The sequence below is a fragment of the Melanaphis sacchari genome, unplaced genomic scaffold (assembly GCF_002803265.2).
Source record: "Melanaphis sacchari strain LSU unplaced genomic scaffold, SCAv2.0 Contig72_pilon_pilon, whole genome shotgun sequence".
Lineage (NCBI taxonomy): Eukaryota > Metazoa > Arthropoda > Insecta > Hemiptera > Aphididae > Melanaphis > Melanaphis sacchari.
In genome coordinates this window covers 904,519-975,386 of record NW_020271519.1, presented here as the reverse complement: position 1 = coordinate 975,386, position 70,868 = coordinate 904,519, and the positions used below count along the sequence as shown (strand labels likewise).

The window sequence follows — 70,868 nt, the reverse complement described above, 5'->3', positions numbered from 1 at the left end:
TGGTCACGATGGATCGGATGTCATACTTTGTAGTGATTACCTGCAGATAATAGACAGTGGATAGTTAGAAATCTCGAAAAATTATTATTGTCATTTGAGTCCGTTATCTCGATTTATACGAAGGTACCGGTAAAGTAATAAAATACATATAAAATAAATACTGATTTTGGTACAAATTACTAACACTATTTTCGACTATCTACGATGTCACAAATTGCATATCTTTGTTTTAGTGCAAATTAAAAATTCTTAAAATATTGAGCTGCGTTCAATATAATAGTCAATTAAATTATAAATACTTAAAAACCCTAATATTTTAATAGTGTACAGCTAATTAAATATTCGTTTAAAATTCAATTTTTATTCCCTATATAACAAAATTTGAATGAATATATTCTGCTTAAAATATAAAATTAAAAAAAAAATAAATACTATTATTTAGGTCCGGTTTTTTATTTACATTCATTTGTTAGATAACTCCAGTTATACGACAGTTAAGAAAAAATTGATAACTATCAGTTTTTCAATATCGGTATAAACCCTTCCGATAGATATTGTTACGGTTCAGTTATCCGCTACTTTTCGTATCAAATACATTTTATTCGACGGATAATTTACAGCTGATAACAAAAAAATGATTTATTTTCAAAATTTATCATATTATTTTAAATAAAGTGATATTATACAAATGTAAATTATAGTGTTGGATAACAATTATTTTTTGTATATAAACGTTGTTTCTTAAAAAAATAATAATATACGCAAAAAATTTTAATTTTGGTATTATAATAGTGTATACTTGTATTTTACTTACTGTTTAAAGAATCATCCTTAGACCTTAAGAATATATATTTATATATACATTTATACTTTATACTATATGTTATGCTTTGTACTGATGAACTCTAATCTTGGTTTTGTATTCTTATAAATAAATTGATTGGGTAGACGGACACTTTAAATCTCCAGTTATATGCTTAATATTATAAATAAATTTATAACATTTAAACATAATAATAATATAATTTAAATGGAAGTTAATTTTAACTATGAATACTAACTTGCTAAATCAATTTTGGTATTAATTTGGCTTGAATCATATTCGTAACATTTAAACAGGTTTTTAAAATAAATCTTATTTTCACTATTTTTAATCAGAGTTAATTTTGTTATTTTAATGATATAAACCGATATTTTTATTTTATAATTTTCATGTAGGTATATAATATAATGAATATTTGATGAATAATTCAAAGTTCACTAATATTATGATTAATTTACATTGTCATAAATCGATTTTATATAAAATGGGTTTTATTATTTTGTTGCAATTCAAAAACAAATGACTATAGATATTAAAAATGTTTATTCAATATTACATTTAGCATTATAGTATAATATTTTAACTTATTTTGACCTAATAGTAGAAAAAAAAATAAGCTTACCGTATTACTAATAGAAAAATAAAATAAACTACTAATAGAGTAATAATGTTAATACAAATTTATAATAAGATATTTGTAGATATAGACTGACATTCACCGCTCATGGTCGTTTTTATAAAATAGACTTAATGTTTTTTAATTGATTCAAATGTCATCTGTTACAGTGACCTAATTAAGAACAAAGTACATTCGACCTCTACTATACTGTAAAGTGTAAAGGAATTTCCTCAGTTCCTTACATTTTATTTTTTAATGACAAATTCTGACCAAAATAAACTGTCATCCACAAAAAAAAAAATCATTGATGATTACTTTGTACCGATTTGAGGTGGACATCCAAAACATTATAGCCATATAATCCGTATTTTAGATCAGTAATTATTAATTATGATTGTTGTTAGCCGAGAACAAGTAAAATAGTTTTTTAAATTAGATTAAAAGTGTTTACCAACTTTGTGAACTATATAAAATTAACTAATATATTTTATTTTACCTAGTTTTGATATCGATCACAATAAAGTTTTGCTATCAGGTAAATTGTAGAAAAAAATAATGCGGTGTACGACTTTTTAACGATAACATTTTTTTTTAATAAAAACGCTAATATTACTAAAGTAAATTTAAATTCATTAAAATATACATGTATATTATACTATATAAATATTTCGGAAAAATGCTTTTGAATATACCTCGTTTATAGGGAATTTATGTAACAATTTTCTTCTTGGATTTTTTTTTTTTGTTATATTAATACAGTTATTTCTTGTGCAACGCGTTCAAAGTGTACTTTTGGATGGAAAGTTGAATATCCTTTGATTTTACCAACTATGTGCATGTAATGTGATCTATATACACGCAAAACGAATATATTTAATTTCAATCTTAGCTGTAATAAAAGAGAAAATTAAATATGAGTAGATATATTTAGATGTGTCGAATGATGTTATTTTAATTTTGAATTTAAATCAATGTACGCACCTTCAATGTAAAAATAGTTGAAAGTTTTATTTCAATTTGATTCTTTATTAAAAATATTCAAACAATAAAACCTTTTAATTATTTTTAACTAGAAATAAGTACTAAAATTATATAATGTATCTTTATTAACTTATTTTGTACGTTTGAAAACAATCACATATTTACATGTATCAAACATTTTATTTTTAACATAAAAGCGTATACTAAAGCAGCAGTTTAAATTCAAAATATATCTAGAAGTCAAAGCCAAATAATTTAAATGCAATATAAAATTATACTAGACAATAAAGCTTTTCATTTTATATAAACCATTTCTAACTGAAATATTTATCGTAAGGTTATTTAAAAAAATAAAAAATGAATAATTTAACTTTTCATTACCTAATGATAACGTTGGAGCAGAAAAATATTTTATGGATCATGTACTATACTGAATGAGAAAAGTAAATATTCATACCATGCTTGTTCATTCATACGAAACGTTTGCCATCCCGAATACAAAATTATGTAATTGAATCTCGAGACCGAGACTTATTTAGTTTGCACTCGAAAATAATAACTTAGAAGTGAAAATGCTGCCGTTATTTATTAATGTTATAGAAGAACGAAAGTAAGGATATATCAGCACGTGCACGTTATTCCTTCAGGAATTGCCATTTACCGAGTAAATTATTATTGTTGTTCCTACGAAAGTCTGATTTTATATATCATAATTAATAATCATGATCATTAAATATATACATGATTTTAAACATTATTTAATTTGATTTGACACAGCAAACGATACAAGACCGAGACAAAGCCATTGTTGTTATCATTAATAATTACTGGAGGAGAAGCGGAGAAAAAATATTATTCTCAAAGACAACAAGCGACTGTTAACAGTTTTTATCGTAAAGAATATTTATTGAGTGGTGCATTAAATGAAGTATACTGCAAAAACAAAAGGCATTCATGACCAATACGAAGTTAAATACCCTTTATGGATTTCCGTCAATATACAATAATACATCATACCTAAATAATAATATTAAAACGAGTTCCGACCCGTTCGTTTCAATATAATATACGCTCATATCAGCATTCAGTGGAAACTTTAATAAGGTAGGACGTTTACAATATTTTATTTATTTTCGTGCACAATGGAAAAAACGTGACGGTGGTTGTCGCTGTACGTACAAAGTAAATAATGTTCATTATTATTGTAGTGCGGACAAGAATTGTATAATAATGAGATGTGTGCCCGGTCTCCAAATATACTTCGTACGCGTTACGCACCGTTTGTTAAGATCCATATTTGCGAAAAAAATTTTCAAAATTGCAATATGGTAAGGTTGGGAAATGAACCCGCTGTTATAATATTACGCCATCTGCTTTCCTTCCTATGCTAAATAAAAATAATTCGCAGACACACTAAAAATAACAATAAAGATATAATATACGAGTACTAATCAAATTACCATAAAAATTACGATTTCTGCAGTATTTGAGCGGTGTTGGATTATCTGTTTTAATAATAATTTTGATAACATTTTTTTTAATATAGATACATAGATAGCTAGATGGGTAGGAAAAAGGAAAATTATATAGAATTCTCGATTTTCGAATCAATGAAAACGGTGATTCATACAATCGGACGTAATGGTAAAAAAAGAACCGGCTATATTGCCCAGTACCTGCAGAGTATTTCTGACACACTAAGAAATAAGCTGTTCGGCGAAATTGAATTGGCTCCCCAATACAGGTAGTCAATATTTTACCCTTAATAACTATCTTTGAATTGGCTCCCAATAATTTACTATTGAATTGGCTCCCTACTTCCCTAGTATTTTTTCTCAAAAATATATTGGTTACTAACATAAGTTTGACGTTATATGTCCTAGATTAGTTGATGTCAGTATGATTCTTAATCTTAACACATGGTTTACGGTATGCAAAATTAAATTGAAAAATTAAAAAACAAACAATGTTATACATTTGCGCGTCTTTAAAAAATATATGTATATTATATAAATGTAGAATTAAATTGAAAAATTAAAAAAACAGACAAAATTAAATTTAAAAATTATATTATTATATTTATTTATGTTAGACTATTTTTCGTGGTCTATACTTATTGACTAATATTTTTATGTAATGAAACCTTGTATTTACACCAGTGTCATATTTTTTAATTTCATCTTTTAAAAATTGTATTGTATCTCTAATTTCTTTCCAGTGTGGTTTTGTTATATTAGAACTTCTTATAATGATTTTTGTATCAGATTGAATACTATATAATATATTAAGAAAGTTGATTATATTTAGGTGTGGAGATTAAAATTTGGAATGAAAAGATTCACATGAGTTAGTTGTACAATAAATACTACTGCTTTTTTCTGCCCAAATTTCTGGTGGAAATGTTGAATCATTGTCAATATAATTTTCTACTAAATAATAATTAAATTTTGTAAGTTTTTCATTCATAGGCTGTATTTCAGCTAATTCGTCAAAAAAAACAATCCCCAACTGATTGTGGATCTAGGAATGGTCATCCTAATATATATTTTAAATATTGGCCTATTTATGTATTTTGTACGTACTTCGATGAAAGACCAAACTTTTTTATTGTTCTATACCAAGATTGTCCAAGGTGAAACCTATAACCACGAATTTTAGTCAATGGCCAAACATCATTAAATTTATTGCATTATGTATAGCTATTTCAAAGTTAACATAAATGCTTTCTAAATTAAACTCATTGTTATAAGTTAAACAATAATTATCAATTATTCGAAAAATATCTACATAGGATTCTTGTTTTTTGTTTTTCAGTAAAGTGAAAACTAAAGGTACATAATGATTGTTTTTTATTACATGAACTGTGAACAATTGGTAAAAAAAACTGTGTACAGTATGAAAATGTTCCATCAACGTAAAATTTGGTTGATTTACTTAGAAATTTTAAATTGTTTTCTATGCTAATTAATAAAATCCCCTTTTCCGCATTATTAACTTGTAAAAATGTATTACCTTCATATGTTTTTACGTCCATGTCATTCAAAATATCATGTACTTCTTGTCAACTACGAGGTGAATTTGGCCGTAAAGATGCTCGAACTTGAAATATATTGTGTTTTATATATGCGACATCATTGGTTGTAGTTGCGTTTGTATTATTCTCTCGTAAATATCAATTTAACAGCTTGGAAGGGCGTTTACACATATTGTCCGTGGCCTTGCGTTTCAAACTATTACTAATTATTTGAGGTTCAATTTTATTTTATTTCTCTGCATCATGGTTATATTGTAGATTGCATGATGTCCACATGATATCCTCGTTTTCCAATACTTTTGAATTGGTAGTGCATTCTCTTTTGGTGCATTTATACCGATGTTGGCCATTTTGAAAGAGCTTATGAAAACTAAATTTGAATTTTTCAACTATAAAAATGGTTTTTCCCTTTTCACTCAACATTTTTTTGACGGAATTCATTTTTAAACACTTACGTGAACACATCGTATCTACTAATAAAGTATAATACATTGCTATTGTGATCATCAAATATTAACAACCAAATAAACTAGTGTATAGGAGTCACTAATAATCGATTATTGTAGTAGATTACGACGATTAAGGCGATAAGATAAATTCAATAAATATATATATATATAGGTGTATATAATAATTAATAGTATAGGTATATCCTTCTCTATCTTACTATATTTGAGTGCAAATTGCTAGGCTATACAAAGTTGACGTCGTAAAAGTAAACACGAATAATATGAGATCCCGTGGTTAAATAATAATATTTTACAGTTAGGGAGCCAATTCAAATATGCATTTCTTAAGAGCCAATTCAAGGGTCGAATTCATATTTACCCATTGGGACCCAATTCAATGGTACCCAAACTGTTTACATAGACGTTTTGAATTTCTTACTAATTAATATCTTTAAAAATAATCCTAAACTTAAATATTAATATGTTTTGTGTAAGTGCGTGACGCGTGTCGACTGGTCTCAATGAACATAATAATATAGCCCATTGACTTTATTGGCCAAGTTACACAGTGGTTGAGCGGTTCGAGGATTGGGTACTAATTAAACCGTAGTAGTTTTTCAGTGATAATACTTAATATCACTATAACAATATAATAGATAATAATAAAGATAATATAGTAATCTTAAACGCGGCGTGAACAATGATATTATAATACTCAAACGTTCGGGAACAATATAATACAGGAAATATAATGAAGTATCGTTTGACCGAATCGACGACAATAAAAGTAATAAAAAAAAATCGAAACAAAACGAAATGTCAAGGAAAAAAGCTTTTACGGTAAGTACTGAGTTCATAATTTATCTACAATAGGTTCTAAATGAGATTGTCGAGTGCTGTAGACAAATTAAGTAGTTAGGTAAACGAAATATATGGCATGATGCATTTTACGATGAGGATATGTTAATAATGCAAAATTATCTATAATATTATACAACATCAGTAACAACTGACTAGGTACTACTAATATAAGTATCAGTGATATCGTTGTACGATTAGTTATATTACAATAAACACTCGTCTGTTTAGAAACCAAGAACAATGAAATTGTTTCGTAATAATTACATTATATACTATATAATCAATACTATATTAAGTGTTTATCTTTGTTGAGTTGTTTACAAAACTTAAACCAGATTTTTATTTTAGTATACGAGAATCAAATAAAACAATAGATAAGTAAGTACATCATACTTTTATCATAATATATTTATTTTGTGCTCAAAATAGAAAATTTATTATATAATTTTTTATTATGTAATTGTATATAATAATATAAAAATTGTATTTTATTATTCTTATTTGCATTGATAATTTTTGTTATTTATTACTTTTGATATAAGTAACACTGAAACAAGGAATTCTTTTTTAATCTGTATTATTTAGTTAAAGTTTTGTGTGGATGAATCGCGAATGTACTCAAATTTGAGTAATTATATAATAATATTTTAATAATTATTCAACCAGACGAGTTAATTCGAAACAGTAGAGACAGTTACAAAAACGAGTTTAACGCTTTATTATCCCTATTTAATATGTTAATAATATTTAAAATCATACAAATTATGGATTTTAAATAATGATTTAATGTATGCTCATAGGATCAGTTATTTACAATAAATAACGAAGCTGCAAAAATCGTTTGAACTTAATTCAAATGACTAAAATAAATAGTAAATTGTAAAACTAGATTAGATACCTCTGATAAAATGAGATAGTATGATATATGGAACTGTTATTTATTCAATTTTTATTTCGTTATATGTTACAGACGTTTCGGTGTACATAAGAAAATTGTAAATTGTACAGAATAAATAATCCTCTCTCTAGAGGAATTTTTATGTGAGTTCAACAATTTATTAATAAAAAATTAGTTATGCAAGGTAAATTAATAAAATGGCTATCTATATAAGTATATCATTATTACGATGATTGCTTCCGTCTCCTTTACTCTTTATTAATTTTTAATCAAAAATAACAATAATAATTAATTAATGACTAAATAGTAATAATTCATAAACTTTTCATCAAATTAATTTGAACATATTACGGTATAAAATTATGGGATCTATTAAAAGTTCAAACACGAATTGTATTCAAAGTTTTCAATTCATAATCCTTCGAGCTATATAACCAAAGTAACTTTTTGTGTACTAAATTAATTCGTTAACATTAACTTAGCCATATTAAATACATAATTTTAAATTAAATCTCCGAAATCACATAAATGCTCTTTAACATAAATAACTGGCTTCAAAAATATATAACCAGTTATCTAAAAAAAAAAACTTATTAGATGGTAGTGTCGTGCTGATTATCGTATATGCATCCCAGATGTGAAAATTAGGTTTTCAATACGTTAGTATATACTTAATAATACATTAAAATTAATTAATATAAATTATAGTAACTTATTTAATAACATGTATATAATATAAAATACTAAATATTATTTGAAATATTAATAACTATTATAATGTGATTATGATCTTCAATAATTTATACCTATATCATATTAAAATATGAATGAATGTACGTTTTTAAAGGATTTATAAACTTTGAAACTATGTTTAACTATTTGGCACCGAATTTTGTATACATATTCCTTGAAAATTGGTTAAGTTTCTTTGTTTGGACGAGAGCGATTCACACATCACTCATTCATACACGAATTACGTTTTATCTCATGAAAATCGAATAATGTATTTTGTTTATATTAAAGGGTTGTCATTGTTTAAATTAATATGTAAATATGTTTTTTTTTTTAATTGTATTGACTAATCATCAAACTGTGCGTTGATGTGGATTTTTTTTTTTTAATAAAAAAAAAAATAATATTTAATTCATTGTTTGTTACTCAAACATAGGTACAGTAGAAGGCAATATTCATATGTTTGTAGTTTATAGACTCAATTTGTTCTTAAAGATACCGGAAAAGTTAAGAAAGTTGTTTGAACCATGTTCAATAATATATCAAGCGCTGTATCCAATTTAAGTTGAATTCGTTCATAAAGTGTGGTAAACCGATGCCGATTTGCACTAGAACTGACGTACACCAAAACCAATTTAGTGCGGTGTATTCAATAATTTTGATTTGGTTATTACACGGTTAGTTATTTAATAATTCTATATATTTTTTTATTTTTGTTTTTTTGTTTTTATAATTATTAAAATTATTTACATTCTATACAACACACTTTAGTATAATAAGTAAATTTGGTGAACGGTTTATAATTGACAGGAGGTAACATTTATGGGCAGGCATTCAGCAGTGCCACCCGACCGGGTACTTTTAGATTAGACCTACTTTTAGTAGGTCTTGCAGCCATTCTCTTTTGAGTGTTCTACGAACGTTACCAGGCAGAGCTTAAGTTAGTGTGAAATTTATGGTAATATAATTTTGCTAATTGGTATAGGGTAGATATTTGAAGGTCTTTATACAGATTATTATCTGTGAAATACCAAGATGATGATATTATTATTCGCAGGCAAATAGGTCGAAACGCCTGAAGTGTTTTGGTATAGGAAGCTTTGCAGAACCCCACAGCTGGATACCGTATGTCCAAACTGACCGGATTATTGATTTGTATATGGTTAGTTTATTGGATAGAGAGAGTTTGGATTTTAAGAGTGGTCTTAGTAGGTAAAATCTAGTGTTAACAGTTTTACGCTTCAGTTTTATGTGTGAACTCCAAGTAAGATGTTTATCTAGGGTTAGACCTAGATATTTTACTTCAATTGTCATTGGAATTATTTGGTTATTTAACGTAGTAGGAGGTAAATCGAGATTTTTAAATAAAAAAATTACTTGTACAGATTTTGATTCGTTTATTTTGATTTTCCACCTGTTTGCCCACAAGCTAATCATATTTAAGTAGTTCTGAATTATATTACTGGCTATGACGTAGTTTTCGTGAGAGGCGATTATTAATGTATCTTCAGCGTATGTACCTAGAGATGTATAGGATGTCTTCGGGATGTCGTGAGTGATTTAATAATTCTAACTAAAATAATTAAAATAATATCTGGGTCATTGAAACAAAACCAATATAAGTATAAGTGCTTAATATTTAACATCTTTGTGTACGGGTTATTTTTTTTTTCTAGAAGTACGATTAAAATATTTCGTAAATAATATAATATAGTTTGTACCAAAATAATATAACGTTTCCAGATTTGAGATATTGCGTTGTGCATTTTTTGGCAGGTACCGTTATAATAATATAATATAACCAAATTTATATACTTACATTATTTTAGATAAATTGCGCACATATCCGTGGAAAATCTTAAAGCCGTCCCGGCTCGTTATCGAATTACGTGACGATAAACGAAAAACTCCCCGTCGTTTCAAGGCCATCGTCACGCGTTTACGTAACAATATTATTTTTAATATTATTATGCATTTATTTTACAATATTCAGCGACGAAGGCTGAGATAAGAGAAACACAGTATAAAATATATTATTATTATTATTATTCACCGTGGTCGATAATACGCATTAAGAATCCTGTATAATATACATAATACCTACATCCTATACGCATTACAGCGACGGTGTAGTTAAGAAAAGAACATGGATGAGAGAGTATATAAGATAAATATAGGATATATTATAAACATCCTCCAACCGTACCGAATAGAATTAAAAATTGACAAGTTAAGAGCCAAAATAAAATTTACGTATGTTAAATTTTTTTACATTAGTAGTATTAGTACTTATACTCATGAATCATGATGGTTTTGGTTATCCTGATCATTGGTCTCTGGCGGATTTTGTTAAAATTACCAGAGAAAATGAATATAATAGTACCTAATAAATGAACAAAAATAAAATAGTATAATACGCATACCTAAATATACAAACTTCTAATAAATTTATACATTTAATAATAACATGGTTGTTATTCTAACGGTAGGTAAAGCACGATAAAAAAAATAATTAGCTCTAATCGCAGTTACATACAGGTATATTAAATTTCGGTTTTAAAAAATAATATGCACAAACATTGTGATTATAGTACATCATTTTTAATTTTTTTAAATACGTTTAGAGCGGGGAAGGTTGTTGACAAAATATGACACCTTTTGCCTCTTCCAGGTTACTACACTCTTTGTATAAATATACGTATATACACATACGTATTTATGCTCGCCTGCCTATACCGTCATAAAACTTGGAACGTGCCGGTAAACCACATATGGGAACTTTTATATTATACAATATGTATTGTGGGGAAGAAATATAATGTCCTTTAGTAGAGATAATAATATTCCATGCATATGAATATGTACGTACTACTTAGGTATTAGTTTATTGGCACGTCGTGCAATATTTTAATACGACCTGTGGTTAATACAACAGGGAAAATTCATGAGCACAAAACAGAACAGGCTTTATTATGTAATATTAAAGTGATGATGAAAATTCAAATTTTTGTATAATTATAATAAAGGTAAATACAACGCTGTGTACGATATAATATATTCGCCAAGCGCGCTCACTCTCATTTTTCCTTTTATAATATCGACGAAGTGATTTAAATGTTGATCTTTGGAATTTTAATATAGGTATACTCGGGAATTATATATTCAATTGTTAAGATTTTTTTCTAAAACATTTATGAGAAAACGCGGAGTATCCGGTAGTGAAATAAATTATTTTTTTTTTCAAATGAGAATTTCCATTTGTTCCAGCGAATCATTAAGCTGATGACTTTTTTTTGAAAATATCAACGTGCATCAACATTTGATTATTCGAACGTGTAGTTTTTGAGTTATTTAACTTTGAGTACTCGAGAGTCGAGACAATAGCCATTGAAATGATTCAAAATTATACAAAGTAGGTAGATGTAATATAGAATCTAGTAATTATTACATACAGACGTTTTAAAAAAAAAAAATGTTAAATGTCGATTTATTAATATTAATTACTTTTATTTCCATACCAATTTAGCACCCATAATTTACAAATCTCACAAACTATTTTAATGAATCTATGATTCTCTCGATTTATACAAATGACGATTTTCAAAAAAATTCATCAATTATTAGCAAGTTTCTGTGTTATTGGCATGCACGTTGTCATTGTGTGTGCGCGTGTAGTGTGTACCTATATTGTCTATATTTAGTATATATTATTATATTATGACGTTTTCACGCATTAACGATTTATTGATATAAATACAATGATTACACGCTTGTATACGTATACATACTTATACTACATTAATACAAAAATACGTTGTCAGAATATATTATTATATAATATAATAACAATAATAATAATAAAAACATTGTACTCACGTGTAATCGTGTGTATAATATATTATTATAACAGTGTGTACCTACTCTATTGTGCCATTAAAAATACATAATCAAAGAAAGAGATCAAAATTCCGTTACGAAACATGTATAGGTACTGACTTGAATGTTATGTGTTTTATATTTGACGTAGGGTATCGTACAATGTGTATATGTAGATATGCAATATGCATGCTTCCATTTTTCATTACCACTGATAGCGGTGGTTTTTTTTTTAAGCATCTACCAAACATTGTGTAACAAAAATGGTTAGGATCGCGTAAGAATCGATACAATTATCGTCATTTTTATCACATGAAATTCGGAAGGCCATATCGTTGACATATCAGGTCTGTGAGGCTCACACGCAGTTATTTTATACAAATACTAATCACATAGATTATATTTTAGTTCCGTTATGTAGTATTACACAATACATACGGTAGGTATATGTTTATCCGATTGAAACATGTCCCTAATGTTACGAAGAAAATAAATAATACGTGAACTGCGACATCATTATGTCATTTGTTACGATATAAATGTAATATGCGTTTCTATTAATCCGAAAAACATTGGCAACTGGGGCTACTAGGTGTAATATGCAGATGTATACATGGGTGTAATACTTACAAAGTAAGTTTTGTTCATAAAACGTCTACAATTGCTTAATTTTTTGGTTTAGTTACACAGTTATTGGTTAAATTGACTGATTAGTGTAATTATTTTTATTTTAAAAGACTTAATTATGTTTATATTTTGATTATAAACTGGCTCAACTACTCATGCTTGTCCGATTTACTGTGGAATAATATGACTTTGCCTAGGTATGCATATATTATGAAAAATTGCTATTATAATAATTTGTAAGAAATGTGTAGGTTTTTTTTTTATTTATCAAGAATGAATTTTAATATGTTATAAAAATATGTAAGTTTACTGTATTTTTAATGTTTGTTAGACTACTAACCTTGAAGCTATTTTGAGTTGTTGCATGTGTTAAAGTAAATTTAATTATAAAATTATTTTACGTACTAAGAAGATTTATTGATAAATATCCATTATTTTTAATCAAGAATGATTTTTATGTTAAAACATACTAGTAGTCGCTTTTCCTGCAATATTCGTACAGTACGATTAACATTATAACAAAAAATACAGATAGTATATCTGTCCGACGTTAATAATCTATCGTTAATACGAAATTTGGAAAAGGGTATCAATTTGATTACGATATTATACTAATTAAAATGTGCGTTCTATATTTGTAATCAGTATAAATAGGATGGGCTACTGAAACGTGTACTTTATGTACCTATAATTAATTTATTCTACAAGACACGCTATACTTGTATATGTAATTAAGTCAAAAACTATTAAACCAATCAGAAACATTTTTATCACCATAAATGTTGAGAAAGGTTTTAGACTATTCCGTATCACTATATGATTACAGAGCTCATAGTTATACCAATGTTATGTATTTAATATTATTATTTGTATTAAGTTATAATATATTATTAGGTTTCTTATAAAATACTTACGTGGCTTCCATCTGTGCCCAGTTTTTCAATGGTAGTTGAGTAATAGTTACTAAGTAACCATAGTTTTGAATTTTTATGTGAATACTCGTAGTGATTGTTGTTATTGTAACATAATTTTGTATTAAATTTTCAGTAGTTGTTAATGTTTTTCGTCTCTATTCGGCTATATTTTGTAGGGATACAGATTTTCAACCACACTTTTTTATTAGATTATTTTTTATACTCATGTTATTATTGATGATTTAGGCATCTATTGCGTAAATATTTATTTAAACAATGTCATTGTGTATAAGTGTACAACTATAGAAATTGATACGTTCACTAGATTGAAGCTGTACCTACAACTCAAATAATAATTTAGCTTATAATATAAATTAATAATCAAGTGCAAAATAATGGGTATATATAATATAGAATTATTTTATAACATAATTCGAACTTTGTACGCTTGTGTCGATTGTACTTTTAGTCGATACTGACGAATTCTATGTGAGCTGAAATTGTGTGTGTATTTTTTTTTTTTTTTTTGTTAAAATTGGCCTTTGATCGAAATTGATTAATATTTAATTCTTAATTAACTATTATATTTTTGCAAGCCAATGAGATAAAATGAAACTATTGATAAGAAACTTTTTTTAGTTAATGATTTATACCACTTTGATAAATTAAAGTTTACACTATAAATTTTATTTATCGTACTAATTACTGTATTTTTTTTTCTGGATTTAATTTAAACGTATGCACGTTTATGTATATTAATCAATTGTTTATAGTATGATCACAATAGTAGAAATGACAAATGAGTAGGCACTTAGTTATGTCACATGGTAGAATGATTTTATCTCTAAGCCAGCATCTTATTAGCCGTTTAATGGGATATTTTTGTGATGATGCGGGAGGAAAGAAGTTTAATTGCACTATTTTAATGGTTTTGAATTCTTTAGTACTTTTTTTCTGATACTGATTTAATGTTTGCATGTTGAGGTACTTGTGGAGATAATTATTTGTATTATAGAATGGAGGCAATTTAACGGACAAATGGGTTTAAACCCCTGGAAAGTTCTGAGATTTGATAGTTGGGCTGAATCCAATAATTTGATTCCATATGCTCAGATAAATTTACCGTGACTTTATAAATTTTGAGATAGCAAGTAGGCGATAATTTAGATCGGATAAGAAAACAAAGCACGCGGAGTCTAAAATGTACTGGTTTTCGTTTAAATTAAATTTGTTAAAACACATTAAAAATCAAATAAAGAATAGAAATTAGTATTTGACAACAGCTGTCTTAGAAGCTCATTGACCATATAATTGTGAAACAAAATAGAAACAGTAGACTAAAATTACGTTGAGGTACCTTAAACATCTCATCAGCGATAAAAAGGCAAATTACTTAATACTATGAGTATTCTACATAGAGATTCGGATAAAAGTTAAAGGCTTTAATTAATATCCACGAAACAATAAAAAAAGGGGCATGAGAGAAATATAAGCCTTACCAAGACACAAAGAAAATGAATTAAAATGGATAAAATTATAGCAAATGGCATAACCGTGTACCTAAAAAAATAACTAAGTAAATCCAACGCACTGAACTATTAAAAAAATCAGTGAAAACAAGTTTGAAATTTCCGACAATTCTCAATAGAACACATATGAACATAAACTCTAATGATGCTAGTAAAACAAATAATAATATGTAGTAACGTAAACCATGGTAAACATTGTTGATAAATATAGGAAACAATAAGAGGATATTGATGACCCCCTTGAGAATCCTCAGATGATATTCCCAAATGATATTTCGTTGTTGATACCAATCTAGCTTATAATAAATATTTCTTGTACCTTTGGATGTATCTACAGTTCTCTTTAGAATTTAATCGAAATAATATAATGTCAACGAATACAATAAAATATTTTTTATAATACATTTTTCAATAGATGGTTTAATTTTAATATTGAATTTATTATAACAAAATAACATAAATACCTCTTACTGATGAAATACCAAAAGTAAATTTAACTCCATTGAGGGATAAAATATTTAATAAAGTCGAATTATCGACGGTTATAAACGTATAAGTAACATGTATATATATATTTTCATTACAAATTACATAATCAACATATACTATAGTAGTACGTTATTTTCATCAAAATATAGCTACTAAGGATTTCTATTCCATACCTATATATCTATATTATTCATGACAAATAAAAGTTAATAACGAATAATGTGTCTAAAGTATTTTGCCAAATTTCGAACAATATGTTAGAGTTAGGTAATTGCATTTCAATATATTTATAATTTATATATATATAATTTTAAAGGCAGAGTTAAGTGCATCAATAAAACGTAATTTGTTCACGGAAATTTATCATATAAACTTGAAATCGCTGACCCAGTTTCTTAATTCCATTATCTGATAAAGAAAATACACTGAATGTTAGTCATTGTTTAATGAATCGGCATTTGAAAAATAATCTCTATGATTTTTTTTTTTTTACCACAAATAGGTACGAATTATTATATCTTATTTTATTCCCAAGATATTTTAGATTAATATAAATCATGCAATATATAAATGTTGTACACAAATTCTATACATACAAGTCAAATAGTCAATAACTAATAAGTCAACGTAAACCATTTTTTTTTTTTTTTTTGAATAATTATATTAATTTTTAATATTTTCTATATACGAAAAATAAACCACTGTATTTTATTAAACCTTTTTTACAGTGACACTGACAAATCGTATGAACCATAAACTGATTTCAATAGCTGTAAGTTGTGACACATATTTTGTGAATATGGAGTGTGGTGATGTAAATATATCAACAAGGTCGCCGTTGCATGTGATTATTTTAAATTTCAACTTTTTTTTAAATTTTTATTGATCAAACTCAATCATATTATAGTCGTATGTCTCGTGGTTATTTTATTGTATCTGTAAAAATCATTTGGAAACCAGAAGCCGTTTATGTCGGAGTATCGCCAATATAATATATATTTATATATTTTATTTACAGAATATTAATTTTGTTAAAGTTGTATTAATTAATTTTTTCTTTTTAACTTCATGTTCAAAATAATAAAACACGCTTTCTAGGTAAGTATAATACAGACACATTTTTTGAATTAATATACCTATACAGTATACGTGGCTATAGGTACCCTAGAAATTTTTTTTTGAGTTAACTCGCTTAACTGAAATTAATTGCAAATGTTATTAATTATTATATTATATTTACATACTTTAATTCATTATAATATGCACACTGTATATTTTATGCAATTACGTAAATATAACTTACGGTTGGAAACCTAAAAATAACCATATATATATATATATATAACTATAAAACATTGTTTTTTTGAAAAACTTTTGACTGACTCTAAAAAAATCACATTTTTAGACTCAAATGTGTTAACTTTTTCAACAGAAATATTTTAGAACAATACTGTTTATATAAAAATAGGTTGGGCATTTAAATTTATAATCGAATATTTTTTATGATCAAGATATTAAGTTAAATTTGATAATATTAACCTTTAAACTACCAATTACCCATGTATATATATTATGCATAAAAGGTACAGAAATAAATATATAATGTGACAAATGTAACAAAATGCTAATAAAAATGTATACATAACTTACATTTGTACTCTTCACTACGACCTCAACTTACCAACAATATCAACAATTATTGCTTCTCACCACTACAATAAACTTCATAAAAATTTCTCAAACCACACCAACCCTCTCATATCCAATTTATCTTCATGTACATTACCGGACAACCCGCTTCGTTGTCTCAAACGTAAATGGCCACGTGATCTACTAACCAATATCTAAACTCTTAGGTTTAATTTAAAAGTAGTGTCGATGGACGCCCCCTTCCCTCAAGCTGACATGTCAAAAATCCTTTTGATATCCCATTTACTTATTGTGTTATTATGTATACAGATTGTAAATAACTTTTATAAATAATAAAATAAAAAAGTAAATTTACATTTAATACACCAATAAATGCCATACAGATATCTGTTTTATAATTTTTATTACTGTGATATATTTTCAAAAAATGCTAATAAGTTTCAAATCATTTATTGGAAAAAAAATACGTTAGAAATAAGTTAAAATTTAAGTTACGACATTTTAGTTACGCTATACTTATTCTTAATTCAAAAATAGATATTATATATTAATGCTTTTAGTCTTAAGTCCGCTTTGTACTTACTAACATTGATGTGATGAGTTCGAAAGTTTTGTATTGTTATCATGATTCATAATATAACCATTAACTAAAATAAAAATTTATAATATATATAGATATATATTTATAAAATATATTAAATAGGATGATTAGAGTTTACTCGTTTAACAAAATAATTGAATAACAATTTTAAAACAGTCATCTGATTGGTTGGCTTCAAAAGAAATCAAAAATATTCAACATAAATGTCACGCTCACAATAGAGTTGTTTATTTTCATTTATAAACAACAACAATGATGTTATTAAAAGGCATTGAACAATTTAATTAGAATTTCACCCAATCCTGTCTTTACGGATTGTGACGTTTTTAATTTAACCTGAAGTTAAAGTTTTACACTTTACTCTAATTAAGAAGAAAGAAAATTCAGTACAATAAGTATATAATATAACGATCCACCTTTTAACCTTTAGTTCCTTTAGTTTTTGTCAGTGGACAATAAAAATGTTTTTACGAGTAACAAATACCATACAATCATTCGAAAGCTGCATCCGAAGAACCCAAAAAATGTATTATATAAAATGCTTGAAACATATTCATAGTTAAATATTTATTAAAATATGTTGATTGTTCGTGGCGTTCGCATTATGATATAGTAATTAATTATGCGTACTTATTTATGCATAAGTATTTATTTTTTTTTTTTATCATCAATACGTCATAATTCTTATTCACCGCGATTATATTTTATATTCACATTTTGATTGCATTCACAAATCTGTACCTTGTTGCCTATTCTTTTTTCCTTCTAAAATGATGCATTTATCTAGTCAATCTAAATGAGTGATTGCGTTGTGTTCAAAATAAAAATATCTCCTGTTTAACAGTAAAAGCCGAACCAACACTCTGGTATAACGAAAAACTTAGTGAGTAAAAATAATATTTATAATAATAAAGTATTATTACTAAACAATTCAAGTGCCAGACGCACGTCCATAATATATCTAATCTGTAACCAGATAACGCGTCGGTAAACTGTCCAATATCGCCTAATCAGTTGAAAATCAATAAAAATATTCAAAAATCAATTAATTAATAAATTTAATAATGAATCGAATTGTCAATCATTTGAAAAACGTCACAATTTTGTTTCATCTACCTCTCCAAATTTATACTTAATGAATAATGTAAAATGTTTTTTTTGTTAACTATACGCCATTTTCGTTTCACAGAAATCTACACACGAGTCAACAGTGATATCTCTGCTTTATCCATTTCCAATAATACTGTCTCCAAACTGCTAAATTTTAATGATGTAGAAAACTTTTAATCAATAAAAACTTATAAGTCCTCAAGCTGTCACTGAGTATCATCAACTATTTAGTATTTACTGATGATTCTAAATGCACATTATAATATTACAATTATAAACAAGCGCTCAAATAGTTATTAAAAAACTAATTTACAGAAGTTAGAACCTCAGTTTATATTTTAAGAATGTATTTAATGCTTAAAATTTCTATCGCCATATTGAATAAAATAATTAAAAAACTAAAAATAATATTATATATAAAAAATGAATACAAATTCTTCATCAGTCGTTCATAAAAAATTTAAAAATATCTAAAATCAATTTTTCAAAGAGTCAAAAAGCTTGAAAATTTAATACGAGGTTCCTCAAACGTTGTTACTACAGCTATTTACCTATAGTTATTTAAAAGTATTAAAGATACATAAACAGGCACGATATGAATATTTGTAGTTCAAAATTGGACGAAATTAGATTTTTAAACAAAGAATAACAAATTTTGTTATTTGTTTTTAATTTAGGAATATTATTTTTGAATACTTCAATATCTACTCGTAACTTTTCATATAGGTATTTCATAAAACTTTACACACACAATATGGTTTTAAAACTCAATTTTTTTTTTTTTGATAAAAATTAATTAAGTTTACCATAATACTACAGCTATTGACTATTAATGAAATATTTTACTTTACTATACTTAGTAATACAGTGTGTAAACGCTAACTGAGAACACTCAATAAATTTGCATAGAGTCCTGCGATTTGAATTTTGTATTTTGATCGGTTGTTATAACATAAAAATACAAATTTTTATGGCCTTTGAATATTTTTAATTTAATTAGACAAGCGCATCCGCAATACAACTTTTTTTTTAATGGTAACTACCTATTTTAATCATAAATTATTTTTCACCTAATTTTTTAATAATTTTAGTAGTTAAATTAACTTTTTAAGTCCAAAATTGACCAAGTTATAGCAATTTTATTTAACCAAAAAACTGCAAAATTCACGCGGTTTACAGTTTTTTAACTTTTAACTCTAAAAATAATTATTCTAGTATTGCTTAGGTTTGACATTTTCATCCCTAATTATTAAATTGATAGTTGCACATCTTTATAATTTTAATTTCTGAATAATTTTCACTGTAATCAGTGTATGAGTTATAACTTAAAGTAGAAAAAACGTAAATAAGTATGTTATTTATTTCATAACATTTAATGGATCTATTAGAATGTATTAATAATTAATAATAAATTCAATTCTTATTTAAGTTATAAGTTTATTTAGTAATTAATTAATTTAATGTATAAATTGTTCAAATTGTTGTCCGTCGTGAACAAAACATGATTCAGCGCGTCGAATAAATTTTTTATTTGTTGCAGCTGTAATTTGTTCATCAGTCAGTCAGTTGAATTGTTAAAAAGTTAGTTTAACTATCAAAATTCGTTAAAAAATTAGTCGAAAAATAATTAATGATTAAAATAGGTAGTTACCAATAAAAAAAAAAGTTGTACTGCGCATGCGCATGTCTAATTAAGTTAAAAATATTTAAAGGCCATAAAAATTTGTATTTTTATGTCATAACAATCGATCAAAACACAGGATTCTGCGCAAATTTATTGAGTGTTCTCAGTTAGCGTTTACACACTATAGGCTGACAGATTCTTCTCTCATAACTGTCTTTTATCCACTTACTCTATTAAGGATTCGTTACCTTTTAATTCTGGCCTAGTTCTATAGAATGATTATTGATAATTAATGTATATAAAATATAAATACGAATTAAATATTTATGAACGTAGCTTACAAACACATTTATAAAATAAATACAATAAATACAAGTTATTCAAAAATCATAACAATGTATTTATTGCAAATCATATTAAGTATATTAAAAATGCATATTAAAGATTATTTAATAGATTAAATTATTTTGAACACCATTACTATAGTATTATACGAACCAATAAACTTAATTTTATATTAAATATAATCGATAATGTATTGAATTTATATGATCTGTAAATTATACGAGCAGTTTAGTTTACAAATAATAATAGGAGATAATTAATCAATAATAATTATTCATAAAGTACCCGTGTGTACATGCAGCATATCACATACAACATATTTACATATTTAAAGCTTTTTAACATAAATTATAGATAACGTTATTAAATTAATTACCTATTGTACTTACTAAATAGCATCTCTCTGATGTTGTTCATTATTTTCATAACATTATATCAACAAATAAACTTGATCTGTATTATAACAGAGCCACAGAATCATTGTATTTGAAAACCATTCCTATAATATAATTACAATACATTCAAAATTGAGCTTCTATGTATCTAAACGTATATAGATATATCATATTTAAAAAGTATTATAGCCAAAAAACATTAACATTTATCGATCACAAATTAACACCCTATCATCACATTAATGTAATATTTTATATCAATCATCAATGCATAATTTATAATATATATCATATACTTAATTAAATTTAATTGAATAGTACGGTTTTTTGTTCAATAAAGTATATAGATTGTACATAAACGTATTAAAAATATAATAATATTCGAATATCATATTATAATAATTTAACTATGATTAGCCCACTCAAGATCAGTTGCAATAATAATAATATTTTTCTGTAATTAAAACTGTAAGAGGTATCTTGATGTTTATTTTTAGTTTATATTTTTAACGTTTAGGCAAAAAATTGTATACTTTGGGATAGTGAGAAATTGGTAAAACGTTTAAAACCCTGTAGGTAAATAAATTGGATTATCGGACACAATGTAGTATTTGAAACGTGCAATTTTTCAAATTCAGAAATTACGAAAAGAATAGCTTAACACTTGATAAAAAAACTTAACTGATAAATTCTCAAATAGTCAAAATAAATATTTTAAAATTCACTTAACGTATCAATTATCATTATAATATTATTGTTTTAGTTCTATCAAATTTAATATATTATATGTATCAATTCGACGTATTTAATATGAAGCAAATAAATTAGCTACTGAGATCGGTGTGTTTTGTTTGCATCATATCGATAATGATGATAACCATAGGTAAAGTTAATCATCTCATTTACAAAAAAAAAAAAAAATCTAATCACGTGAATCACGGATTATTAACCAAATATTCGAATTTATTCATACGTTTCAATACCTACTGAATGGAATTTTATAATTAAATATTATAATAATTAATAACATGCTTTAATAACTATTTTATTTTTATCTTAAATATAAACACAAATTTGAAATAACAGTTTTTTCCTAAATATAATATTATATTGAGATCTGTTATTTCTTTATTTCTCAATTACTCGTACAATTACACGGGCTGTGCGCGCGTTATCGATCATTCGAAATATTTTAATTTTATTTTCTGCGTATACTCCGCAGTAGAATAATTATAACGCTTAATTGAGCAATGGCCTCAGAATTAAAAGATATGTTTTTTTAGAATTTCATCACGTATTTCACGATAATAATATATACGCAAGATAGATGTTAATTTTAATATTCAACTCGAAATTACTGTCGTCAACCATCGAATCGTGTGGATAACTTTAATACAGCGATTTCTCTACTTACGACAATACGTCTTACTGAATACCATTGATAATAACTAACCTAACACAACCCGATATGTAACACCAGTACACCACGCAATTTGTTGTACAATCGTTTTGATTATATGTTTTTTATTGTTTCCTTGCCGCTGCTACGTTATAGCGTCATATAATTTCGTTGATTACAACCGCTTAACATAAAATATATATTTATGTAAATATGTTGATGAAATAACACTGTACAATATAATATAAGTTCAAAAAATCATCATTCTCAATACGTATTATAATAACGTGGACTAGAGGAGTATTTAACGAGAATCCAAAAAAACGCAATCCATCGCTTTTAGTGGCAGTTTTGCATCGGTGCCAGGTGCTATAACGCATCATTTTTTATTTAATGACCACAAATCTATTAACAAATGATCAAATATATATTATATATTTTTTAAAATAATAGGATACATAAGAATATTAATATTAATTATTAAGTTTTAGAAAAAATAACGTATCTAAAATCTTGAAACAATCATACGGTATAATATTTTTGGTTCAAGATACGTGATCCTTAGTCATCACAGAAGTCAGAGGTATGGACCACAGGATTTCTAATAATACAAACAATAGCATTGCTCAATCAGTATTTACAATACTGACCATTCGAAATGTAATGCTACATACTAAGTATATTACATATTTTATTTGCAGCCCGCACTACTGAATCTATACTAGTTATAGGCAACTATGAAGATAAACTTAAATTATCGCTCAAGATGCTAATTATTTTTCATCTGTAGATCTGAAGGAGAGGCTAACAAGAAAGAACGTTGAAAATGTAAAATCGAAATTAAATTTCAGACAGAACGAATAATTCGTGATGAACAAAGCCGAGTAACTACCTATAAAACAAATATGGTACAGATTATCCGAACTAATTGGGACTGCATCTAGTTTGGATATACAAAATTTCAGATACTGGAAATCAAAAAAAAAAAAAAAAAACACAATAAACAAATTTTAAAACGCAGTAAAATATTTTATATTACATATTTATTGTTACTATTATTATTATTAATATTTTATCAAAATTACATACCTATATTACAATATTAGAAATACATTACATACATAGAAACATACGTTATTTTTATTATATTTTTTTGAAAAAATTATCAATACGACTATTGAATGCTTTAACGAGTTTTAACGTTCGGATACGTTAATTGTAGTTCAGGTAATAGAGGTTTTGTATAACAGAGGTTCAGATAATCGAGGTTTTACTATATGTGGAATGAATCTAAAGCTTTCTTGTTATTTATAAAGTTTTTACATCAGAGTCTCAAAACTGTAATTGTGACACTGTAGCAATCGCGTGATTACTGATTAACTCTACGCGCGAATATCCACGTCATTATAGGTAGGTATAATGTATTACCCTATCACATCACAGTTTATAAAAATGATGGATTTTGTATATGTATATAATAAATAATATTTATTATTTAAATAATATACGTATTATTGAACAAGTATTATTTAATTTATTAATATAATAATTTATAATCATTTTGGTGACCCTGAAAAGGCCCATTTTTTCAAATGCGAAGCAGCAGCAAGCTTGAAACGCTTATTTGAAACCTGTGTATTTTATGACGGCCTTTGTATCTTCACTAATAGTATGCTTAGCTAACTCTCCGGGCAACAAAAGTCGGACGGCAGTTTAAATTTCCCGACTGGTAATGGTCGAACGCTTGTTGTAGTGAGCTAGGCAGCTAGATTTGGCTGTGATCAGTTCAAAAATGTCATTGATAAAGTTGTTCATGATGCTCATGGCCTTTGAGGAGACGCCGGTTTCGGGGTGTACTTGTTTCAACACTTTGTAGATATAGATGGAATACGATCCCTCCCTCTTCGGCTTATACTTCTTATCGGACTTGACGATGTCTCTTTTGTACCTTACCGGACGCTTTCTTCATCGCTTTACTCGCGGATTTACCTCCTGGAACAATTGTAAAAAACGTTATAGTTGAGTGTTGATAGAATAGTATAGAAAATATTCTTCAAAATACAGAATAATAACTTAATGGTGGATATAATAAAACTAAATACAATTCGTTTGTTTATTGGTTTAAATAATGTTACTATGGTTGTATAAACTACATTAACATACGATTTATTTTAATAAAAAAAAGTAGTTTATAAATATATTTCAAAATAAAACTAATAAAAAACAGCATTTTTCAATTACAAAATGTATTATTATTTCATATTATTTGAAATATTAGATATGTTCAATATTATTATTTTGTAATATATTTAAATTATCTTATGTACCTATATATTGTATAGTTGTTGAACTTTAATAGTTATTCTAGAAGCTCATAAAAATATCGTATAAACTATAAAATAATAAATCTCGTAATGAACATTTGAAACTATAGAAGATGCATTAACTCAATAGCACTGATATTGGAAAGCTTATTTGGTAGGTTTGTTCGAAGACACCATTTGAGTACCATCTATATTCTTACCAAAGGACATCCAAATGGTTCGTCATATTCACGAGTAGCGTGATTAATTCTTATTTCAACTATTAGTTTAAAAATTCCATTTAGGGGTATTACAACTTTAATATTTTATATAAAGTTTCCAATTTCTATGAATAATTGAAATAAATACAATAAAAACTAACAATCTTTGAATTTAAAATTAACTCAGGAAAGATAAATACTTCTCTTCGTACTAAACGGTTTACACTTTTAAACCGCATAGTATAAAATTGCTTTAATATGACGAAAATTAATTAATACATTTAAAAAAATAATTAAAAATCATAATGCATCAAAATGTATTATTTAAGATTTAAACTCTATAATTAAAATGGCTTTCGTTAATAATAATTTAACATATTTATTTAATAAGTTATAACTAAAAAAATTGTTTTCAATCGTATTACTAAAAATTTCGCTCTAGATCAAATTGTATAACTTTTGATCAGACAAATATAAAATAAAATTGATTTATAAAAATAATTAAATATTTAAAATCTATTAAAGGATTGATTCCATAAGATTTTTCTTCGACCAATGATCCGAAAATTCAGGTTATATTATTTTAAACTTATATACATATAAAAATACGACCACTGAAAATTAATCAATCCTACAATTATTAACAAATTGAAAATTGTTTTCACTTTACATGAACCCTATAGGTATACTTGTATGCCTTTGCGAAATATGAATATTATGAATACATTTTGATTAATGGGTCGTTGTAGAAAATAGTGTTCCTACACGAAAACATCATCTCCGGCGTTTTATTAGTTTATATAGAAACGAGTGATGTTAAGTGCCAATTCGGACCCTAATTTTAGTTTAATCATCTAATATTTATATTTTAAACTTTAATTGTATATTGTTCTCTATATATAAAGGGAGATTAGCGAGTATATAATATTAATAAAATGAAATGAAAAATTTAATGCATACCATTAATAATAAAATATGGTAATTTTACTCTGTCTCAACTTATTAAATAATTAATAGGTATAAACGTTATGCAACCTTTAATATCGTTATTTATTAGAAAATACTATTCGTTATGGCTTAAAATTAAGACGTATAAAACAATATAAATCATAATAAATCTAAGATAAAATGTATAGTACATGATAGGTATTATATATCTATGAAGCTATGATGTATATTACATAATAATATGAGTAAATGCTTTATTGCAGATCGAATATACGTCATAAACTCTCAACACTTACAAGCACCTGTTTTATATATATATATTAATCTATGATTATTATATCAATAAGTATATTATATCTAATATACTTGATGGTATGTATTATATATTTTATAATAATAAACAATATTTAATTCAATACAAAATTAACTTTCAAATCTAAATAATACTTGTAAAGTTTTTAGGCATGTACTATAAACAATGAATTTCTGATTTAGTTCAATAAAATTTGAAACATTTTACTGTAAGCATAAACTTTTTTTTTTTAAAGTAACGTTTATTGAATATTTACAATCTATATACTATATTATATATAATAAGTAAATTTGAGGGAGGAATGACAATGATAAGACGGTGAAAATGGGAGCTCACAGTAGAAAAGCACATATATACTTAAAACCAATGTCTTCTTATTAAAACTAATTAATAACTATTAATAACCATTCTTTTTTATAATAATTCTAGTTGACTATTATTAATCATTGTTTATATAGATAAGATGCTATTGTTAAATCATATTTACCAACATGATTTGTTATTTTATTATTATATGAGAATAGATAAATTATTATAATTGTTTTACTAATGCTTGTTATTAATTGTAAGCATATTTTTGCACTATGATTTAGTGTATTTAGTATAGATTAATCAGTCTATAAGTAAAAATGTCTCATCATGTCATAATTTTAGGTACTAAATATAGACAGCAAACTTTGATCGCGGAGTAGCTTTATTAACTTACATTCAAAATTCTCTTTAGATAAATTTTTGCATAATTGTATTTTTAAATGTTTGCTATTGATTTTCTTTATTTTTTAATAATGCGTTTAAAAATGCTTATATTATAGACTATATAGTATAAGTAGGTTTAATTTAAATTTATTCTTATGTTAAAAGAACATAACGTATTAGTATTGCATTAGTGTATTCGGCGGCAAACGCTTATTTTCTGTAAGCAATAACAATATTTTTTTTTAAGATAATGATACACCCTACACTTCTTTAATATATTTATCAATACAAAATGTTTTAACAAATTATGTTACATTCATAATAGTTATTAGTTCATCTCGTAATAAAAACATCAACCAGTCATTCAACCACCCACTATAAATTTTGAAAGGGTTATAAAATATAAGCTGACATATCTATACCAATTTTTGTGCACAATGATAATATTATTATTAAATAGGTATCTGTACCTATATAAAAACATCAGAATAATATAATCAAATATAACTAACAAATATTAATACTTTGTACTGAATAAAATAGATAAATATTGTTTGTTTCTTTTGCTGAAGTCAAACTATAATCGAAATTAAAATAAACATAGACTGTGACCTAAACCATAAAACATAAAACTCAATTATATGTTTATAAAAATAAATATTGAACCTGTAATGTTGAATATAGTAAGTTTTAATGCATTATAGTTATATATTTAATAACTAAATTATATATTATGTTCCGAATGAAATCCAACTCTAAATGAGATTATGAGTGTACCTCATAATTGAGTAATTCACTGAAATAGATGAATTACATTTAGATTGAAGAATAAATTACTGTATTCGAAAACCTACTCGAACGAACATAAAGTGCTAACATCTCAATTTTTCAGGATATTTTATAATAATTTATTTATATGATAATATTACAATAATAATAATTTATTTTGGATTTTGAGTGAAGCGATGAATGTATTAATTTTACAATGATGTGTATTTCTGTCTATCATTACTTTTTAGAGCAAAATACTTCAATTCTCTACTTTGAAAGAGGTTTCTTTTAGAACATTGGATCTAGTTGATACTTAGAAAATTCAAAGTGAAAATTCCCAGTATTTTTCTTAATGATTGTAAAGATCAAAAACCAAAAAAAAATTTAAAAAAGAGAATGTTTTATTTTTCATGTTTATATTACGCTTAATTTACATTTTTAAAATAATATTCTATATGTTGTATAATTTTCTTTGAAAATTTAATCTTTCATAATAAGTTGTTATTAATGAAAAATAAAAAACAGAAAAAAGTTTAACGTAAATCTACGAATAATTTTTATGAAATGTTTAAGTTTAAAATTTTAACAAATGTTGTCAAGATCGCGAAAATATTGCATTTAATAATTGATAATTATCGTTATTATATTTTATCGTATATTATTATTATTAACAAATGTGTATAGGCTTGTGGTATAAATATCTTAAAATTAGCCAAATCGCTATTTTGAAAACTTTCCAAAGTACCAATTAGATCAAATTTGCTATCGAAAACCACCAGCAATATTAAATATTCAATTATTTCTACCACTTTAATTTTATCGATTTTATATGACTGTCATACGTAATAAAAAAAAATACATACTCATAATCATAATACTTATTTATATATTCATCGCTTCGCTCAAAATTTTAAAAATTTAATATTTATTCAACTTATTTACAACATATTAAGGTGTTACTAGAATATTAAAAATATACTTTTAGATAAAGTATGAAATATTAAATAATCGATTGTGTAAAAGTAAGAGAGGTATATGGTAAAACTATATAAGGCTTTGATGGATTAAAATACATTTTAAACCATAACAAAAAAAGACAACTAATTACAAATAAAACAATTAACATAAGGATGAGAATATTTTTTTCCAAATATTATGAATGGATCGTATAGTTGTGAAACATGGATATTACTGAACAATTTAAAATGATATTAGAACCAATGGAAATGCCAATTTAGATAATAATAATGAAGGTTAGCTGAACAGAAACAAAAATAAATTTAGATGTATTAATTTAAGTTGGGTATAAAAGGATTTTGATTAGAGTCATAAGAATAAGGAGTGGTAAAATAATCAGTCATCTATTGAGGTATAATTCGTTTATGATTAACATATTTATAGGACACAAGGATAAACGGGCTCAAAGAAAGGAGAAGACCAAGATAGGCATTTATTAAAGAAATTATAAGACAAACGGGCTGTAACCGGTACGGTGATATGAATTGATAAGCTAGAAATTGAAAAGAATGAAGAACCATTCATTATTCAAATGACCTGTCTTGTGATGACTTCGAGATTCGTATTCCTCTATTGTACGTGAAACGTGTCTAAATGGTACGTCATATTAAAGCTCTGAATTTTATACATTGTGTATTCGTTTTACAAAAGTTCAAATTACTATTATTAGGTTAGTTTTCTTTCTATATTCATTTTCATTTTGTAAACAGGATTCATAACAATTTAATATACAACAGTAAAATCATAATTTGAAGAATTTTTAAGAAAAATGTAATTATACATATAATTAATTTCACATAAGTTTCATAATTTTAGTGCACCTCTTATTTAATTTATTTTAATATAATGTAATTTTTAATGTACAATAGAATGATTAAAGCTCTAACAAATGTCTCTAAAAAGTAAACATTTTAATGAGAAAAGTTTTGATGGTAAATATTTGTTGATATAGTACTTTATTATTGTATATTAATATATTATGGTGTAATTTAACATTTCACTTGCGTTTGCACAGTATTTTAATTTTGAAGCGAGTTGTAAGGATATAAAATATTATAATTTAATTCATACATTATATAAATATAATCTATCATAACGATCAATGACAACATTTTTTATGAAATCATAAAAAATAAATAGTATATAATATTATTATATTCTATACATTCCAAATGCGTTAAGTTATTTTTATCTTCGTCGTCAGCCTTTTTTTATAACTTTATTCTTCTTTTTTTTAAAACAAAAATACCCCTCCACCTACACACACACACACACGCATTAAAATTACTCGGCACATTTTTGGATACTACCACAGTCAAACACGTAATTTCAATAAAACTGTTTAGGTAAACGTTAACATTAATTCCCATAGAATTGCATAGGCACAACAGTACTTCTATAGTATAATAGTACGAAAATTATATCTATGTTTAATCCATATACTGTAGTGTTTATTCCTCATATTATTATTTTTTTTATTATTTACGTGGATTAGGTAAGTTATAAAATTAGTTATATAAAACATATATATGTATATAAAGATTTATAATAACTGCACAGTTAATACATCGTGATATCCATATAACACTTGAGAGCTTAAGTACCATCACGTATAAATCGTATAATAAAAACATCTTGAAAATAGACAAAAAAAAAACAATATACTATCATTATTATCTGCACAGTCTTCAGTATCGTCAACTTGATTTAGCAGAACGACACACATTATGATTTGGTTATTATCTATCAAATGAGCATATTATATAAACATGTTTATGCTATATTGATTTACCGTAGTATAATATATGATATTTACGGAATTATCGTTCAAACTTTAAGTGAATTTGAAAACCGTTATTTCGCCTTAACGAATTTAATTTATGTAGCTGTTGTTAATTTATTGATAAGTCTTTAAATTAGTATTTTAATAAAAATTAATTTCCCTAAAAGAATTTTCGTTTTCAAAAAATTTATATATTTTTGAACGTATGAAATCTCAAACATCTGTCACAAATTGAAATAGCTAAGGATTTTAGTGGATTGCAATTTACAAAGCTCGTGCTGTATTAGGTGTTGTAAAATTTTTAAAATTAAACGAGATAGCAATCTTCTTTGTCATTTATAAAAGTTCTACATTTATAGAATGTAATATATTTTTTTTAATTTAACTTTCTGTCATGAGAAAATCTTCAAAGCTTATGAATTACCTGCGAAAAACTTTAAAACATCCATTCTGTATATCGTTAACTTATAATAGTAATTAAATAATATTAATATACAATAGAATCACTAGATAGTCACAAATAGGATACCGATGTAGTATAAGATATCGTGTTCTATTTTATACCAATATAGTAACTATAGTAATTTCCTTGAATTTAAAAATCAAAATTGTGGAATTTAGGGTAATATTACAGTTTTTACATACTTATTAGCTGATACCAAATTTAAAGAATAGATGATTTCGATTTTAAAACTTCTGTTTGTTAAACATTGACCAAGTAAGATCAAAAAATTATAAAACAGCGTATAACGCTATAACTTTTTTTTTTTTTAGACAATATTTATAAAAATAATATCAATTTTCTTAGTAAATAATTGATAATATTTGGTGTTAAAAGTTTAAACTCATCCTGGCTGTACTCAGATATAAGGATTTGCCTTAATATTAATGTAGACGTCACAATTTAAATTTTGTAAATCTATTATTCGTTAGATAGTTGAAGACGATAAATACGGATATTAGTGATATTACAACCTTTTAATGCTACTCAAATGATGCTTATATTGTTTGTACACAAGCCGGTATAAAGTTCATGAAATCTTAAATCATTACAGTATTATAATATATGTACCAATATATGTAATAATTTACATACGTAATATTTTGCCACGTGTATGTAGAAAAAAAGGTTTGAAACATAGATACACAATAAATTTTATTTATAAAATAATTTGTAAATAATTTAAAACCGATAATAGCAGAGTCTAGATTTATCTTTTTAAGTTAATACGCGTTTTAACGAGATTAAGAAATGTTGAAGAAATATATGATTGTAATTTCAAAGTGTACACCAACAACTTTTACACACTATTATTTACCTATTTTAGGATTAAGGTAACTTAAGTATTATTTGCAAAGCCTAAGAATTTTTTTTAAACGATTAAGTAAAAAAAATAAACAGTATTTTATCACTTTCTGTTGATTGTAAGTAAGTAATTTATTCCTTTTTTTTTCGTGTTATTGTATCATAGATGTTTGGTAAATATTAATTTTATATTTTTATAAAGATTTAAAACGAAAATAATTAAAATATAATTATAAGGTAATTGGGTAAACAAACCAATATATTATATACATACATACATATATAGGTAATTAATTTGTGATGGTCAAGATAACAAGCAACTTAAATGACCTAATTCGTGATTTAAGAATAATAAAGACTAGTATACAAAATAACTACAATAATAGCTTAGACTTTAAATTCAATAATGAGTTTAAAAACATTAAACAATCAAAAATAACAATTATCATGTCAAATACAACTGTATTTATTTCTTTAATATATTTATTTTTTTTATTCAAACGTTTTATATAAAAAAATGTTTGGAAAAAAACACAACTTGGTTACACAATATAATAAAATTTGTAAAGGCATTTTACAATAGGTACATTGTTCGGTGAAATAATCTTCTGTATTTTACATAAATAATACGCACACATAGAAATGACTACACATTTAACGATGATAATAAAAAAGCTAAGACATTAATACTGGACAGGAGACGGTACTACAGGTACCTTCCAACCAGACAAGTATTATAATATCGTATTGTGTTGTGGATTAGTATACTTTATAACGTCGCGCGTACATTTTTTATTAACCAAACCGGTAAAATTGGCGACATTGGCGTACAGAAAATTGTTTCTTTTAATAAATAACATTGTAATGCATGTTATCATAACAATAAAAATAATTCATTTAAACAAGTTTAAAAAACCACCAACCAACTACAGAATATATTGCGCGATTTACGCCGCGTGTCGTTTTGCTGCGTAAATTTACGGACGAGACTGCAGCCTGTTGCCGTTTACAAAAGTACGAGATAAATTGCAACCAAACACCATAATAATTATAATAATATATAAGCGTATAGGTACTTATGTACGCGTAAGATTGGTGTTCACGCACGACCACGCTGGTATTTACATAAAACAATATTTATAATCGAATGATATTCGCCGTGATTTCTTTATATTTATATTTTTATTTATATTTATGTATATTGTATACGTACCGTCTTAAACTGAATTGTTTAGTGTTATAATAACTTAAATACATGTATACATATTAACATGACGTGTGGTAGTGTTGTAAACAGACGTAACGTAGGTACTTGACTATATGCCTGCTTAACATAAATAATCGTAAGGCGGCGGAGACACACGCGTTCACCGTACGCGTAGTATTTATATCATTTTATTTTTATCATTTTACCCGAGTAAAATATGTGTAAGTGGTATTAAACATATTATGCGTTTAGTGTTTGCAATAACTGCGATCGTAACAATATATTATAATAATATGTAGGTATGTACATAATAATATATTTTATTAACAGATGCGACTGCGCGAGTTTCGTTCGTTTGAGAATCATGCGTGTTCAGTATTACCATGTCGCAACCTAAAAATGGTATGGTATATGAATCTATACTACCACAGACTTAAAATAGTAAGAAGTTCTTTCATTTTTTTTTACATCCGGAAAGTGTACATTATTCGAAATAACGCCAAAAAGTGTGTTGTATCGTATTCAATTATTTGACTTTTTCGTAAAACTTTTCAGAACATTATATAATAATTTATATAATTATATTGAATAAAGAGCACTTTTACATTTGATGTTCAATATTACGATTATCAAATTTGATCCTTCCCCCCCCCCCCCCCCCACCCTTAAGATCTCATGTAACTTTTAAATTGTTGGACATTATATCATTATGTTTCTATAATACTTATTATGAATTACATAATGTGAATTACCACTTTTTTCATATCGCATTGTAAAAAATGAATTTTGAAAATAATGTTGTAGTGTAGATTTAAATTTTTTTTGATTTGTGTGTAAGTTATTAAAAACAGAATGTTCAGGGTATGATATATTTCCCCCGCAATATTTTTATTTTTCATTATTTTTTTTTTTTTTTTTTTTTATCGCAAATCATAATTATTCTTCATGACATAATACCCATTGGTTATTAAAATGCATTTTTAGAACTGTTTTTCTATTATACCTAACCGATATTCGATAATGGGAATTTACGAGATCGCAACCCATATCAATATCATATTATTATTGTTGTTTGGGTTGTAGTCGGGCACGTGTCAGGTAGGCAGTATACTATCTAAAAATATCTAGTCGGTTCAGTATTCACTATTCAGGCACACGTGCATATTATATACGTTTGTAATAGTGGTATGTCGTGTGATAACTCGTATAACTCGGAGATTTCGCGACGGAGATTTATTTCTTGTCGTTAATTGTTTCACATTACCACAATAAGTGTCATATATTGATCTTTAAGATCGTCTGAAATTTCCGGTCGGTGTACGTGAAAAATCGTCCAACACCGCGAGATCGCCGTCGACGGTCGATCGGACACACGACACTGAATCCGATGCGGCGAGCGTTCTCGCGCTCACTCACTCAAATGCACGCAGCGATTATAATATTTTAGTGTACATGTTATATTTATCATCATTATTATTATTAATATTATTACAACAGCATAAACTCTCGTCTACGGAATCATTAATAATAATTATAATATTGATAAAAATAATTATTACGTATACTAACAACACAAACGGTAGGTAAATCGTTATCTATATATAGTAAATAATAAATATTACATGTATATTAGTGTTCTGCATGGTCTGGTCCTAACTTACAAAAACTATTGAATTGTCGGTTTGGCTCGGTTCAATATTTTCTAGGAGTAATTCGGTCTTAGTCCTCAGATAAAATGCATTATTATCAGTCCGGTTCGGTTTCAAAAAATAAAAAATGAAAATTAGTTAGGTTCAGTCCGGTCCGGTCTCAGTCATAATACTTAAAATCTTAATAAGATATTGTTATGTATAATACAAATAAAACGACAAATATCAAATAAAAACTCATAACTATTGGTAAATATTTATTTATAAGGTGATTATATTGATTACTAAATGCGGTTTGTCCATAAATATCATCGGCTACCATCCGTCAAACGTGAATGTCAAGAGATATAATTTTATTTTTATTCATAGAATAATTCATAAACCATAATACGTAATCTCGGGAAATTCAACAACATTATACCGAGTATTATAATTATAGCGTCGTATGGTCCGGCGGTTTGGGCTTGAAATTGGTTGAAAATTACGGTTCGGTCCATAAACGATCCAAAATGGTTTAAGATCGAACCGGCAGTCCGGTCCCGGTCTACTCTACTCGATTAAATTTAATTATTGGTCCAGTTCGGTCTCTCGTTCAAATTTGAAGTCCGGTCTGGTCCCTAAGATAACGGACCGTGCAGAGCACTAATGGGTATATATTTGTAATCAATAAGCTTCTATTACTATTATAAACATTATACTACAAAACGTCCCATTCCAATACCGTATTGAACGCTCGCGAATCGACAGCCGTCTGCGGGTTTTCTCGATCACTGTACGCGCTTGAGTGTGTGTGTATGTGTGTGTGTGTGTGTGTGTGTGTGTGTGTGTGTGTGCGGTGACGTGTGTGTACGCCGTACGGACATCGGAGTTTCGGACGGACGCGATTAGTACACCCGGTTTGTCGAGTGCGTCGACACACTCGCCCGCGTGTCGATCGTCGTGCAGTACGTTATTGTAGTAATTATTAGGTATTATTTTTGAATTAAAATCGACGACGCACCGTCGCAAGTCGGCAGTTACTTCTCATCAAACGTCTTGTCTTTCCGCGGTTCGATTGATATTAAAAACAATAATACAGTTCACATAATATTATTACGTCGGTAATCTGTTAGTCGACGGTAGTACTGAAATACAATAACATAATTGCACGACGAACGCCACTCGGACGACGAAATTATTATCGTCGAACAATTACCATTATTTAAACTCAAAACCGTTTGTGCGTGTGTGTGCTATTTATTTTTTCTCACCGATCGATTCGTCGTTTCCAGCGCCAACGATTCATCAGCTGCACCCTGCACACGCCGACACCGTCTCCGGCGAGGATATAATAATTACTGTGGCACCTACCACGGTAACGAAACAATTTTTGGTGGTCCGCCGCCATCATACAAATTGTCGCACCGAACGGAACGAACGGACTTGAGGACACGTAAAATCCCGTCGCCATGAAGTTCACACTCTCCGAATGGATAATTCTGGCCGTGGTCGGATCTGTGCACTTTTGTTGCGCTATTTGTATATCGTTGCAAGCGCCTTTTTACCCCGAAGAAGTGAGTACTACAGCCTCGAAACATCACGCCTACCTGTAGCCCTTTATACATACGCCTTATAATATCGTATCCCATATTTCACGTTGATTGATATTATTAGGTCATACGTTTTGTACCGAGGGTGGCCGACATAAATGTGTTGGTGTGAACCACATGGATAAACGATATCAATGATATTAAGAGTTAAATTAATAAAAGTAGCCCTCCAAGGAGACTAAACGTAAATGGTGCAGAGATTTAATACATTAAATAATAACATATAAGATTTAACTAAATATATAATTTATAATATAAATACTAATAAATAACTAAATCGCATTCGACTAAACCAAGTCGAAAGTGTCATCAGTGGGTGGCTTCTTTCCTCAAATTTATGTATATCACCCTATTTGTTTGTCTCCCTTACCGCACATAAACTTATTATGCCTAAGATATAGATTGTATATTTTCTTCTTCTTCTAAAAAAAAAATAATTACATATAAGATTTGATACATTTTTATAAATGTATTCCAAAAGAAAGTTCATAGTAATAAGTAATTAAGTAAATTTTGATTTTATAAATGAGTAGCAAACTGCAAGTTAGTCACCCTTGCATATATACATAATGATTAATATTTATTTATTTATAATAAAAATCAACAGGCATAAGACTTTTTACAGATAGAAAAATACAAAAATATTGGTACATCTAAAATAGGTAAAATGATGTATATTTGGTCAACTGGTCGGCTGAATCCTAACTTTTTTTAGATTTCTGACAATGGATAAATCTTTTGGGCTAGTGTTGTTTATGTTTACCGTTTGAGCAAGTTTAGTAAACTATATACGTTATCAAATGAAACCTCATTATTGTTTTGTTTTTTCACGTGCATTAATGCCTACTTAATATGTAATAATATGTATTCCAGATTATCGTTTTATATGTAGTACAGTTTTTTATTTCATTTTAATTATTGATAGATATAAAACTGACAATAAGTAAAAACAGTAAATAAATTTCGTTTCTTGTAGTATTCCAATGTTGATGATAGTTCTAAATTTGTTCAAACGGGAAGGGAAATGCTGTTGCATAAACGGTACACGACACTAGTCCAAACGCCGAATGGTATATAAAATTTCGGTAAATTTATATATACACATATATTTGATCAAATCGACCAAACGGACTACGCCCAAATAATGTTAAAATAGATATCATTAAACAATTTTACTCTTATCATAAATTTACAATATTCTGTTTGTTGTTTTTTAATTACCTATTCGTCGACGAAAATTATAGGTACACGAGGATTATCCGATAACAATGGACGTGATTAACCTCAAAATAACGATGAAGTTAACCGTTTGACGTCATGCTTGTTCTTGATGTGAAATTGTGGATATAAATTTCGTTTTTGTATAACTTTGGTTCCGTTAGACATAACGAAAAATCAAGTGTTGGCGATTTATACTTTTAAACTGTGTGCTTACAAAATAATTAAGTTTGAAACAATTTATACCTTACACGTTTTATTCTTGAATATTATTTTATTATAATAATGTGTATTGTTATTTTTTTTACATATTTATGGGGTCTTTTCCATAATAGAATAGTTAATCAGTATTTTGTGGAGCCTAAAAAGCCGTTGAGTTTTTTTTACTTCAAATAATGATATAGTATGAGCAATAATTGTTATTGGAATCGATTTGGAGCGTTAAGAATAATTTCCTATTATAATTTTTATATATAATAACCTTACTGACAACAGTAAACCATTAATTAAATCGATTTAATACATTTTATTGATACGATGTTAGTTAAAGCAAAACACATTAATAAAAATAAAAAACAAGATATATGCATTTGTTATAAAGTTTGACATTAAAGAAAAAAACAAACAAATAAAATATTATAAAAAATTAATGCTTAAAAATGTTTCATTGATACCTTATATTTTCTGTTACAAAGAAGATATAACTTAAATTCTATTTTTCTTCTATTATGAAATCTTAAAGACATAGTCGAGGACATAGTTAAGATAGTACTTATAATTAGTGTTTTTTTTTAATTCTACGAGTTCAGATTGAATAACATATATTAAAATAGCGTCATACCTAGGTATTTAATGTACTTTACAACGAGAACTATTTGCGTAGTTAATTTTGAATTTCAACTAGGTATGTACTTTCTGTTAAGTTTCAAGTGTCGGAATTTCTCTTCATAATGTTATAATTTATAAGTATAAGTCACCGACTTATATTGGTTTAAATAACCATATAGTATTTTTGTTACTAAACGTGGTCTTCAATATCGAAATTACATGTTATGTTTTTTTAATAATTATAATTACTTTTTAAAGTATGATAAAACTGCATATAATTGTAGACTTAAAGTAGAGTAGTTATTATAGACTATATAATTAAAACATAGTCAAGACATTGAGACATAGTTTTTTAATAGACATTAGTGATTCTTGTTTGTAATTTTTAACTTCGGTTAAAAACGTAATTGATTTTATATTTCAATGTTGAATGCTATTCCACGTACGGTAAACTTATATATTTGCATTGTTCTTAACAATCGTAAATGGGTTTTTCATAAAAAGTTCAAAATAATGTCTTCTTTGCGATATGCCAATGATGCGCATACTAAACGTGTTGGGAGTTATGACGCCAGACTACAATTTAATTCTAGTTTAATTTTTATCGTTTTTAAATTGAAACATTTGTAAAAAAAAAAATTGAGTATAACATTTTTAAAGTTATGTCAATTGTATTACTTATTGTCATTAACATATTAATAAATTGTGTCTAATTGTTTTTACAGTTAAATAATAATTTTTTTTCTTAAGTTCTTATGATACAAAAACTTGATAAATTCTATTTTTGTGTAGAATTCCATTCAAATTTTTACTTGTGATTATCATAAAGTTATTTTTAAATATTCCTTTACAGTTGACTTAGAATCTAGAGTTACCAATAGTTTGATTATTTTTATTTTTAAACTCAAATCAAAGACATTATGATGTAAAACATTGTAAAATTAAATTAAAATATTACCTACTTACGGCTTAACTTACGTTAATTAACTTTTAAATGCGTTCGGATGAGTACTAAATTAAACTACTTAGTTTTTTAATTTGATTTTTTCTCTAAATAAATAAGAAAGTACTAGTTTTTAATCGAATTGTTCATGGATTAAATTAAAACTTGACATAGTTATTTTAGTATGCACCAGATAAAATGCATGTTTATTGCAATATTAACGTTTTAATTAAATTTTACTATTTTTATTTTTTATTATTATAATTAGTTAAATTTTCTAAAGTAAATTGAGAATAAGTTTAATTTTTAAGTGTAATACCGTATTAATATCAAAAATATATAAATTGTAATTCTATGAAAATTAAATTTACTAAAACGTTTAATTTTAATTTTTAATAATTCATCATAGTGTAATTATCTTAAAATATCACTTTGAATTCAAATATTTGTATTTTCTAGAGCTAGTACCACAAATATTATAATAATATAATTGAAGAAAAGTTATTTTAACTGTAAACGATAATGTAAAATTATAATGACGACTTAAAGAAGTCGCAGGATCTCAGCTTATAGTCGGTACTCAGTTCTTATTTATAAAGACGAATTTGCTCGCATTTCCATTTATGCTAAAGAAAATTAAGTTCTTTATTACTTATTTCATAATTTATAATTATAACATTTATCATATAGGTACACACAATTAATTTAATTTTATAAATTTTCGATTTAAAAAAAAAAAAAATTGTTTAAACAAAATATTTACAGAAGAACAGTTAATAATTATTAATTTATAAAATTCTGAAGCATGGAGAAAAATATTATATTATTAATAAAACAGTTTTAAGTCGTCTGTAGCTTATTCTTATCTAAGGTAAAATCGATAAGATAGGAATTCCAACGTCTGATAAGATTATGATAACATTGATAACTTTTGACGTGTATATTGGTACTTGTATATAATTTTGTACAGAACAAATTAATTGAAGTTTTATTTCAAGTTTCAACACAAAATCTGTTTTTATCTATAAATTTTAACTACCAAATATTGTAAAATAAACCTTAATTAATCGTTAACAAAACATATTGATAAATATGTATGAGTACAGACAGTGGTACACATTAATTGATGTACATTTTAATGATAAACGGTAACACGATATAATAATAATTCAATACTGTATTGCTAAAATAATATTTTGTACTTTTGCATATTAATCAAAATAATAGTATTTGTTCACATGTTATGATACTATCGTGATAAATGATGATGCAATAATTTGCATCTCTAATGCAAAATAATATGCCTAAAAATTTTATATGATTATCATTAAACTAAACTCTTTAAAAGTTATCAAATTTAGACTCGTGAATTTTCACAAAATATAATCTTTTAAAAGCCATATGTATTGGTGAACTATTGATAGTCATATTATTATTATTAAAAAACATTACATTTTGCATTACTATTTGCACAAAATATATCAAAACAATCGTAATTGCCATAAATCATAATAATAATAACAATAACTCACTGCAATATTATCTTCGTGTTATTTACCTTTTACGAGTAATTCATTTCAAATGCTTATTATCGTTTATCACGATGTGTTATACACTTGCGTGCAAATTAATATCAAATATTTAGGTTTTGGAGAGTTGAACAATTTTCTCACTTATAGAATATGATGTACCTATGTGGATTATTTATTTAATTGTTTTTGATATCATTGTTATAATAATATTGTAGACCATAAGCATTTTTAAGTGTTGTCGAAGGTCGTATTCTTATTCAATGTCAACTAGTTATACTGTTGTATCTATAACGTGTACTTGAACTAACTTGTTCTATATTAAATAATATATTATTATTATGTACCATCAATTAGAAACAAAGGCTTAATTTTCAATAGTGTTAATAATACGCTATATGTGATAAAACAATTATTGTTTGCATTATTTTTATTCGCATTTGAACATCTTTATTTATTATAATATTTATTATATTTATTGTGTGTTTAGGCTGAGAAGAAAGGATGTTCAGCTACAGAATATGGCTTTGTTTTTGGCAGTTTCGAACTGGTGGCATTCCTTACGTCGCCAATTTTCGGAAGCCTGGTAAGTAAATAACTTTTTGTTATACTATGTTTTGAAAATTGTAATGTAATATGCATTCGGGAATACAATCACGTTTTAAATCAATGTATTCCACTATATTATTGATATTATTGTACCTATTGTACTAATACAAATAATTAATTCAGTGTTTATTATTTTATTACTTAATATTTATAGCTGTTAGAGGTAATTTATCGAGTAAATTTATTTTTATATCTTATATGTATAAAGCCTGAAATCTACAAAATAAACAAATGAGTCCACTCGCAGAAAACTCATAAATTCTGACGTTTTAATAACATTAGCCCATTAATACAATATTATTATTTTCAAGTTGAGTTTAATACTCTTTAAACATTAAAATAGGTACCTTCTTATAGGTCTTATACTGTCTACCGACGGTAAATTTAACTCTAGACACGTACGTTGTACAAAATATACAACTTGACCGTATACACAAGGAATTGGACTTAAACGTATTCCAATGTGTTTTCCGTGTATTTCAAGGGGTGCAACACGATTGCGAACGTTTTACCTTTTTTATAACATGATTATCGCTTATCAAAGAATTTGATTTTTTTTTAGCTGAAAAACGAACGATTGTGAATGTTTTTATAGGCTACGTTGCCAAATTTATAATTTCTGAATATGTTTTATTTTTTTCAGGAATTCAATTAAAACATTTTTTTTTTTTTTTAAATAAAAACTATTCCATATTAATAATAAAATGTTACATTATAACTATGATACAAACTAAAATAATATAAATAATATGAAGTGTTTAAATTTTTAATTAATTAAAACAATTTCGGATTATAAATATTAATAATAATGCTACATAATGTATAATACGTTAGAAAATCTACATTGTACCTACTTATCTTATAGCCCGGCGTAATAGCAGAAAATCCCTTTATTATTTAATTATTTTAAAAATTTGTGATTGACTAACACTAAATCAGGTAACAATGCACGATTAAAGGCAGATAAAAACATTTGCAATCGTGTTAGGGAAAAGGTCCGTTTGCAATTGTTCCATTCGCAATCGTATAATACCCATTTCAAGACACTAAAATACAATCAGATAAATAAAATCGTTTTAATTTGCTAAATTACTAGCATGTCTATTGTGGCAAATATTAGGTGAGATATACATAATGTCACAACGAGTTAAGCTATTTTAAAATAAAAACCATAATTTAGATTAAACAGTCGTCATACTCGATTTTCGACAATAGGTACTAATACTAATAATCACATTACAAAGTTTGTAACTAATTTTTAAATGCACATCCAAGGTGTCACACTAAGCTTTACTAGAAAACCACCTGCACCACTAATTATTTATGCATACGTTACTTACATTTCAGATGGTTGTAATATTAAATGTGTTAAAAACTTAGAACTATGTTTCGATTCTACGTATTAAGTATACTTGTATCAATTAATTTTATAGGTTCTTTTATCCATTCATGATTAATCTTTATTTTAAATGTAAATCGTGTTCATTTAATACTATTTTTTTAATCATTGCTCCGACAAAATCACTACAGCTAAAACATATTGTATGTTTAATAATTATTTATAATTTTATCAGTATTCAATATTAGCATTGTAAATGAAGAATCGGAGATTAGGATTTTTATGAGAACATTTAAAGTGATCATGTTGAAAAGAATGGTATAGAATGTTTAAGACAGCATGATGAACATTTGAGATACGTAAAGTTTTTTCTTTGTGAAAAATAAAACCTAGTTGATAATAAATAGAGATCAAAGCGCTTAGAAATGATACTATGCGACTTAACATGCATTCAAAACTTTTTAAAAATTATTTTTTTATCATAAATGTTTTTTTTATTTTTTACGGAAGTTTGAATTTGAATAGCTCATTAAAAAAAAAAATTAAAAAAATACCTGATTGAATTTGTTTGTAAATTTTGCTTTTGTTTATTTTAAGTTTTTACTGATAATAAGTAAAATCAAATTATAAAAAAAATAAATTAACATCTAAAAGTGATATTTGTCTCCTTTGAAACACAAATAATGAATGGTTGATATTTTTGGATAAAATAATATATAACCCTCCTTATTTTAATTTATTATTTCTTAAAATGTTTCAGCACATTATATGGTGTTATAATTACAAATATAATATAACCTTAAAACGATACAAAAATTAAATTAAATTAAAATCTTATAAATAAGTTTTACATTTTATTTTTGTGCACTGTCGTTAAATTCCGTATCTAATAAACATCTTGTGTAAGCATTATACACACCATATTGTTTTCGGACTTATTACATATTTAAATCTCGTCAATAAAAAAGAATACTAAAGATAAAATTCTATTCAAATATTATAATCATTAATCTGTCGATTATATGAAAATTATATATTAAGTACTACAATTTTACATAGACGAGTATAGATGTATTATATTATTCATTATCGACGTGAACGTGACAATGACCAAAAAACTTCAATCATTTCAACTGCCTTATCGGGTTTTGGCCCATACCACAAATGTGGAAAAACATATTTTCCTCAGTTGGTGACTTTATCTATTGCGCCTTTGTCGTGACGGATGGGTATATCTGCAAGTATATACTTGTATAATATGTTTATATATCGGAATATAGTGTGCACAGTAATATTAGCAGATCAATGAAGTAAAATGGGAATATATTATCATTAAAATTATAAATGATTCTCTCTAGATAGTTTGACCAATTTTTAATCAAATTAATTAATTTTGTATTCTTATGCGTACTTACTGATTTGGACAGCCTAGCTATTTATATTACGAAACCTTTTTATACTTAACGTAAATATTCACTTACAAACTAATAATAATAATAATAATAATAATACATGGTATAGATGCTAGATAAATATAATAATTATAATAAATAGTTATTATATCATAATATATACAATTTTTTTGTCAAAAATCACAGTTCAGCATACCATTTTATTATTTACTAATAGAAAAAACAGTTGCTGATGTTAATATTAATAACTTACAAAATATCTTTAGAAATTTAGGCTAACAATAATAATTTATCATTGAATTAAAATTGAACATATCCCATTCAATGACCTACTTAATTACAAAGTGCCCTCTTGGGCCATCTATACAGCACAGTGACTTCTCCGGGCTTAAAAAGTACTTATTTAAACGTTATTCATTTATGTGCAATACCTCCAACTTATGAAATACGTGTACGATTACATTGCGTGAAGTGCATAACTTTGTTTTGGAGTGCGAAACAATCAATTTAAATAACCGCGTAACTATACGATGCCATTCCTTGCGAATAATACTCGTATGAAAAGATACATTTATTAAGATCCACAAGATATGCACGCGTATCATATAACTTTTTAGTTTATAAATTTCACTTTAGACCTGAAAACACAGGGTACAGTGTTAAACATGCAAATTATCTCGTAAATAATTAGAATGGTTAAAAAGAATCTATAAACAGTAAACATATTACTACCTATATATATTATATATTTATATATACATTTTAATAAGTGTACATAACGTATTATATGATAAAATATGCTGTGAAAACTAAGCAAACATAATATATTTTTAGTTGTACATATAGCGTTATACATATATTTCACTGTGGTGTATATAGGCATGTATATGTGACGACAAGCGTTGGAGTAGGCACTCAAAATTAAGCCGTTAAGTACGGGTTTTTTATGCGGATTTAAAAAACGTAGGGATCGCAATCACCATTTTTTTTACTTTGTAATTCGATAAAATATATTATAAAACTTGTTTCTCATAAATTTATAATATATTTATTATACATACAAATGTATTATAATGCATTGTATAAAAAATTACGTTGGTTTACTTTGAACTTTGTACTTTTTGTATTTCATTGGAATTGCTTTCAGGATAGGTCGAAATCCGATTGACAAAATATTTACATAAATGATATATTATACTAAGTAACGTTTTGTGAAGAGAGGGGATGACTAAATGTAGTATAAATGATTTCATGTTTGTTAAAAAATACGAAAAATATTTATAGAAATGTATACACAAACATATTGTGTTTAATAATGCTCACATAGAAGACAATAATTTGTAGTTTTTCGGAATAAAAATGTCATTATATAATTACAATAAAAATAAAATATCCAAAATGTATTTAAATAATTTGCTTTCTAATTACGCTTTAATCGAATCTCTAATTATACTAATTATAGAATTATCGTTGTATTTTAAAACTTTTATTTAGGTTACAATAGCGTGGAATTATATAACGTTAACTGCAAAGTACATTTTTATACTGAATTTAATAAAATTGACTATATTTAGATATCTATATTTAAGTGCGTGCATAGTTGAAACCATATTGTAGTAGACATACGTTTATCACAGGGTTAAAGGTTAACATGAGTATGTATGAGCTTAATTAATCAGTTATAACTAGTTATAAAAAACATTTTTTTTTTAAATGTATATCATATTCTAATAGTAATTTTTTATAAATATGGTTTTTAAATTAAAAACGATTAATATTATACAATTTAAATACCTAATTATTAATTACTAATACCTGAAATAAGTTAATAACCGTAACAATAGTAAGAATGATTTCTAGTTTAATACATTTTTGTCGTATGAATGCGATATTCAATAGGTTAAAGGTCTTTAATAATGATTTGTAGCTTAACTAGTTATAAGCTATAACTTAAATAGTTATTTAACAAAAAAAATAAAAATATTCATTTAGTATTATGGCTTTTATTAGGCGTATAATATATTATGAGGAATCAACACATATAAGAAGGTGAAATTAAAAGAATTATTTTTCAGTGATAAAAACTATTCGGCCATACCCCTCATAGCTACTATGTAATCATGCATTTTTTTTAAAACACTAAACATTTTCACAGTTATTAGTAATTATGCGACAGAAATGCTTATAAATTGACATAGAAAAGAAAATGCAATTTTTTGTTTTTAAGTTATTAATTTATACAAAATTTAACTGTAATAAAAAATTAAGTATCTATGCGGTCTAAACATTAAATATTAAGACGTATTAAGCTACCAATATTTAACTTTTCTTTTATGACCAAACAAAGTAAATATAAATACACTTCTTTTATTATAATATACGCTGATACAGTATAAACTATATGTATTCTTATAGTTTTTTTATAAAGTAGGAAAGAGTTATCACGTATATTATAATAGAATAAAATTACTATATATGTATATTTAATATTTTTAATTATACAATAATTTGTTGATATTCGTTTCATGTATATGACTAATTTTGTCAAAATATAAACTTCAAACGCACATATATTTTTAATTCTAATAATAATAATTTATGAGAAATCTTATATTAAATGTACAAGGTTTTTAATTTTGTAAATTTTTCTTTTATTCGATATTTATAGAAAAAAAGTTTTCAAATCTCAAGTATGTATAAATAGATTAAAATATTTCGAAAATTTTACTATGTTTAAAAATTTGAACTATAAACATTTGATGAAAATTTTAAATATCTATGATATTTCGTTACTAAGCTACACCAAAAAAAAAAAAAAATTTTGTGGAAAATTGGTATTTCTAAAAAATATTTATTATTGTTCCGTTAAGAATCTTAAATAATGTTTGTAAACAAAATGATTATATTTTAGATATAGCTTATTACTGAAAATTACAATAACTAATAAAATATAAGGTGTGTTATTTTCGATGGTTCCATCAGGAACTGTTAGAGAGAAAAAATGTAAAAATTCTAAAACAAATTTAGACAAGTACTCTTCATAAATTCATGTTACATGTTTATTATACATTGTAATATTTTAATCTTATAATAATAACTATTATCTTGTTTTTCAGATACAAAAGGTCGGGCTGAAATATATGTTGGTAATTGGCATCGTATTGAACGCTCTGTCGACCGTAGCTTTCGGGTAACGTGAATAAAGAAAACCTATGTTATTTTAATATCCCTGATAAGATATAAAAATTACATATAAACATTATAAGATTATATCATGTATTAATTTTTTATTTTTACCAATATAGATATTTGACGTACGTCGACGAAAGAAAAATGTTCTTACTATTATCGCTATGCCTTAGGGTGTTGGAGTCTTTGGGTGCTACAGGCGCCATGGTAGCCGCATTCTCGCTAACGGCTGTCTCATTTCCCGAATCAGTTGCCAGCACTTTCGTACGTACATAATATAATACTATACATAATAATATGATTTTATTTACTAGTCGACATGAATAATAATATTATTTTTGTATTTAAAATATATATTATATATTCCGGTAAAATTTTCCAATTATTAAATAAAATTCTTTGAAATTGTTTTAATTTGAAAACAAGTCCTTATTTTTCCACCTAATATTTTAATCTAAACTTAGCTTAGAAAAAAAAATACTTATCTATAAATCCCCTACATTATAGTTTCCATTTAGTTATCCGACATCCAAAGCTGTCCACCAGAAATATTTTAGGTAATTAGTTTACAACTAATCATTTGATTCCCATAGTCTCTAACGTACATATTCACACACTAAAATCTACTTATCTTTCCATATTGGTATTAATTATAGATTTGTAGATCAATAAGTATTCATGAACAAAACCAAATGATAATAGTATACCTATGGTAAATTATCAATAACGATTATGTCTTACACCTACTCGTATTTTGAGGTGATATAACATGTTTAGAGTTTTGTTAATGTGAATGATAAAAGTGCCGATTTATGCAACGAAATGATTGTTGACGAAGCACTAACATTGTTGTGACTTATGATACAATCAAGGTATATCTTGTCGCTGAAACGGTTTGATAGTCGTTTAAAACCTAATGAAAAAATACAGACTTGTTACTACTTGATGTAATATGACACGGAGATTTTATTCTTGATGTTTGTAACTATATAGTTTTCATGGATCATTTTTCATGATCTTGAAAATTTTAAAAACATCTTTCTCGAGTAAATTAAAACGAAAGTAGATTTTTCATATTGTTATTATATCATAAAATATATTTCTCTAACTGAGGTAAAACCGCCTGTTCCATAAGCAAAATAAACAAAACCTATAAAGAAATCTATGTATATATTATTTTGTATTCGCTATATAATCCAACTTTAGCTTAGAAAAAATGAGCTAACATAAAATACGGAAACTTATCGGTGTATATCGGTTTTAGTGTATTTCAAACACAGACAAATCGGCATTGAAATACCTTACTTTATATACTAATTCGACTGAGGTGTGCAATCCGATTATATACAATCTCTGAAACATTAAATCTCATTCATCAAAATCGGTTGAGTAGTTCTTAAATTTATTAGCTACAAACATAAAGGTATTGCCTTTTGTTGCGCGAGCTTAAATAGCAAACAATTAATTGAATACTATTTTCTTTTAATTAAAAAAAAAAAAAAAAAAAATCCGTAATAATGTTACAGGTCTTCTAGTGTATATTGATTTTTTTAAAATTGGATTTCTATTACTGATAACAACTCTTTATTCTATAATAAAATAATTATTTAATTTAAATTAAAGTGTGATCCACCCATTAACTACATGTTATGAGAGTTTAAAAAAAGGAGAAACAGCCCTGTGTCTTAAAGAATAACTTTTATTGAAATCGGCCCAGTATTTTCTAAGATCAGGGCATTAAAATAAACATACTATTTAGTTTTATGATATTAGTACTACAAATAGTATATTATGAGACAGATTACTAATAAATCACAATCTACCAATGAAAAATATGTTAAATTAAAGATTTTCTTTTATATTTTATAGTCCGCTCTCGAAGTATGTTACGGAATGGGTTATATCGTTGGACCAACTCTCGGTGCTTTGTTGTTCGAGGTGAGTTTGGATTTGAGTATACCTATAATGATATATATATATATATATAAATAATCTTTTAATCTTTTTCGACTTTTTTCTGACTATTTTATTCATATTATCATATTATAATAATGTGTGCTATCCGTCTCGACAGGTCGGAGGATTTTCGCTTCCGTTTGTGGTCATGGGCTTGATTACTCTAGGAACGTCGTTCTTGGTGTGTATTTTGATGAAACAAGACGTGCCTAGTCCGAACAAAGCTAAAAGTAAGTGCTTAAAACTGTAACAACATTACATCTTATTACAATAATAATATCTAATATTTATGGTAATTTATTTAATATTGATTATAATATTATGTATTATATTATTTATGTTCGTTGCAGCTAAAGTAACACATCTTATGAGCGTTCCTACAGTACTCATAAATTCAATTGCAACAGTGATAACAGCCACAGCTATGGGATACTATTCAGCTACGTTAGAGCCACACATTCGCGGGGTAAGTTTTTAAAAACACAATACGTCACGACTGCAATCATGGCTAATTCGACCGACGACACGAACCTTCGAAATAGGAATTAATTATATCAATATTGTTTTAGTGGACTAAATACATACACAAGAAATCGTTTCCGAAAAATACAATATAATTGAACTGTATCTGGTATTTGTGTGTAATTTCTTAAGTACTTCTACTAAGCGTGTACCTATTTTCTATGCAAAAACAATTTACTTAAAAACGTATGAAGCCTCGTTGTTTACTCGTAAGTCATATACAAATCGAGTACTTACGTACGATAATATTAAATGAGATTCTATCTAGTGTAAATTAAAACTAATTATAAACCATTATCTGAACGTGATTTTTACGATCCACTTTAACGTAAACGTTTGTTATAAGTTATAACAAACACTTGAGTTGTACTATGCATGTTATTTATGTATACATCAACGCATAGGTTACTTGATAACAACATTGTTTGCATTTCCAGGCGTGTATGAATATTATATATTTTAACTTTTATTTATATAAATTTTGTTTCTCCTAGTTTCACTAAAAAATTCTTGTGGAAGACCAAAATTTAGTGTATCGTTTTACGAGCATGAATAAATTATAAAAACAGACCGTATACACTGTTTACGATGGCACAATTAGGTTAATTAGGTCTCAGTATGAAATTTAATGAAGGGGCCCTAATTAAATAATTTTCTTTTTAGTTTTTACGTTTATCTCTGCAAATAAAAATATAGACCAATACGTTTTCAATTAATGAGATTCTAAAATGTTTTATACTATCAAATAAGTATACATATTTTTAGTTAAAAAATAAAATAAATACTTAAATAACATCTAAATGTTAAATTATGACTTATTAATAAATTATTAAAACTTTTAATTTTTATATATTTTAATTAATCAATATTTATTATTTTAACGTATTATTTAAATTAAAAATATATTTATTACATTACATTTTTTTTTAAATTTATGATAAGGTTTTTTACCATCTTAATCTACCTATACGTGAAAAAAGCGTAGTTAGTATAAATCTACAGTTATTTTTTAGCAATACATACTATTTATAGCAGTATTATTCAACCTTTGTGTTATGGTGACATACTATTTAACACTATTATAATATTTCATACTTTACGACACACAATAAAAAAATAAGAATAATGAATAATATTTAATTTTAATTGAAAATATAAAATATGTTAATAACAGATAACTCATCTTTAATCATAGAAATTATATCAAATTCCTATTAGGTTTTGTAAATTGTGTCAACAATGTTTATGTATTTTGTCATTTAATATATTTCGTGACACATTTGGATTTATTCGGTAATAAACTGGTTGAAAAATACTTTTTATAATATAATACAGTATGATTATATATTGATGTTGATTCCAGATAATAGATAATGTGTAAAAAACTTATATATTTATATTATATTTTTATCCATTATGCCATCAGTAATTTTACTTTATTATTATTATTATTAACTAATTGGATATTATTTCTTAAACAGTTTTCATGTATTAAAATCATATTATTTTGAAATTTTTTAATCAAATATGGAAATAAACTATTGTTGATTTGCCAGGCCGCTTTAGTCAATTAATATTAGGTAAACTGTGTACGACTCTAATAACTTTTTTGATAGTTATGCCACTACACATATTTTATAATATTAAATTTTAAATAACATTAAGAAAAAATAATTGTGGTTGTAAGATTAATTATATCAATGTTTATTACAATATTGATAACAAACAATTTGTCCACGCAAAATTGTTAGTCAATGATTATGTATGACAATTAATGATGATACCTTGATACCTCGTTTGAATTCTAGCATACTGATTTGCACTGTAAAATAGTATCGAAATATTTGTTTTATTGATATTTATACGAGTACCTTGCATTATTTATTTAAAAGTGTCTCTTAAATGGTGATAAAAATGTGCGAATAGAGGACAAACTGAAAATTTTGTATGCTTGCAATTGATTTGTTGTACAACTGCATTTATGACCCTGTCTCACTCGTGCATACCAACCACAAAGTAGAGTCGTTGTAAAACTTTTAGATACCAAATATTTTTCGACAAATAAAAAACTCAGAGAAAAAACATATTATTTTAATCGTCATTTTCAATACATGAAATTGGATTTAATATTTTTTATGTTTATTTTTCTAACTAAAAAATGGTAGGTTTGAAATAACTGTAAACAATTGTCGTATAAACTAATGATAACTGTTTGGATAATTTTGTTTTTTTTTTTCTTACATTAATAATAATCAATAATTTTATGATACATTTTCAGTCAACAATATTTACATGACATACCTATAGATCTTTTAAAATGTTTCTATTCTAGTTTAAGGATTTATCTATTAGTTCTATGCAAGGTTATAAGCCGGTGAGATTAGACGTAAATGTGTATTTCGACACGATCCCCGATATTGTTTTCATTAAATTGTATAATATTATCTAAGGTAAACCGTCTAATCAAAATTTAATCAGGCTTACTCGTGTACGAAAAAATAAATTACAATGCATAATAATATAATACACTAAACTATTATTATTATTATTTATATGTATACCTTTGTTCCACAGTTTGGACTTTCATCTGTGGACGTCGGATTCGTGTTCATCATCAGCGGTGGAACGTACGCGCTGATAGCGCCATTCATTGGATACATTTGCGACACCGGATTAAATCCTAAAAAAATTATGATCATCGGAACAATCCTAACAGTCATCAGCTACTCCTTAGTTGGACCAGCTCCATTCATGCCATTACAAAAGTACGAACGAATAATATTGATATGACATTATTTTAAAGTAAATTTCGATATGTATCTACCGATTTTATGGTAATGAAGACTAACATGACTGTATATATATAATATATATATATGATAGGTGTAAAACGTTTAAAATATATCAATCAAAAATCTAACAATAAAAGTTCAAGTACACCTACCTATATAAATTATAAATAATTAGTGAAAAAGTCTATAAAGTGATAGTTTTTAGTTGTGTTTTGTGAAAGATTTAAGCATAACATCATCTACCATTACTAAGTAAATCTATGATGAATTTTAAAGACACCCATAGTAATTGGAATATATTTTTTTTAACTTAACTAAACACTGACGTAATACAAAAATAAAAGTATAAAGTTGTTAGAAAATAAACCAATAACAAGAGGAAAACTCACTCACTTTAAATTTGAATGAAAACCACGCGATTAATCTATTTTTGTAAAACTCAAAGAATTTAAACTTTTATAACATTTTATTTCATATCAAATTATTATTTATGAATAATTTTACCTTCAATAAAAATGAGCAAAGTAAAATATAAAGCACATAACGTGTTTAAATATAATGCATTCATGGATCCTGTAGGTATCTACATGTAAATTATGACAAACCTTAATAATTATACGAGTACTTAAAACTCGTGCACGATTCGTATTTGTTGATCTCAGGACTTTGAAAGATCAATCACACGTCGGACGACGATCTACACAGATAAAAAATAACAGTAATAAAATTAGGTATAATCATTTAGTAATTATTGTATGTCCAAACTATAAGTTTGTCTTTACTTTTCACAATTAATCTCTTAAAACCATATTAATATTATATTCGTTTAACAATCGATAAAACTTTTCTTTCATTCGCGAAAAAGTAAAATTATTTCACTTTAGAAAAGGTTATTTTTTTATGTCATTTTACCTGGGCCATCACGGTATCACGTGCGTCTTTCCCGAATCTGTGATCAATAATGTTCACCTGTCATCCAATGGTGATCGGTGGTCCGTGGAGGTATTTTTCACGTTATTTATGTGGTCCAATATTTTCGTGTCGTAACTATTTGAGGGTGTAATAGAAAACTATTAATACTATTCATTATTAGATATTTTATCTTTCAACACCTATAGAATGCATATCCTATATTTATTACGTATACAGTATACACATATTATAAACAAAGTCTGCCACATTAATAATTTAATTTTCGGAAACGTGTAATAATTATAACTTTTATTATAATGACGTTTTGTGGTTGACTCGGGATGCAAGTTAGAATCAAAATAATTAATATTTTCATGAGATTAATATGAAGGTCAAATTCTTTATTACTAAATTAACGACATAATGCTTTTTTGTCAGAGCGTGAAAATTATGAGAAGTTGTAATAAATTATGATGCGTGCCGCTTAAATTATTATACATATACGTATACTATGACTGGTGATATTTTTGGTAAATCGAAATTTCAGTTAATCTAAAAACTGGAGAACTTTGAAAACGCTTCGGTATACATACAAAAAAATCTATAGAATTGAAAATCGAATTGTCATAAATTGTAATACAGTATAATCAAATATATAGCAAGTTAAATAAATATTTATTTTTTGACCATTAGTTTGAAATGAAAACTATTTAAAATTGTCAAATCTTTGATACAATACGGGGTTAGTGACACGAATTACGATTTATGATTTATATTAAAACCCATCAAAAAATTAAAAATACGAGTACTCGTTTACTGATTAATACCTACAAATACCAGTATTGATGCATCAATACTACCAGCCATAATATATGTATACGCGTTGTTCACAGTTAAATTCCTTATTTAAGTGGCTCAAACTTGCAACACGCATAATATAATATTAAATTTACAATTCAATGGTACCATTTCAGTACTTTCAAACTCTTAAAAAAAAAATTATTTTTGAATAAATTATACTGTAAAAGTTATATCATAATCTTGATAGTGTTACGTTATTTTTAATAACTTCTATAATTGTATCAGTTGTCACAAGTTAAGCTGCCGATTATACCTGACATTTTTTTGAAAACAAAAAATTCTTTTTACTTATAATAATAAATATGTACTTTTATTTTTAATTGTTGATATTTTAGGTTCAATATGTATTTATTTTACTGTATCAAAAGCGATATGATATTGTGTTCTATTGATTAAAACTTTGTACCTGGGTACCACATATTATATAACAAAATGATCATAATTGAAAAGAATTATTTTTATGTTCGTAACTAATTGAGCTTAGATTAGAATGCCAGCAGTAGAGGTCGCACAGAGCCATATTATATTATTACACACGAATTGAACTCGTGGTAAAAAACTGACTAAATTTTGTTCTAGAAAAAATGACAACATAATATTATACATGTGAACTAGACAATTGGGAGATTAGTTTTATAATCTCAAACTAGTGTTTTTCAAAAGAAACATTTTGAAAAATAAAAATCGTCTTATTCGAAAAACGATTCAGAGTGCGGGTTCATATTAATATAGCCAAGCTTCTTCAATCCTAATATTATAACTGCAAAATGTATTCAAATTTATTCGTTGTAATTATTTGTGTTGACTCAACTATAATTTGTATTCATATCAGTGTTATGTCGATACGTGGCTTACCCAAGTTATTAGAAATTTAAAATGTTCACTGTTCAAATCGAGTCAAAGGAAATTGATATTATTTAGACTTTTAAATTTAATTTCAAACATAAAAAAGTAAAATAATGATTCCAGTGTAGGATAGTCAGTGTGAATGACTTGTAAATATTTTATAAATATCGTTCATCGCCTTTTTGAACGTATCATAATAATTTATTCACTATACCTACGCACTCGTAATAATAATAACAATAATAATAATAATAAATAAGAATTATTCTTAAAATTTATTAAAAAATATTGTTCTTTTGAATAATTTCCATTTTTTGTTTACCTGTGTTTTGTTTTTTTTTTCTGTTTTTTAAACGAGAAACAAAATAATTTTTTAGTTGTTTTATTATTTGATTTCTTAAAGTATAAATATGAACCTATATTCACTATCATTGAATATGTCTTAACCGTAAAGTCTACTTATTTTCTAGATCCATGCTGTTGGTGGTCATTGGATTGGTCATACAAGGAGTCGCACTGGGCATGATCTGCGTGCCCACGTTCGTTGATTCTATGACTGCTGCCTTGTAAGTTACAACGCACTTATAATATAATAGAATTATAGAAAAATAAACACATCTAAAAAACATAATATAAGCAATGTATTTTTTCTTCTACAGCGATAGCGGTTTTCCAAACGACATACACACTTATGGGCTGTTATCAGGAATCTGGTCATCGTCATTTGCCCTTGGCGCATTTTTAGGCCCATCGATAGCTGGCTTTTTGTATGACTTGGTCGGATTCGAAAATGGAACGTACTTTGAAATTTCATTACACATTACATTGGTAAGTAAAATGTTTTGTGTCTTGATACTGTTATTCTTGATGAGGGGTGGAAGGATGGTTAACGATGACTATTGATAACGAGAATTGCGCGTTTAAGCATTCAAACGAGCCATCTACGCGATAATATTAAGTTGTGTAATCGATTCATATAAATTGATAAGAGAAATTAAGATGCTCCAATGTTTGTTACTAATCACATATTGTTATTAGCAGAATTTGGGATTCATGCATTTTGTGTATTCATATTCAAAAACGTAGCAGAGGTATCAATTGTGTATAAATAAATCAATATTATGTATAAACTATACATATTATACAAGTATTAAAAATTTAAATACGCGAAAACTTGACTTTTATATTTAAAAGATTTTATTTAAATAATGTAAAGTATTTTAAGTATTTTGACGTTATTATTCATATTCGCCTGTGTATAGCTATACAATTTTAACATTTTTGGATACATACTGAATCTCTATGGTTTTTGTGCTCGTATAAAAATCCCAAACCCTAGACTTATAAGTGAGACTACTATTATAGGCGCTTTTCAAGAATAAATAAATCAAAAATTCAACTGTCTATTGAAAAAAAAAAGCTACGAATATTGAATAATTTTGTTATGTATTTATTATTTTACCATCTCATAATATTTAAATGTAGCCTTTACTATTTATGCGTACGTATTATATATTGATATATATTTATGACATTCGGTCGAAAGGCCCGATTATTTTGCCTTTGAATATTTCGTTAAGAAATTCATGGTTTTAAAGAATATATATTTTTACATATGTCATCATCTTCGTGCCTATTATTGACCAATATTTACAGAATCATATATTTTTAAGTTGTATTATTTTAATATTATCATTGGTAAGACTCAATCACAGTCCATTCATTTTATATCCTCCCCAGCTGACTTTCATTAATTGCCCTCCTCTCTCTTCATTAGATATCATTTAAATTACTTTTTTTTCAATTTTCGATCTTAATTTTTCATTTATTAATACTCTATGTTCCAATCATGTAATCATAATGAAAACTGTTTTCTATTCCATTCTTCTTATTGGTTCCAAACTTTAAAATTATATGAGCTTTACACGTTTCTTGTGTTATTATTTTTTTTAACGCTGTTTTATATTAATCACATTTATGTCAATATTTTATTAGATAGAAAAAATGTATAAATTACATTTGTATAACATTAGATGTGTTTAAAAAATAATTTATTCATGTCATACCAAAAAAAAAAAAAAACAATCGAATATCTCCTATAGGTAAATATAATATAACATACATAAACACCAACTTATAAAAATAATGGTATCACCTATAACTGATTTTCTTTTAATTCTAATATTTGTTTATAAATATAAATAACCATAACGTAGCATTTAATAATTTTATTTTTATTCGATTGTTTAAATTGCAAATCCTTGACCTTTTTTATACCTGCTGATTTTTATAATTACCAATAAACCAAGTTATTGTGTGATAGGTGTGTTTCATTGTGATTTTTACGTTAGCTGCGATAATAAATACACCTATTAATTAAACTAGGATTCATACTAATAAAAAATAACTATTAACTATACACAAAAAATTCATCAAAAGTTAAAGTTTATCCATATGATGTTATAAAGTTAAGATATTCTATTAGAAATCTCGTCCAAATTTTAAACACTTGCTCCATTAGTAAATGAAAACAAATTTTTGGGAATATGTAAGTAAATTATTGTTAAAAAATACTTAAAATTGCGTATATAGAATGGGCATATATCAAATAAGTATAATTAATTGAAGTCTATGATTTAACTTTCCCCAAGAAAACTGATCTGCATAAAATAAACATGAATCTAACACATTAAGTAAAATATTGGGAATTTTTTTGTTCTTTCTTAAGTAGAAACTTTAAATTATTACATGATACCTAGTTTTTTTTATGTTAAAATTTCAACATTTTTTGTATACCAGAAAAAGCGTTTAATAATTTAATTAAAACAATCTCATGTTATTATACTGATAAAAATAATATGTTATATGTTTTGTTCAAATACTGTCAAAACATATATATTTCTTGATAATTGTTTGTAAACAAAAACATATATTGCATTGGATACCGATTAGAATACGATCATCTACTATAAAATTTTATATAATTAATAATAATTATAAATATTCTTAAATTCTCAATACATAAAATATCTCTAAAACCTAACCTGGAATTCAACACCTGTTTAATAAACCTACGTTCATTAATATTGAACACTCAACAATTTTCAATATTATTTTAATTTTAATACTTAATGGTATTTATTGCGACAAATTCTGTGATTTCGTGAAATATATACTATATCAATAATTTATTCATATTTATAATATACCCAAATAAAATTAAAATACTTAAGCATAACCTTTGTTAACCCTGTAAAATTAAACTGACATACAATTCTTTTACTAATAATTATCATTTTATAATATTAGATTTGTATATTTTTAGTATACCCTTTTCGTGACAATCCAAGTTAACAATAAATGAATCTTTTTGATTTGTTGTTTAAACACGCAGTGATAAAACAGATAAATGACCAGACTTAACAAATTCTACAGTAATGATATGCGTAGTGTTTTTCATATTTATTTTAAAATTTGAGAACGTTACTGAATACACTAGTAGATACTCACTCTCAACCATTCTTGTGTGGTTTATATTGATAATATGCAAAAATCAAGCCATGTCGGTTTATTCAAAAGATTCAACAAAAATTCAATTTCTGCAGGTCGAGTATGTCCTATTATATGCAAGTTGACATTTTATTTAACTTTTAAATTATTACGAAGTTCTATTTACCCCCTTCTTATATAATTTTATGTTTATCCAAGATTTAAAATAGTGATATAAATATATAATATTATTGAAATTCTATAATCATATTTCAAAATAATAATTATTAAGTATACCTAGTAAAAGTTGCAGTAATGAAGTCTTATAAATAATTTAATAATAATTGATAAATATATAGACATATTTATAAATACAAATAAGTTTTTAAATATTTACCCACTTCAAAAAATTTAAATTACCTATAGAATTATATTAAGGATAGTAGCTTAAAATACCATTTAACTTGGTTAGACAAATATTTCTTTGTTTGTTTATAAAAAAAGTCGATGTAGCTTTTAATAGAAATATTTTCCAGGTATAATCAGATAGAGTTTGATTACTTAGAACAAACCAACAATCTTTTTATTTTAATTCTAATAAACAATTTTAAAAAAGTACGAGTGGATTTTTTCAGTGTATTTCTTTGTTAAAACTTTTCTTTTTTCTTTTTAACTTTATTTTAAAACAAACTATCAATAATATTTAATTTACAATAAACATATGTATGCGGCTATATATTTATTTTTAACATAAGATGCATAAAATAGAAGCCACCCAATAGCGACACTTTATATGCATTTTTGTTTAATTTTTATAATTTTAATTGTAGTTTAGATCACAACACCATCTCCTCTTAAACCTGTGAGAAGGATTTCCTGGAATGGCATCAGAGTTTAGTATTAATATTATTGGATTTAGGTGGTTAGTTAATCGTTAACGGAATCGTTCGTATAGTAATTTTGCAGTTTTGTCTACTGTGTTAATTCTTAAGTCGGTATAAAGAGTATGATTTAAAAAATAGAATGGGGTATTTGTAATTAAGCCAAAAGTTATGGATTGTTGTTAAAACTTAATTAATTATTTATAAATAGACCATTGCATAAATAACATGCACATAAAAATATAATTTTCAAAAGTTTATAATATAGTAATGATTACTATAATATTGTTAAAACATTACTAAATAATGGGTTGTTTTTCGGGGGTCCTGTCTGAAAATACTTGTAGTTATCCACCCGATATTTAGTAACAAAATTGTTAAATTTAATCTATGCTGCCAAGTTAGCTTTACTCACGGTTTACTCATTTTTATCGTGGTGTAATAATGTGGGTAAATCTTCAAAATCATTAGATTTTATTAAACGCTACTCTTCTGAATTAGAGTCCCTAGATAAAACTTTTTATATGGCTCTTATTCATTTTATTTAGGAACATCGTCCCATTTATTTGAAACCCTCACTGTAATTCAGATCGAGAATCAATAATTAAATTAAAACATACTTCTTGAAATTCGTAATTTTTTTAACTAAATCTCTCTTTAGAACAATTAGAACCCTGTAATTACAGTTCAATTCGTACACTCTTGGACTCAACAACTTTGGTCATTCAACGTGAAGCGATGAATATAAATTTCTATGCTACCTATTATATTAATGGCTTTATCAGCTCTCCATATTTATCAGGGCCGTAGCCATTACCTTTCAATAATGAGATACCATTTTTTTCCTTTTGAAATACAGTACACAAGTACACAACACACAACACTGGTACCGACTAAAATATCAGCTAAATATTTTAATGTTTGAGGAAAGTGAAAATTAACTCTTTTTTTGTAGAAAAAACGGGCAGTGAAATAAAACGGTGTCTCATTTTTAAAGGTAAAATAGACCCGACATTAATTTTATCATATCCACTCTTTATTCCCGTTTTATCGTCACAAATCCCCCTCTCTAAATTACAACGATACATAAAAGTTGAGAGTATGTATTTATTTATTTTTTTTTGAACATTTTCGTTTTTGATTATGCACTTACAGTCGTGTAAAAGAAATATTTTCAAATATGCTAATTATTATTGTTTTTGGAACAATGAGTGGTTCGTTATAAAAAAATCACTCTGTATTAGGTGATCACGGTATCATTGAAAATCGTCTACTGTTGATTTATTGCTGTTTTTCATACAACAATTTCTTACAATCATTTCTTTATCTATTTTATTTTTTCAAATTTTTTCCTTAAAATTGTATAATCTAATTATATATGTATATACTATCTGTTGTCGTTTGTGTTATCGCCTGACCCATCATCTCGTTCAAACAAATAATTTATTGTTGTTATTATTATTATTATTATTATTATGAACGCGTGTAGTATAATAATATAAACTGTTGCAGGGCATTGCGCTGATGTTGTTCGTGTGCCTGGAACGGCGGCCGTCTGACAAGTTCGTGGTGAACGGCATGAGCGACTCGACCGTCGGATTCGCCGGGCGCGCGGACGTGGCTGACCCGACCAGCGCGGCGCCGGTGCCTGGCGCCCCGCTCAAGTCGCCCATCTACACAATCAACGGGCACAACCAATCGTTCCGGTCCAGCCACCGATTCGGTTCGACTTACGGAAGCTTCAGCAACTCGTGCTTGGGCACGTCTCTGTCGTCGATGCGCATCAGCAGCGAAGCCAAGGCCGAGGCCCGGGGCAGCCCGCTGGCCGTCGAATCCAGGATCTAGACCGCCGACCACCGTATTATGATGATAACGAATGGTGGTGATGATGAATTCGATGACGACGATCATCATCATCATCATAATACAACGATAGCAACAACCAACCCCATCATCCTCCATACCCCACCACCACCCACACGTTGTGATAACGGCGTTGATGTTAGACAAGCAGACTCGTCTCCATATAAATATTTATAGATATATATATATATATATATATATATATATATATATATATATCTGTGTGCGTGTATATAACTTGTCGTCCAGTCGTAATTCCACCGCTGCCCACGCACGTACTTACCACGCGTTCGCGACACTAAAGTAAAGCGCATAACACATAATATTTTTGTACCCCGCCCCGCGCCGATTCATCTCCATTACCTAGCCCCCGACAAAAGTGTTGACCGACTGAAAAATCGTATCTCACATCGGCCGGGGCTTATAATACGTATACTGTTATCACTGCATATATTAGTATAACGATACACTCTAATATTGTTCGTTTAAGTTTTATCATACTATAATCGTGTACGGTGTGACGTGCGCGCGCGCGCGGCATGTGTGTATGTGTGAAGTGTATTTTATTGATTTTTATCCACGTCTTATACGCAAATGATTTTGTATACAATGATTTTGATTTTTTACCCTTCTCTGTCCCTCTATTTCTCACCGTTAAACCCGTCCGTCGTATTAATACATCCATGCCAATAATAATAATTATAAACCTTAAGTACTTATTATTGTTACTGTTATTATTATTATTACAAGTATCGTTTTATTCGTATGATAAAATATATTTTAAAGAAAACAGATAGGTTCTTTATATTATTAGACATAATAAATTATAATATTTAATATATAGAATATTTTTTCTTCGAGTATTGGTAAATCATTTTTATTCGTAAGCAACCGCCAGTCATGTTCACACCACCAATAAGTATAGTATTATATTTAATGATGATGATTATTGATATTAGCAGCGATGTTTCTTACGTATATAAAACAATATAAACACGTCTCGATTTCCTAAATGAGTTTGTTTGATTTTTACAATGTAGAGTTTAATCGTAAAATGTTTTTATTATTATACCGATGAACGTTTACTAGGCGACACAGTCAACGAAAAGTAGTGTGTTTTATTTTTTGTTTATGCACTACAAAACAATATTATTAGTATACCGCAGCAATGCGTCGCCGCAGACACTGGTCGTCCTCCAATAGTCGTTACAATAAACACCGGTATGGTAATGATATATTATTTATATAATCAACATATATAGATAATGATTTTATTATTATTATTATATTATTGCGTTTTGACAGGATTGCCATAATATTATTACTATTTGTAACACGAATATATTATAGAATGTATACGTACGTAGTACTATTGTAACCAGTTTTCAGTGTATGTAAATAATATAATATAGATATATAGTATTTTGTTAGTGATTTTAGATGTTATTATTTGAATTATTACTTAAGTTACATTGTATACTAACAGTTGAGTTAAGAAAATTAAAATTACGTTGTACAAATCAACACGTATATTATTGTTTGTCGTTGTAACGTTCGTTCCTAATCCGTCTATAGTCCCGTTTTATTTGTGTATATCCTTTAAGTCGATTAAACGTTGAGCTTTGTTTATTTCTTTCAGGGATTCGAAGAGTTACCGTGGAATTTTCATGTTCAGATTACTACATTTTCTAAAATGTATAAAAATAATATCCTAGCACATTATAGTAAGTAAAACGCTTTCAGCGAAGTTTAAATACAATATGTTATATTTGTCACAACGAAAGAACACGGTGGAAAATAAATAATAATTTCAACGTCTCTTTTAATCAATATAATATGTGCTTTTTACTATCTTACTAAAATTAAAAATTAAACTGTCAGCTTCCATGCGTCATTACCAATGGCTATCGCGTTTTAGAATATATACGTCCTTTTTATTTTTTAATTATTTATAAACGATTGACTTTAATATATTGTAATATACATAATAATGTTTAAAGCATTACATTTTTAAGTTTTAATCTTAAATTTAAATCAGTGGAGTAAAGTGGAATGAAGGTACTTACAAGTTATAAGTGTTATAACTACTCATTTTACTCGTTTGTAATTCGATTCCTTGTGTACCAAAATTCACAAAAAAAATATTCTACTTTAAAACATAAAATTAGAAAGATATGTAGTTATTCAAATGAGAATACTAAAATTATAATGATAAAAATATGATTTTTTTTTTTAATAGTGTTCTGTAATAATATTAAATAGAAAACATTTTTAATACGTTTATAATAAAAACGGCGTCCTGTATAGTCAATTTAAGTACTTTACAGTTGTAAATTTATTTTTTATTATCTTTTAATTTACAACAAATTATACCTATTTAATAAAATTGTCGAAAAAAAAAAATAAGAAAAAATAAGAACTTTTTCGCTAAGCTAGTTTTGGACAAAATTAATTTTTTTATTTAATTTTAATTCAAAAAGTAGATATCGTAGATAAAATTTTCATAAAACGTTTATAGATATTATCATTTTCTTTACATGGAATAATTTTCAAATTATTTTGACACTTTTAAGTTATTTATGGTTAGAACAGTATTTTTAAAAAATCTTGTCTCCAAAAATTCTTCGAGTCTCCCAAATGTACAGTTTTTCAAAAAATATCTCATTTATATTATGTATTGTGTCTTTTGTTTTGGGATAATAGTACATAATATTATTAATGATAAATAATTTAAGCTTACAAATAATACTATAACTATGACCGCTTGAGAAGAACATGAACGCCGCGGTTATTAAGTGTAAATAGTAATAATTATATAATATATTGTGACTTATAAATTCATCAGAACATATTTTGTTTATAAACTATTATATTTTAGAAAACCCAAGGTTTAAATTACCTCGATAAAAATTGTCGTATATCTATAAAATCCATTAAAATCAATATACCTACACATTTATTTATTTTTAATTAAATTAGTTGTGCATAATAAACAGTAAACACGCATATACCATTTGGTGGGTGGCAGGGTGTATATTCCTATTTTTTTTCTGCATCTTGTTGACCGGCTATCAATTGAACAAACTTTTAAATAGTTAATGTATTATAATTAAAATATATTATGGAAATTATTATTTTTGAGCAAGGGTCTCGATCCAATTGAGTCATTATTGAAAAATAATAATAAAGTTATTATTTGAATTGCATTGCAATTTACAATCTATTTTTTGGACCAAGGTGATTGCTTATTTATTTAAGCGATAGGTAAAATGTTTGTGATACATTTAAATTAACACGAGGTTTATTCGAAGAGATTTAACTTAATTATTCAGAATGGTCATTTTGGAAATTAAGTAACTTGTAGAGCTAAAGTACATTATGAAACTTTCTTCTCATTTCAAATGATTTAACATCGAAATTGAATGATTTTTGTACAAGAGACGAATCTATTTTGTTAACCTATTTCATATACAAGTATCCGTAAAATCCGGTTTTGAATACGTTCAATTTTGACTTATAAACTATAATTAAGAAGATTAGCGAAAATTTCTAGTAACTAAACCATATTTTAAAATAAAATAATCACTCGCTACACTGGTTATAAAAAAACCAAGAAGGACCTATATAATAAAGTCGCAATTTTTTCAAGTCGCATAAATTAATTTTGCGATTACATGTTGACGTTAATCAATAGTAATAATCATATATCGAATAAAAACCAATTAAAGGACATAAATAAAAACTTATTTGCGTCACAGGCGCTACAACTTGTTTAAATAAGTCTGAACGTAGGGTCTTGATGAGCTGTTTTTAACCTCGGTCGGAACTTGCATCGGAGTACACTCGATTTCGGTCGCACCAGATGTCAAATACATTGAAATTTTCGCAATTCAATTCCATAGTCTTATCGCGGTTTGGCCGGGTCTTTGTTCGATTCCGTAGGAACTTACAGCGTCGACTAGGCGGAAAGCGATCGGATCTCAACTTCTGCAACAGCTGTCACTATCACTGCCACGTTTACCATAGCATTATAAAGTATCATCTGTGGACCCGTGTAGTTTACCAAAAAGATTGGTGTCGAACAATATGTTAACTGTTCGGTCAAGTCCTATTGTACCGAGGTGAAGAATGATGACCAGACTTCGACTTCATCACTACTAGATATCATCATCGCGATATTGCAAAATAGTTATTATAGTAATTATGTAGATGTAAAAATATCAAATATTGAACCATTTTGTATACGAATCAAGTATAAACATCGAGAATGTATAAGTACTTATATTAAAAAAAAAAAAAAAAAAAACTAAGATCAAATCTATTAATATTTTTATTAAAAATCCGGTATTATAAATAGATTCAAAGTAATTATTATTCAAGTTACTTTAAAAAAAAAAATCTCAAAAATATATAAACACAATTATTTTTTAAAGACATTGAAGTTCAAATTTTGATAAAATTAAAAATTTAAACATTGAATACAACAGTGTTAATTATTTTGTTGTAATTCAAAAATATTATTCACAGGGTCTAAATCTTTTACGTTGCTTAACAGTAAGGTATTATTGACTAAAAATTTAACTACAACAACATAATAATATGATATAAATAAATATATTATAAGGTATGACAACTAAATATTAATTTTATTATAAATACAATGTTCTGGCAAAAGTAAATCAACCTACCATGATATTATATACTTAGTGATATAAGTTTACTAACTGTCTCCTTTCATTATAATCGTGTTTCATAAATACAATCAAAATGATTGAATATCATTGGATTCAAATTTAATACATCAATTATAGTGACTCGACACCCACTGTACAGCAGTACAATAACCACTTGCACGCCTTTTCAAAATATACGAGTAGATGTTAGAACAATAAAAAACTTAACCAAATCCGTCATAAATTTAAAAACAAAGACATTCGGTAAATTCTATGGATATTATATTACCTATAAAAATCGTGAAATTAAGATTTATAGTAAAAAATATTTTCAGTCATTTTAATGATTGCTACCAAATAAGTAATCATCTGTAGTAAATTTTAATTTTCATAAACTCAAACACTTGTCAATTTATACAAATCGTGGTTAATAGGTCATAATATAATGTAACATAGCTATTAAAAGTATTATCATTATGTTTATTTCAATAATTCTATATTATTATGAATTATAAATGTATGCTTGATATCCTAATCATAATCACAAATAATATAATAGTAACTAAAATTATAACTAATTTAAATTTACCAATAAAAAATGTGAAAAAAATATGAGCATAGTATATGTATAATATTATGATGAAGGTCACAACTACATTTTTATCGTAAAAATTTAAAACTAAGTAAACTCAATATAATAACACCCAATAGATATAATTATACAATATTCATAATAACTTGAAATATTATTTGAAAACCAAAATCATTACAGTGTTGATTATAGTAAAAATAATAACACCTGTTACGTATAGTAGGTGTTGAGCGAACCTCGCCATTGGCTAGGTCACTGTAATACATGTGTTTAATTTGAATTAAATAATTAATCATTGTATGTAAAAAACGATTCTGAACTGACACGCATTTTTTACTTACCTATTCCAATTTTAGATTTTGAGCGGAAATCGGTATTAAGTTTACGATTATACGTATGTGGGTTTTTTTTTATTGTTTGTCATCGCCTATTGGGGAAATAAAAATGCTTTAATTTTCAACTTTAAAAATAGTAGAAATTGGTTCTAGTTGAAATTTTGGAAGGTTAAAATTCTAGCAACTATATTTCAAATTATCAAGGAAAAACAAAATTAAGGTACATACATTTAAACATTTTAAACGCAAAAATAGTATCGAACAGAACCGTATATATTATTCGTAGTATTATTTTATTTATAATTGTTGTATATTATACAGTTATATCCACATACATTTTATACTGTAACAGTACAAATTATTAAATTATATTTCAACGTAATAATGTGCGCTTTATCTTCTATAATAAATGTATAAAGGTTGGTAAAGAAGATTTTGGAATAAAAAAATCTGTTTACAAAGCAAAGTTAAAATTAGTAAAATTGTAACATTTAAAAATAACTCTAACGCATAAGACGAATACTTTTAGTTTTTAATATTAAAACCTGAATAATATAAGCAAAATAAGCCACTATAACAATTTTAAAAATTAAATTAATTCACGCTGTAAAATGATATATACATGTCAATGTTCTTTTAAAAAAAGGTTCTAATTCTGTGTCAATACTGGCAGGGTAGTATCATATAATTTCGTATCTGTTGCCTTGGAGATATTTGAATTTATTGTAATTCGTATTAAAATTCGAAAGATAAATAATTATATTATATTAGTTAAATTACAATCGAAACGTTAAACTTATACATATCGAGCACGGACAAACAGCAATTGTTAGTGATCGACGACCATAGGTGTGGCTAAACTTTGATGTCAGATGTTGCTAAATGCACCAAAGTCTTCAAAAATTTTATTTTTTTTATTTATTCACGAAAAATGTAACCGGAAATTTCAACACTAATTAAAGATTTTTTTCGCTATTACATTCGCTTGTTAAATATACGTGTTTTTTCTTATACTATAATAGGATAAAATAATTAAATTTAATTCATACATAAAATTATATTTTACACCAAGATTTCTAAAAAATGATAACCTAACTCTATAAATAATAATCTAAAGTAAAGATTCAGGTGTTGCTATAACATATCAAGCAACACTTGTAAACACACTTATGTTGATGATAATAAATTGTCGTTTCCGGTAATGACTACAACGTTAACCCCTAACAGTGCATTACGCTTACACACTGTTTAAAATTCTCGAGAATACGAAAAATCAAAACGTATACGTTAAATACATGAAATTTATCATTATTTCATAAACCTATTTACATAATATCTAAGTACGTTGGTATCGATTAATGATTTGTCTACTTATACATAAGTAAATAAAAAACAATAAATTATTTAATCATCATTGAATTCAAACGTAGGTAACAACTTTATTTTAGTGACCTACCAATGACCATCTGAAATCGAAACCTATTTTATAGCAAAGTAGTGTTATTATAGTAGATTGTAGATACGTTTATTTATTTTCAGACGAGTTTTATTTTATAAATATTTTCATTTATTTGTAACTCATAAATGATTAAAAGTGTATACTTGTATTTAAAATGAATCGACAATAATATTTATTAGGTTTTCATGAAAAAATAAAAATAAAATATACTGGTTGTTAATTTATTTTTTTTTTTTTTTGAAGTGAAACTTGATTTTATGAAATAAACTGTATACCCTCTAGTTTTTATTTGAAAATGCGTTAAGGAACTCTTTTTGGCTATTTCGTATTGTATATTCGTATGATGAGTCGAAAACAATAGATTTTTAATTATAAAACATGCTAGAATAATTTACCATTATTCGTATATAATTGCATGTTAGTTAAATGATTATTCATATTATAATGAATTCATACATTTGTAAAAATAAACTCTTGAAGTCTGGATTAAAAAATAGAACAAGAATGGATTTTGTTTAAATTCAAGACCTAACTTTACCGAGAAAATCGTATTGCACTATTTTGTACATCTACCCACGGAAATCTGTTGATGTTCAATGAAATCTGTACATTTTTTTTAGCTTAAAAATCGTACTGTTGAAACTAGCATACAAAAAAGACATAATCGGTAGAATTTATAAATATTTATGTATTTTGTAATATGGTATAATTTGTTTAATAATAGTACATCGATATAGGGTAACATTTTTTAAGTACTCTATAACGTCAACGAAATTTTTATTTTATTAATAAGTAGTAAATTATTGCTAGACCACAGATTTTTACGCACTAAAAGAATCGAAATGTACCATTTAATATGCAGTAAAAACCATGAAAATATGCAACAAATATGCAAGAAAATGACTTTATCTATTTAAAATTAACAAATTAAACAATTAACAATAGTTAATTATTTAAATAATTAATGAGAAATATTTACTTTAATATGCAATACATTTCAAATTTTGTGAAAATATTAAATATGCAGAAGTATGAAAAAAAAATTACCATTAGATTAAAATCATTATGAATCGTGAAAATAACTAACAAAACCAAAAAAAGTGAAAAGGAAAAAATATGCGATTACATATAAATTGGTGTTCTTGTAATAATATAAACTTATAAGTTTAAAAATTAATGATAAATGAATTTTTAGAAATTTGATATTCCTTTGGTCTCCAAATTTAACGCATTTAAATCATTTAATACAATAATAGATAATAGGTACTGTAAAATTTTTAGGCAGTTCTGAAGTGTGATTAAACACTACGGGACTGCCACAAAGCGAGTTTGCCGACTGTTTAAAATGCATTTCCTGTAACTATATTTCAAAGATAATAACTGACTATTAAAAGTGTAATTTACATAAAAGTTTTAATAGGTCGTTCCTTTAAAAGAATGAAACGTAGTTTGGTAAAAACCGTATTTTTTATCCTACGGTGGGTCTTTTTTTTCTTTTTTGGTTGTACAATTTTCAGTTAAGCTACATTTTACGGTTATTTTTAAAAAAGTAAACTGTTTCAAAGTTAATGAGTAACTATTAATCACAATAAAAAAAAAAAATTCCCGTGCATAATTTATCCATTATATTCTTCTTACTCAGCTACATTAATATGGAAAAAATTATCGAAATTTATATAATATTGAAACAAATGATTTTTCATTAAAAAAAAAAAAAAAAAAAAACGACGAAATGGAATAGTGAAATCAGGAGTAAGAACCCGAAAAATGTTGTTTCCGAAAAATGGAAGAAAAAATGTAATAATTTGTAATATTTGAAAGGGTAATTGTATAAACTCAACTTAACAATGTTAAGTAATAA

At 26.2% G+C, this 70,868-nt stretch overlaps 1 protein-coding gene and 1 pseudogene across 1 annotated transcript; one reads left to right on the top strand and one right to left on the bottom strand.

Annotated features, from left to right (window-relative positions):
* Window positions 1-24,533: 24,533 nt before the first annotated feature.
* Window positions 24,534-31,457, bottom strand: LOC112600800 (annotated as a pseudogene).
* Window positions 31,458-36,050: 4,593 nt separating this feature from the next.
* Window positions 36,051-62,710, top strand: LOC112600818 (MFS-type transporter SLC18B1-like). The gene is made up of 11 exons (XM_025348129.1): window positions 36,051-36,723; window positions 41,768-41,863; window positions 47,754-47,827; window positions 47,943-48,090; window positions 49,696-49,764; window positions 49,901-50,012; window positions 50,133-50,248; window positions 52,879-53,069; window positions 56,186-56,281; window positions 56,375-56,543; window positions 61,598-62,710. Exons 1-11 carry the CDS (start codon window positions 36,619-36,621, stop codon window positions 61,928-61,930), a joined length of 1,509 nt encoding a protein of 502 aa, XP_025203914.1. The 5' UTR covers window positions 36,051-36,618; the 3' UTR covers window positions 61,931-62,710.
* Window positions 62,711-70,868: the final 8,158 nt, after the last annotated feature.

Coding starts and splice junctions, on each gene's coding strand:
- LOC112600818 (XM_025348129.1), top strand. CDS start 36,619: ATGAAGTTCACACTCTCCGAATGGATAATTCTGGCCGTGGTCGGATCT. Junction 48,091..49,695: donor AATCAGTTGCCAGCACTTTC/GTACGTACATAA, acceptor TATATTTTATAG/TCCGCTCTCGAAGTATGTTA. Junction 50,249..52,878: donor TAGAGCCACACATTCGCGGG/GTAAGTTTTTAA, acceptor TTTGTTCCACAG/TTTGGACTTTCATCTGTGGA.